The 58,933-nt window shown below is 34.7% G+C and overlaps 7 protein-coding genes and 1 pseudogene across 9 annotated transcripts; 3 read left to right on the forward strand and 5 right to left on the reverse strand.

Annotated features, from left to right (window-relative positions):
* Positions 1-153: 153 nt before the first annotated feature.
* On the forward strand, positions 154-1,800 carry LOC110722760. Its single transcript, XM_021902053.1, has 3 exons — positions 154-834; positions 1,020-1,347; positions 1,433-1,800. The coding sequence occupies exons 1-3, from the start codon at positions 409-411 to the stop codon at positions 1,612-1,614; spliced, it is 936 nt and encodes a 311-aa protein (XP_021757745.1). The 5' UTR covers positions 154-408; the 3' UTR covers positions 1,615-1,800.
* Positions 1,801-2,046: 246 nt separating this feature from the next.
* LOC110722761 lies at positions 2,047-6,701 on the reverse strand. 2 transcript variants are annotated; one of them, XM_021902055.1, is made up of 6 exons: positions 6,331-6,701; positions 6,025-6,243; positions 5,842-5,921; positions 4,738-4,813; positions 2,716-2,838; positions 2,047-2,554 (listed from the first exon to the last, which is right to left on the reverse strand). In XM_021902055.1, the coding sequence occupies exons 1-6, from the start codon at positions 6,442-6,444 to the stop codon at positions 2,408-2,410; spliced, it is 759 nt and encodes a 252-aa protein (XP_021757747.1). In that variant the 5' UTR covers positions 6,445-6,701; the 3' UTR covers positions 2,047-2,407. The 2 variants fall into 2 exon arrangements, with proteins under 2 accessions (XP_021757747.1, XP_021757746.1); XM_021902054.1 differs by having other exon boundaries at positions 6,025-6,246; positions 6,331-6,685.
* A 1,608-nt stretch (positions 6,702-8,309) lies between these two features.
* Positions 8,310-23,718, reverse strand: LOC110722759 (serine/threonine-protein kinase BLUS1-like). Of its 2 annotated transcripts, XM_021902051.1 has the most exons (22): positions 23,048-23,716; positions 21,518-21,772; positions 21,303-21,427; positions 21,115-21,159; positions 18,895-18,976; positions 18,714-18,782; positions 18,104-18,274; positions 17,954-18,019; positions 17,742-17,810; positions 17,229-17,300; positions 17,090-17,151; positions 15,502-15,780; positions 13,865-14,001; positions 13,650-13,744; positions 13,543-13,581; positions 13,407-13,466; positions 12,891-12,992; positions 12,200-12,248; positions 12,058-12,116; positions 11,215-11,279; positions 11,053-11,104; positions 8,310-8,943 (listed from the first exon to the last, which is right to left on the reverse strand). In XM_021902051.1, the coding sequence occupies exons 1-22, from the start codon at positions 23,219-23,221 to the stop codon at positions 8,878-8,880; spliced, it is 2,193 nt and encodes a 730-aa protein (XP_021757743.1). In that variant the 5' UTR covers positions 23,222-23,716; the 3' UTR covers positions 8,310-8,877. The 2 variants fall into 2 exon arrangements, with proteins under 2 accessions (XP_021757743.1, XP_021757744.1); XM_021902052.1 differs by lacking the exon at positions 13,543-13,581 and having other exon boundaries at positions 23,048-23,718.
* A 2,447-nt stretch (positions 23,719-26,165) lies between these two features.
* On the reverse strand, positions 26,166-29,581 carry LOC110722762 (transcription termination factor MTEF1, chloroplastic-like). The gene has a single exon (XM_021902056.1). It carries the CDS (start codon positions 29,494-29,496, stop codon positions 28,606-28,608), a length of 891 nt encoding a protein of 296 aa, XP_021757748.1. The 5' UTR covers positions 29,497-29,581; the 3' UTR covers positions 26,166-28,605.
* A 3,142-nt stretch (positions 29,582-32,723) lies between these two features.
* On the forward strand, positions 32,724-36,254 carry LOC110722763 (metal-nicotianamine transporter YSL1-like). The gene is made up of 8 exons (XM_021902057.1): positions 32,724-33,265; positions 33,405-33,799; positions 33,914-34,086; positions 34,200-34,294; positions 34,458-34,592; positions 34,683-34,872; positions 34,959-35,076; positions 35,177-36,254. The coding sequence occupies exons 2-8, from the start codon at positions 33,430-33,432 to the stop codon at positions 36,106-36,108; spliced, it is 2,013 nt and encodes a 670-aa protein (XP_021757749.1). The 5' UTR covers positions 32,724-33,265; positions 33,405-33,429; the 3' UTR covers positions 36,109-36,254.
* Positions 36,255-37,555: 1,301 nt separating this feature from the next.
* On the forward strand, positions 37,556-41,718 carry LOC110722764 (annotated as a pseudogene).
* An 83-nt stretch (positions 41,719-41,801) lies between these two features.
* LOC110722765 (protein HLB1-like) lies at positions 41,802-49,155 on the reverse strand. Its single transcript, XM_021902059.1, has 14 exons — positions 48,613-49,155; positions 47,310-47,420; positions 46,594-46,663; positions 46,220-46,333; positions 45,883-45,966; positions 45,048-45,098; positions 44,870-44,899; positions 44,657-44,719; positions 44,475-44,540; positions 44,190-44,318; positions 43,747-43,782; positions 42,992-43,111; positions 42,303-42,488; positions 41,802-42,163 (listed from the first exon to the last, which is right to left on the reverse strand). Exons 1-14 carry the CDS (start codon positions 48,945-48,947, stop codon positions 42,053-42,055), a joined length of 1,506 nt encoding a protein of 501 aa, XP_021757751.1. The 5' UTR covers positions 48,948-49,155; the 3' UTR covers positions 41,802-42,052.
* A 1,748-nt stretch (positions 49,156-50,903) lies between these two features.
* On the reverse strand, positions 50,904-55,176 carry LOC110722766 (GTPase-activating protein gyp7-like). Its single transcript, XM_021902060.1, has 5 exons — positions 54,476-55,176; positions 53,630-53,765; positions 53,479-53,528; positions 52,510-52,563; positions 50,904-52,420 (listed from the first exon to the last, which is right to left on the reverse strand). Exons 1-5 carry the CDS (start codon positions 54,655-54,657, stop codon positions 51,190-51,192), a joined length of 1,653 nt encoding a protein of 550 aa, XP_021757752.1. The 5' UTR covers positions 54,658-55,176; the 3' UTR covers positions 50,904-51,189.
* Between the last annotated feature and the right edge of the window lie 3,757 nt (positions 55,177-58,933).

Below are 58,933 nucleotides of genomic sequence, written 5' to 3' on the forward strand. Positions count from 1 at the left end.
GATTTTTAAAAATATATGATATATGTCTCATAATAAATCAAAATTTATTTAAACTTATTAAAATCATGATAATTTTGAAAACTGACAACAAAAAAGTGAACACCTTTTTCTTGTTTCCTGTTTTTGATTTTTGGTTTTAAAAAAAAAATAGAAAATGAAAACAAAAAATGATGTCAAACAAGCCCTGTTTATGGTTTCTTTATGGTTATGTAATTTTGTAAAAAAAAAAAAAAAAAAAAAGTTATGTATTTGTAGCAATTATTTTAGATAAGAAAGTAGACCACAATCACCACATCTTCATTTCAAACCCAAACGCCGGAAACAAATTGGAGAAACAATTAATCAATCATTCAATCCACACAAGATAAGTTTCCGCTCATTTGGCGTCAAAAATCAAAGATCACTGGGATGGCTTTGCCAGGTGCTCTACACCCAAAGCTCAGTTTCTCTCTTTCTAAAGCTTCATTGCATAGTTTCCGGCGAAACAATCCGAGTTTTATAAGCTTAAGCAGACAATTTACCGGTGGCAGTACGACATTTAAGTCCAACATTACGGTGGTTAAATGCGGCTCCACCCCAGGAAACGAGGAGGATGGTGGTGGCAACTGTAGCAGCAGCGGCGGCAGCTTGAAGAATGCCTTATCTAATATAGTGGACAAAAGAGTTGAAGAATTGCTTGATAAAGAAGAGAACAAGGAAATGTTGGATAAACTTAATAAGGCTACTGAAAGAGTACAGCTTGCTAGAAAAGAACTTGCTGATATTGAAAGGCAAGAGCTTGAAGCTCAACAAATGAGGAAATACATTGATCAACTCGAAACTCGAGCAGCTGAGGTCTCACTCTTTTATATTTAGTGCTACATTGGTTTGATTATTTATTAATTGAAAATTTTATCAGGAAAGAATCTGTCAATATGAATGAATATAACTGTTATAAACCTGAGTTACCTGACATTTCTGAGACTGTAATGCTTGGGAAATTTTGCTGTACTCTTTTGTGACAGTGTAACTGATTTAAGATTGCAGAGTGTCAGAAGGAGGTATTAGAAGCAAAAGCAATGGTTGAAGAAGCGGAACGAGCTTTGGGGGAGAAGGGTGAGATCACCCGAAATGAGGAGAGGTTGGAATCAGTGAAAGCAGCTGCAGTATGTGCCTTGGTTGGAACCCTTGCTGCTGTCCCAATTTATCTCTCAAGGGTGACAGACAGTCCTCAGTTGTTGCTTCAATTAGGAGTCACCTTTGTTAGTTGTGCATTGTTTGGTGTCACTTTCCGGTATGCAGTGAGAAGAGATATTGATGATTCTCATCTTAAAACCGGAGCAGCTGGAGCTTTTGCTGTAGTCAAAGGTACTTACTTGATATGTTTGGTAATTACTAGTGTGGATGATAAGATATTCAAGGAATTCTCAGAATTTTGTTCCTCTTATGCCAGGTCTTGCTACATTGAGTGGAGGATCCCCTTTAGAGTTCAACTCGGCAAGTTTCCTATCACATGCTGTGGATGGCGCGTTCTTTGTGTTCCAGGATCTGTTTATTTTCACTTTTGCTGCTGTTAGTTTGGATTTCTGCTTTAAATCCAGGTTTGTAAGTCCATTTCCTCTTAAGAAAGATTAGGTCCGAGGAACAAATCAAATGACTTGACAATGTTATACTTCATGTCACCCGCAACAGCACATTATTTTCAGAGGCTGTAAATTCTTTAGCATTGAGAATATTTGATTATTAATGTCCAAACCATCAAAACTTGTACTATAGGAGCAGAAATCATGAATGGCAAAAGAAATTTTGAATTCACATTCATCTGCATTTGTGTTGTTGCACATAAGCCAGATAGCAGATGGATGTTGTCAATATTCGACAGCAGCCAATTATTATTTTGCTTTGGAATCTAATCATTTTCCACAAGCACAGCAAGAAGCAATTCAAGGTGCTTGCACCTGCATAATCCATCTTTAGGTCCTGCAATTAGGCCATATTTTAGACTGACTTCTATCTGCTATAATAAAATTGTTATTTACAGTTAAGAGTTAATAATAAAAGATCATGTCAAAGCCCAGAAAGCAAGGACCAAATTTATCTTTCAGTAAACATGTTATTGATACAATGATATGACAGCAGAAAACTATCACAGGAAGAAACTAGAGCCATATTCATGAAAATACGTATTTTCCTACAGAAATGTGACTTAAATATACAAGAAAATAGCATCCACATTATTTCTCCGATAATGCCTGCACATAAAAAGCACATGCCTGTTACCACTACTCAATATCGGCAACCTACTCTCTTAGTCTTATGTCTTGATGTACATGAGATTGCACCTACCCAGTTGGACAGTCTTCAGGTCACCTGCTTATATTTATTTATGGAAGAAGTTTGTGTGTTATCCCTAATCATCCATTTTTTCTTAGTGTTGCATTTTATCATCTTGATCACCAGCATCATCACCCACATGTTCGATATCTTGGGAAGGCTTTCTAGTGACTCTCCATTTTCTAATCTCATCCCTAGACTGCTGACCCAATGGCAACTTCATGTTTCCTTTTCCTCTTGCCTAAAATAAATGTCAGAACTCAGAAGTAAGAATAGCCATTAAGAATTATAAGAAACACTTTGGAGACACCCAACATAATTAAAAAAAAAAAAAAAAAAAAAAAAAAAAAACACCATTAATAGAGCTTCAGGGTTGGAGAAAGTGAGAATATCAGTAGCTACCTCCTCTTGCATTTCTTCGGGATGCTTAATATGATCATGTTTCTTGGCCAAACCACGACTCTTTGCTGCCTTATTAAAGAAGTTGAAACCATCAAGATCACCACTTCTGATACTTGCTTCTAACTGTGAATGGAGACATTGGTCGATTAAGTAAAGAAATTTAAAAATTAGAACCTTGCTAGTACTGCAATAACCAAAGCATTCTTACTCAAGGTAAGTGACTAAATATGGGCACACTCCTGTTCCCACTCAATATACCAGCAATGAAATCAGAAAATATAAATTACAAAACAGAACTTTGCAAAATGGAAAAAGTGGGAAGGGCTGTGGAAGGGTGATGTTATTGTGGATTCTAACTTTTTAAGCATAAAAACAGATATGCCAGAATTGTTGACATAGGTCAACAGGAGAAAGCAACTGTTACTAACTACACTTGACAGTCACAAAATCTAATATATATATATATAAAGGGGAGTTTTTTCCCGAGTTTTTAGAGAGCCACGTAGGATCTAATTTTCTCAGCGCGCCATGTAGGATTATAAATCTTAGTAGTAGCCAATTAAATAAGAGATTATTAATTTCTTTCTTGGCGTGCCATGTAGGATTATAAATCTTAGTAGTAGCCAATTAAATAAGAGATTATTAATTTCTTTTAGAATTAAATAATTCAAATGCCATGTAAGCAAAATTGGCGAATGAGATTTTTAAGTTTAAATTAATTAAATATTATATATTATCTTTTAATATCAGGAATATAAAGGGGAGTTTTTTCCAGAGTTTTTAGAGAGCCGCGCCATGTAGGATTATAAATCTTAGTAGTAGCCAATTAAATAAGAGATTATTAATTTCTTTCTTAGCGCGCCATGTAGGATTATAAATCTTAGTAGTAGCCAATAAAATAAGAGATTATTAATTTCTTATAGAATTAAATAATTTAAATGCCATGTAAGCAAAATTGGCGAATGAGATTTTTAAGTTTAAATTAATTAAATATTATATATTGTCTTTTAATATTAGAAATTTTATCTAAATATATAACAAATTTTAGGCTCATAAATACAAAAAAAAACATTATTTAAAAAAAATAAAACAAACCGTGCATCGCTCGGACTTCATATAAAGGGGAGTTTTTTCCCGAGTTTTTAGAGAGCCACATAGGATCTAATTTTCATAGTGTGCCATGTAGGATTATAAATTTTAGTAGTAACCAATTAAATAGGATATTATTAAAATCTTTTATAATTAAATAATTCAAATGCCACGTAAGTAAAATTGGCGAATGAGATTTTTCAATTTAAATTAATTAAATATAAAATATTATCTTTTCATATTAGGAATTTTATCTAAATATATAACAAATTTTAGCACATAAATCATATAACTAATATATAAATCTAAACTTTTAGCCAGACGACGAGATAACGACACTTGGCATTCCAACTTTTTGCCGAGTGTCGCGCCACGTAGGGTAGAGTTATAAAAAAGTTAATTTAGAATTGTATTTTCAATCAAATTTGGATAGAATTTTAGGATAAAATTATTAATTTAGAGTTTTATTTTCGATAAAGTAACAATATTTCAAATGTACAAATTAAATTATAATTTATTAAAAAAAATTATAACACTCATAAATTATCATATAAATTTATTTTTTGTATCATATTATTTTTTTGGAGCGAAGGAATTAGCTCAAAATGCACCACATCCATTATTTATAATATATTCTAATCAATTAAAACAATATACTTTATTATTTAAGGTTACGGGTCAAGAAATGTTTTTCACCAATATTATTATTAGTCATTACATGCCTATTATATAGTTTAAATCATCACAAAAACACATCAATTCCCAACTAATTTTGTATCAATGATATGTTTTAAAATTTGACATATTTAAAAATTTATCTTAAAATTCAATAAACAACCTGGGCATCGCACGGGCACAAAACTAGTATATGTATAAAAAAATTATTTTTAAAAATTCAAACAAACCGTGCATCGCACGGGCTTCATCTAGTACCTGTATATGTATAACACAGAGAACAATGCTTGCAATTGGCAGCCAACTCTCCTCTGGAGATAGTGAGAGGTTGGTCCTGTTAAGTTGCAAAGAGAAAATTTATGTACATAAGAACACATGCCCTTATGATTGTAAGAATGTACGAAGTATCAAATACAACAAAGGCTACAAAGCTAACAGTTTTCATATATTTACAGTCAAGGTCTAGAATATAAGGAAATGCATAAACAATCATGGCCACAATATTTACTATATTGTGATATTTGGTCTTCAAAAGATTAGAATCAGTCACAAGAATCACAACTCGACTGACAGAGATACTTACTAGGTATATAAACATGTTCAGGAATTAGTCTGATACTCTGATTATATGAGAGAAATCACAATTAATCCCAGAATTACCAAAAAATGCTGAATACAATCAGTACTATATTAGTCAATGATACTAGATAGTCTACTTTATAGCATGAGAGCACATAGGTTCTGTAGCACAAATTCTGGACACTTGTGAGACACTATTCCCATTTAATACAAAGTACATATTTACATCGGCTACAAACCCTGAAGTAATCATCAGATTAGAACATTCACAATTTTTCATCACTTGACCTTGATGAAAATAAGCCAATATAACCTCAACTCATTCATGGAGCAAGAGGTCGGTTTAAGAAAATTGCACCACATAATTCTTTTAGCCTATTGTTTTCAGAGCAAAATTTCAGAGAGGCTAGTGTAACCTTGGAGAACATAGTTATAACCGGGTGTATCACTCTTAATGAGATTCTAAGTTAACTGGCCAACTAACATAGTTTAACACCATTGCTACTACTACTCATTAGTAAACTAGAAAACTATGATGAAAAAACCATTTCTTACAAAGTTAATTTAGCAATAACACAATAAGCTCATAAAAATGTTGGGAAAATGATTTCGAAAAGCCAAGCCAAACATGAAATATCAAATACTTCTATTATTCCATCCATCCATAATGTTGATAAATAGTGTTATCCAAAATATGAACTAGTAATATGACAACTAAATTCGGAACAAGCAACTTAAAAGCGAACGAGCTGCACTAATTCAAAATCAATTGAGGAAACAAACCTGAAGTAAGGGGCTAAATATACAAGTGCATAAACAGCATAGCGCCGCTTTCCCGTATCCATCAACGCAAAAATCCAACTCTATCAACATTCAATTTCACATTATCAGCCATTAAAATGAACTATAAAGCTCCCAAAATTGGCAGAAAATTACACAAAAAAATTAAAGAAAAAAAGAGCTTACCAACCAATTGAAGTAAGGGATGAAACCAATGATAGTCATAACAGTAAACCTAGCATCGGTGGAGCTGACGGCGGCGTCTTCATCCTCCGGCGAAGAAACGGCGGTGTCAGAAAATAGCAATGAATTCAACACACACGCGCCGATAGCAATTGCAAAAGGCGCATCTTGCTGAAGTTCAGCCCTACACATTCCGCTTCTTCTCAGCTTCAACAACTGCTTCTTCTGGAAGAAAATTCAGAAAATCGATTTTCAAAAGTTGGTGATATTTCTGTAAAAAGTGTTAATGGAGAATGAAGAGATAAATACCTGAGTGAGCAAAAGTCCGCCATTGTTGAGTTTAGGAAGAGAGGAAGGAGGAAGAAAGGAAGAGGAGAGAGAAACTGAAGGAGGAGGAGAGAGTGTGAGGATGAGAGGGACCATTTGTTTGGAGTTTGGAGCTGCCTAGGATGGTCAAGAGGGTTCTGAATCCATATTTCATTTTCGACGGTTGCCGGAGAAATTGATTACTTTGAGTTTTTTTAATATTTTTTTTTTCTTTTTTGGAAAACAAAATAATTTCCGCTATATAGCGGACAATTAGGTGATATATTTGACTTAACATTTCTCATTACCAATGAATTATAAGAAATATAGTCCAGTAAGATATTGATTAAGCGACTTGAATATATTAAAATCAAATCAATAATTGTCATGCTATCAAATTGCTGTTTTGAAAAATTTATTATATTTTGTGACATCCAATAAAGGAAATTTGTCAATTAAAATGCGACAAAGAAAATGAAATAGAATTTAAGTGATTCAATAATAACGTAACACCGTATATGGCATGTGACTAGTATTTTGACATAAACTAGTTTTGAAGTCGAGCAATGCCTCAAGTTATTACTGTAGAAATTATAATTATTAAAAAAATGTTCTTGTACATGCATAAAATTCATACTAAATTTATCTTTACCTTTAGCAAAAAAAAAAAAATTATACATATATATATATATATATATATATATATATATATATATATATATATATATATATATATATATAGGCATGTTACGGTTCCAAACAAACTTTCACCATCACAGTGGACAATCCTGTATTCACTTAAACTTTGAAAAAAAATTCAAAATTGGCTCGAATGTGTGGATTATACCCTTTAGTTTTGGTAAATTTTCGATTTTTCCAAGCACTAACACTAAAAGAAAAGAGAATGAGGTGCTTTTCAATTCTCATAGACCCCACGAGAACCTTTAAAAGTATAATATCATTTGGGTTGTTGAAAACATCATTTTACCTTATTAATTAATCAAGTTAGGAATATATTAGAGTATTATTTTTCCTTTAATTTATTAGGTTATTTTTATTTGAACACGCCTCCTTTCATTAAGTTAAAACTACTCCAAGCCGTATGTAACCAATTGCTGACTACATATGGTTTCAAATAACATTTAATGACCCTGAAATGTATGACCTACTATCCATTAAGTCTCTAACCCTTAGTTTGAAATCTTCAAAAATGATCCAATTATTTATCACAACCTTCAAACTTTACATTTAAAGACCATGTTTAGACTAATCAAAATTAGGCATCGAGCTACTTTCTAAGGTTCCTCAAGGACCCCAAGAACCATCTCATTCATGCTTTAACTTCACCCCTCATCATCATGTACTAAGATGTTATGCCTTGGCTTGACCTTTCTTGCAAACCAAGAGGCTACTTTTAATTGCCAAATTTATGTAGTTTTTGGCTTTTTGCAAACGAGGTGCTGAATGTGCAAGATTAATGTCTTACAGATGAGGAACATAGAAGTTGATAACCATGGAAGCGGTCAAAAAGTCACCTCAAAGTATAATAACATTGATCATGTAGAAAGTCAAGACCATTACACAACTCCCAAAAGACCAATCTCAAAAGCTTATACCTATATACCAGGAAGCCAACAAGCATCAATGGAAGAACTGAAGGAGCCACCGGCACCCACCATAAACATACAGAACCTGCTTCTTAGGATTGAGTAGAGGGGAAATTTGTTACAATAGGGAGGCTATGCAGTGTTAATTTGGAAAATGGATTTGCAAGGAAATATCGACTGGTGTTCAGGTAGAGTTGAACAATGGTGGAAGAAAAAGGGTTTTGCAGAGCTTTTTGAGGTGAGGGTAAATCTATAAGGGAGTAGCGAAAAGCGGTATGGTGGCTACCAGCCTGCCACTGAGGGTGGTGGTGGCGGTTCGTCATTCCAACTTTGCACTTATTTGAAAAGTTACTGGAATGTTAAATTGGAAGGGGGTATCTGTCTCTCTCTCTCTCTCTCTCTCGTACCATATAGAATTGTCAAAAAAGCTACAATGTTGTAGGTAGAATTTCCATATAAAATAAAGATACACATAAACTTATTCTAATTTCCTATGCATTCGATATGGTGCTCTACTCAAACCATTGAAGAAAAAATAAATAGAATTTTAATAAAATACAAATCAATGCCAACCCCCGAGTATTTGAAACAGCCTATACACACTCCTCTCAGACTGAGACTCAACAGAATCAGCTTCTTGTAGATCCCTTGAACAAATAAATCAAGAATACAATTTTAGTTATCATCATTTGTCGTCGTCATCATTCCTTTTCCAAGAAGCCAAGGGATCTGTGAAAAAGCAGCTCGGATACAATACTTAAGCTAAGGATGGAAACCAGACCCAGATAGGAGGACCGGCAGCTATTTTCTCTTTATATTCACCAAAACAAGGCACCAGCTTGAGTTACTCTTGTAGCATGCCAAAGGATAGGTTTGTGAGCTCAAGACCTATTACCTGAATATACACTATACTCGCACTGTACAAGAAACTAACGTTGCTTCCTCAAGTATCCACTTCGATACTGTCTTCGTCTTCTTGACTGGAGACTGCAGATAGCTGTTGTTGCAACTGACATGTAAACAAGCATACACCATTAATTAATAAGATTAGGATGTTCCATGGAGCAATGAATTACATTCAGTCAAAGAAGTACTCTGCATTATATATACCTTTCACTATAATTACAACTACAATAGAGCAAATGAGCTGAAAGATACAGATAGCGATTCAACAGCTGTTTCCCAAGGTACTTAAATAAATATTAGCAGAAATTGCATGACAATTCCGCCACTCAGTTTAATCATCACAATCTAGGGACTTCTCACTCAGTTACTGCCCAGGCCAGAGCAATGAGCCAAATATGAGATTCGGCTATTTCATCAGGTAACAAATTAAACAATAGGAGAAATTGAGTTGTAACCAATTCAGAATGATTAGACCAGCAAGAATAAAACTCCATGATTCTGGAGAAGAAGCAATATGGAGAGTCAAGGGGGCACATTTTCATTATTCAGTAGAGCCTAGGACTTCTCAGTTCTCACGCAGTCACAGACCAGAGACCATGGACCAGAGGAAATAGACAATGCCAAAAATAAGTAATGCAAACACTGAAAAATAGTTGTCACTTTCCAACTTTCTGGTTTCTCCAGCATGATAATTTTTACAACCATAAAAACTCATATTTTCAACAAACAGTGTACAACCCTTTCTGCACACTCTTTAACCAAACATAATCTGTTCCAAAGTAACCAAAGAGGCAATCATCATTAATGAGGGCAAATAAGCCAATAATCATTTTAGGAGGTATAAATTATCCCAACACTATTCATAAGAGTTAGATCAAACTTTTTAAAAGTATACGGGATACATATCATCATCTTAGATTCTTTGTTAGGGTATTTTTTTGGTAGTAAAGCTTGCTATTGATCATGCCAAAATAAAAATAAAAAATAAATAAAAACTCACGCACACATTGCATTTGTAAAGGCCTATATTCAATAATTATAGGCTTTGATGCTCAAAGCCTTGATGAGCTTTTATTCTCTATGTTGGAAGTGGAAGAAACAACAGCGGTGGCAGAGGTAGAGAACACAAAGATGAGTCACTTAAGTCCCAAGTTTTGGAAAAGATTGGGTGCTTTCAGTCTTCTTGATCTAAATTTTCGCCCTAACCACCAGAAAATGCTTCTTCAAAGAAGAGAGAGAATAACAGTGATGAGGGGAAGAGGGAAGTCAGGTGCAGAGAGAATAGACAGAAATTTAGTGGAAATGGAAGGACATAGAAAATGGGTAATTTTGTCTATGAGGGAAGAGAAAGGAAATAAGCCATGATAATGGCTGTAAGAAAAAGGAATCAAGGAGTGAGGGTGATATTGAAATTTTACCATACAAAACTTGCTGAAAATACCATATCAGCTAAAAAGAAACCTCCCAAAAAAGGAAAACATGTCAATTAATTTGGAGCAGAGGAAGTAAAAAACACTGAGTGCGAGCAAATTACATGGCCTCATGCATACTATGCGTTCCCTTTTGGGTGTCACTGATGTTCCACAAAGATCTTCTTCCATTCCATGAAGCCTCTGACTGTAATCGCACCAGTATTTGGTAGCTTTACTCCCCTTAACTCTTGCTTGCCTCACTACTTGAAACCTAATTTGGACTATCAATTCTAATTCACTTTCACTATCCTATCCCAAAAACCAAAAGGTACAAGGAGTCACCATACTCCCTCCGTAGTCCGTACCTTGGTATCTTATCTACAATATCTACTATCTAAGAAGATCTTGAAGGAATAGAGTGAGGGTAATTTTAAAATACTACTCCCTCTGTGTTTAAATAAATAAAACGTTTTGACTTTTACCAGTTTTAGGAGAGTTAGTTGAACTTATTAAAATAATAGGTAGTAGGGTAAAAGTTTGAGGAGAGAGAGAGAAGTAAGGGGTTTTGTGGGGACCATTAGTTAGTAGAAAATTATTAGAAAGTAAAGAGAATATTATTTAAAAAAAAATAGAGAGAAGTTACTAAAAAAGGAAACGTTTCATTTATTTATATACGGCCGCAAAAAGAAAACATTTATTTAAACGCGGAGGCAGTAGTTATATACTAATATCCACACCCAGCTAATCCCAAATTTGGCAAACAAAATTGAAGGGTAAAATACAAATAAAATATAACTTACCAGCACATATTTGTGTTTTTCGGCATTTAATTCTTCAGACAAACTAGCCATCCTGCACAACATGTCAAATAAGGCGGATACAAAAAAGCCTTCTGAAAATATATATATTAGAGGAGGACAATGACATTTATAAACAATAAAATTCGTAAGAGGTCACTCAACCTGGCTTGAAGGTCCGATATCTTATTAAGAAGTAATCGTTCCCTTTCTGAAGCGACTGTCTCAGCCTGTAAACAATCTGATATTAGAAACTAACAATGATAACACAAGCCAAAGAAATTTTTTGTTTAGATATCGAAGAGCCTTGTAATTTATGCTGCACATAGATAATTAAATAACATAACAGCTTCATAATTGCTAGATACATACTGTCCCAGGTAGAGGGAGAGAGGCAACATCTCACTCTAGTCAACAAATTTCATATCAGAGTGGCTACTTGATCTCCAGACATACAAATATACGTAAGGAAGCAGCATGAGATTGCTCTTAAGAGATTTGTGCAACATCTTATGGAAAAACATCACTACTTGACATCATGCCAAATACAACAAAATTACTCAAATGAAGGCTGAGTAAAACTATCTCAGTTGCCTTTTAATAGATACAGTTATTTTAGATACACATAAAAAGAAGATTATGACAGAGGATTAGGTGAGGGGGCATGTGTAGTATAAAGTGGGGAAGAGAGTGTTGTAAGTGGGCTTAATGCAAGAAAAGTAGGAAATAAATAGGAAAGAGAATGTTGCAGGAGAGGTAAGGGGGAAAACTTTGCAAAAATAGGGATGTACATAAGTACCAAACAAAAACGAATGGATGCAAACAGAAAGCGTAACATTAAAAAAGGAACATATGTATTTGTAACAGCATGAAAAGGATATGAAAGCAAACTATAAAGCACAGGTTACATTACTTGTAATTAACATATGTTCAAACATAATTAAATTAAAGCTGCTCCACAAAAAGTCTGGAAGTTTGGGTAACAATAGAATAGCTCTCAAAACTTACACTTCCATTTTCTGGACTTCCTGATAGTGGCACTGTTGGAGGCCTTCCATTTTGAGAACCTACAAGAAAACAGATTAAGAGGGCTTCACATAATAGCCAATATGTAGATATACAAGAAGCATCTGGCATAATTTGCACTCACCTTCAACTTCAGTTGATTGCAAGCTATTTAACAAGCTTGATATCAGATCCTGATCATTATTCAAAAAACAAGTTTCAGTGCCTTTTCAGCTTTCAAGTACAAATAAATAGATCTACCATGGTTGAGCTCTTACTACAGAGTAGATTTTATGATGATTCTACCCCCAAAGCAAGAAAAAAGAAAGAGAGATTTACTTTCTTTTATATATATATATATATATACAAAGAATATTCTATAAGAGTGCTTTGATTAAAAATATACAAGGTAATGAGCGTTACACAAAATTAACTATCCTCCATTCTTTTTTGTTTGTCCCAATTAATATATTCCACTTATACAGAAAGAAGGTTAGACCATGGGTTTTCTTCGAAGAATTACAGAAATGACAGATTCATGTGGGATATTGATAGATTCAGCTAGATTTGTAGTTTCAAAAAATCAACTTTGTATAATATTTTATAAGATATGCAAATGCTTGAAATAGAAACTGTAGAACAAGTCAAATGGAACAAACAAATAAAAAACGGAGGCAATACCAATGTACAATAAGTCTTAGGAAAAAAAAAAAAAAAAACCATTACAAAGACTTGAGATGTAGTGGTAACTGTGGTAATCATCACATGCATCCAAAATTATAGAATGGAGGTAATACTAATGATAGATTAAAAATCAGGGCACTTTCATCCTCTACCTGCTGGATTGCAGTCTGTTGAAAGAGATTTTGAAGGTGAGGCAAGAGAAGAGATGCAGACACATTAGCACTGCTTATGTCTCCAGAAGGTTGACGGGTTATCTGACAATAGTTCAACAAAAACAAATGATTAATAATGGAAAACAGAACAGAAAACAACAGATCTAGGTCATCATGTTTAAAAATCTAGAATTAAGCTTCAGATACAGCTTATACTGAGAATGACTGTTATTTCTAAGGTCCATCAAAATTAAGCTTAAGTGTTTACTAAGCCATATAATTGTAAAATAATTCAAAACAAATATCATCTAAAAAAGCAATATTAATAGAACTCTACCTCCGATTATTTTGTTCATATATTTGTGTTTTTTAAACAAAAATAGTCAGCAATGGACAAGAAAATGTATACTACAGTATTCATAAAAGCACGCATAGCTAATACATATTTTCTTGAAAAACTCGAAAGCAATAGAAAAAATATCATAAAAAATCAGGATACAAATATATGAGACTTACGGTCTGCTTTGATTCAGAAATCCAATCGCCAACACTTGCTGACTTTCTCAAAGGCGATCCCTGGAAAGAACGGGTAAAAATTAGGTAGGCATCCCATCAGTGTCATAAAAATTGTCATACAATGGAGTTAACTTACCTGTGATGATCTCCGAGCAGAAGAAGATGATGTCATATCCTAACAAATAATAAGTGTCAGAAGCAAACACATTTAAAAAGAGACCATGCATCATTGTGGATCCTAACCTTAACAACATCTAAACTTTCTGATGTTACGGAGAAGCGGCCCTTTATTTGAACCAAATTCGCCTTCGATTTTTCTTCTAAAGATTCTCTGTATCCTGGAGCCACAAATATTTCAAACTTGCAGGAAAATAAATGCAGATATTGATTACAGCACAAAAATGCCAGCAAAACATTTCCTTAACAAAAAAAATGCAAGCTTATAAGATATGTGTCACCTCCTGAAGGTTTAATCGGTGCTGACAAGCTATTTGCTGAAGCTCGTGTTGGTAACATAAGTGGGCCACTAAAGCTTGGTGCCCTGCGTGAACCACGGTTACTTTTCTCCGCTATATATTGACTTTCATTCTCAGGCCTGTTGATCAAAACCAATATTCCAGAGTTTCAAATCTGCAAAACTTAAAATAAAAAAAATGGAATATGAACTAACATGCAGCACAATTACATTGCTGAAACATTTTTGAAACGTACAAAGGTTGTATGAACCTACAGCTCATAGGAGGGAAAAGATGGATACAATTTGTGCATTAGCAAAAGGATAAATTAAAGGGGAATTTCCCATTTGTACCCTATAGATTTTACAAAAAAAAGTCAAAATGCCCCTGCAAAATTGAATACATTCAGGTACCCTGAAGGTGGTTGTTTAACAGACAAATTACCCACACTAATAGAAAAAACTCAATGCCATTGAGAAACAAACCCCTGAAACTCGTTTCTCTATATCTTTGATCTCTCAATCATAATCATCTCCATCATCAAATAAAATTCTCTTTTCATTCCTTTACCTCTCTATCTTAAGAAGCCTATAAAGTAGTTAACGGCACTGATGGGATGCAGTACTGGTCTTCCGATCATAATGGGGAAGGTAGGGGAAGTGATAAGAGGTGCCTTAGGCAGGAAGAAGTGACGGTAGGGAAATTTATTTTTATTTTTTTCGTCTTTAAATAGATATTGACCCTTTAATACTCAAATGCTGTTTTACTGTTATATACAAGTAAATGAAATGTTAATAGTCAAGTATTTTTGGCAATGAAACATTTATGTTCACAGATGATGTGTTGATGGAGTTTGCCTGGTAAGATATAAGGCCCCAGTCTTTCAGAGAAAAAGATCAAACCCCTTCTAAATGAAAAGTTAAAAACTTCAAAAAAAAAGTTGCTTCAGCATTAACGTAATAGTACGACTACACAAAACAAATACATGTAAGTCGATGCACATATTTGCCTATCTACATCTCAAAGATTAGTAAAAAAACAAATAATTTATAATAATAAAAAAAATTAATTAAAAAAGAAGATATTTTTAAAGCACACATTGAGAGAAATCAAACAAGACCCTACATGACTATTTTTTATTCTTATAATACATATCAAGAATAATTTAAAATATTCCCTCAAATTGTAAATAGCCGGAATAAAAGAATTAAAGCAAAACATCAAAACGAAATGGAGGGAATAAAATATTAGATCCACGATTAAACCTAGCATGCATAATATTTCCTCTATGTTTTTTTTTTATTGCAACATTGGGAATATCACGCTCGCCAATGCACATTTTAAACCTTTAATATTGTAAAAGTTAAAAAAACTTGACATTTTGAAATCTTATAACGAGACAAATCTAGCAAGATCCTACATGACTATATTTTTCTCAACATATAAATCACAAAAGATGATCAAAATAGTAAGTGTGAATTGTGTAAAATTTTAAATGTTGCACTGAAAAAGAATGGAGGAAATACATCAAGATAAGTATTTACGCTTTATGCTTCATGTTAAACTATTTACATGTTTCTCCTTTCCCTTTCTTTATGAAAGGCATCATCATCAATATTTTAGAAGAAATTGAAACCAACCTTTCACAAAAACGACCCCTTTCTATGGATGTCTGTCCTACCACATTTCCAGGCACGAGTGGCCCACTCTGACTTTGACGACCTTTCACTAATTGAGAATTAGCCTTTACTTGTACTGAGTCTATCTCACACGCAGGTGCTCCCGACCCATGATCTGCTCCATCTTTCTCTAGAATATTTTTACCATGACTACCAACATCAAACTCGGTTCCAGTTCCGGTTTTACACATGGCATCTTCAGTTAGCATAACAGCGGCCTCATCAGCATAACCTTGATTTCTGCAATATGAGGTGTTAATCACACAAAAAATATCCACCTCAAAACTAACTTTAGTATTCCAAAGTACAAAATTCCATCACCCCATGTCCCCCTGGCCTATCAAGGTTTGTTTGGCTCCAGCCTCGTTATGATCTGACTTCAAAAAGAAATGCTTTAAAGCCCTCACAGATAATCTGCCCTCTATTTTGAACAATGTTATTGATGCGGGTATGTATGGTGTTAGACTCACCATGACCCATAAACATTGGGACACGGTAGAGGACTAGGGGTTTGAATAAATTTGGATTTTTGGACACAGATTGGGACATGGTACTTGTAATATAATTTCTATGTTAGTAAGAACAGAGTTATGTTACAACTTCAACATATAGGCAGCATGCATATTCAAAATGCATCTAAAAATTAATGATTGTGACAGACTGACAGCTCAGGTAGATAGATAAAAAAAAGTAGATAACATAAAAAAACTATAAAGCCCAAACTAGTATCAAAGAGCAGCCTTAATTATTTTCAGGCTACTAGCAAATAAACGCAACTTCTATATTTTACTAGGATTTCAATCCTTTCTTATCCCTTCTACTTTCCCCTTCTTTCTTGCACAATCTACCTTTTCTAATCATCTTTCACTTCCCTCTTTCATGCCCAAGATTTCATATTTGATTACCTCAGCTGATCTCAATATTAGTCACGATAGCAATCATATTAGGGCACATGGTATATTTCTCCTAGTTCCAATTACCCCAGATTCAGAATATGATATTACAATTTAGGATTCCCTCATTAAAATCAACCAATTGCCTAAATCCCTCTATTGGGTTATATAATGTATTATCCTGATACCTCAAGATCAGTTGCCTGCATTCACTCATCACATTAAAATATTATCTTTTAGAAGTTAAAATTTTCTCACAGCAGTTAACAGAATCAATTTTGCAACACACCCTTGGATATCGGAGGGGCAATAATGACAACATTAACAGCACAACAGTTAACATAATCTACAATCATTATCACAGATCTGACAAATTCCCACCTGCAAAAATAAAGAGTACTACATTTCTGTAGTTTTCTACATAACTAAACCATTGAAATTCATATTCTGAATACCCAATCTAAATCCTTGAATAGTAAAAGTGCAATACAGGTTAACTTAACAGGTTAAAAATAGTATGGCAGAAATCTTCAGTTTTGAACAAATCAAAGAAATGGATGCAAATACTTTGTACTTCGTACTTCTAATTCTAGGTTCTTCATTCAAATCCCGAATTATTCATTCACAGACAATATTCAATCCTTCAAACTTAATACCTGCGAACAAAATTGTTTGATGGAATACATTTTCCTGAAACAGATCCTAAGTCTGATGCGTCCTGACAAAAAATACAATCACAAAGATAAGCATAACGATTTCTTTCAAAAATAGTTAAAAATCTCACATGACTAATACCTTACTGTTATGAGCATATTTTACACTTTCATCAGCTTCCTTAATTTCTGACAGATCCTCATCATCTTGCACCTAAAAGACAAGCATGAAAGCTTAGATCAAGGCGAAAGATGTCCAACTGTCCAAGTTTAGTGACAAACAGGTCCAGAATATCAGTTTCAAGCCAAAGTTTCAGTGCGGGGATATGCTAATATATATAATTTCTAACTAAGGATGTGCTACCTGAAATCGAGAAGTAACTCACCTTGTCCTTTAATTAATATAGTTGTTATTACTTATTATGGCGAATCAACAAAACAAAGATATTGCTTCCTCTATCCTTTTAGATTGCCCCAAATGATTTTTTAAAAAAAACTTTTTAAAGATATCAGCATAATAGAAGCAGGTAGGGTATATCGTCTTTTTTCTACTTAAATTTAATGAGAGAGCATAGTGAGACTGGAGAGACAAGCAGAGACAAAAAATGAAAATTGGGGCAATTTTTATGGGGCGGGGGTCATAGGGAGTACTCACCAGCGCAGCCTGTGCTTTCAAGTCCTCAATATCAAAGTTCCATGCACTTACACCTCTCTTGTATTCATTCTGGCGTAAAAGAGCACAAAACAGTTAACGCTATTGACAACATGACAAACTTTTGAAAATTAATTTAAGTGAAAGAGTAACATATTATTATAACTCATATAAAGCTAGATGCAACAAAAATTCACAGACTACAGATGATGTACCTGTGATATAGCCTCTTGCTCTGCTGAGGGCATTCTCTTCAAAGCAAGCTGAGCAGCATCTCTAAGCTGCAGAATTAACAAACCAAAATAAACTCCTGCACCATCAAAACAACTACCAAACACAACAAAACAAAAATCTAACAGATTGACCTGCAGGGCTTTCACACGATCCCATAATGGTGGCAAGTCTGCTAACAGTTTCTTCACAGAAAGCTCAGGTGGCTTGGCATGCTTAAAGAAAGAATGCTTGAGTAGCTTCTCAGCAGTTGGTCGCTTTGCTTGATCTTTCACCAGGCACATTGCAACCATTTCTTTAAAAGACTGATCAACAACTAGAAATACTCTAATTAGAAAAATGTCAGCATTGAACAAAAGATTAGTAATACAGGTTAATAAAGGAGCCCAGCAACACCTATGTTGGTTGATTAAGAAAACTTAAAAATGACTGTAAACAGTACAAGCCACAACCTAATTTACATTACTGATTTGTTAAGATAAACCAGACGTGTGCAGTTAGTGCCAATAAAATAAAAATATTAAATAAAAAAGAGTGAGGCCACTATTCAGATTTCAAATGAAGGAAATCCAATAAGAATTAAGAAGGCTGTTACAATTTACAAGGAAAGAACAAAGAGGGAAAACAGCAAATAGGTGCACAAAAAGACAGGAAATCATGTTGGACAGACATATTTTAACCACAAAGCAACATTACTGAAAGAAACACAATAGATAAAATTACTGACATGAAGAAACAATTAACCTTTGAGAATTTTTTATCACGATCGTAATCAAGTCCTGGTGGAGCGTTCTGTATAGTCATAAGCAAAACCTAAAATTGACACGCAAGGGAAAATTTCAGAATCAAGCATCACTCAAGTGCAGTTATTCCAAATGCCATAAATTGTTGAGAGTAATAGAACTAAAGTAATCACATAAGAAACCTTCATTGGAGGATATTTTGAGAAGGGTGCATGACCATGAGCTAACTCAAGTGCAGTTATTCCAAATGACCATATGTCAGCCCTGAACAAGCAGAATGCACTCAGTAACATGTTCAATCAATCATCAAAGCAGTAACTTTTGCACCCTAAAAAGAAAATTCCTCTTTTAAAAACTTGATTCTGTTTCTAAATTAATCCCTCATGCTGACTTCAAAGCTCAATGAAAGAAAAGATAATTCCCTTCTGATCCAGAGAATGGTACTTAGAGGCTTTACAATTGAGCAGATTGAAGTAACTTCTGTCATACATAAGGAGGGTAAAAGATTTCACTTTTACCATCAGTCATATTGTACTCTTAGTTGAGACATCAAGCAATCATTCTTGTGAATTTATTGTAGTAATCTTAGTAGAAATTCAAAACAATTGCTTTATGGTCCAGAGAATGGTACTTAGAGGCTTTACAATTGAGCAGATTGAAGTAACTTCTGTCATACATAAGGAGGGTAAAAGATTTCACTTTTACCATCAGTCATATTGTACTCTTAGTTGAGACATCAAGCAATCATTCTTGTGAATTTATTGTAGTAATCTTAGTAGAAATTCAAAACAATTGCTTTATGGTCCAGAGAATGGTACTTAGAGGCTTTACAATTGAGCAGATTGAAGTAACTTCTGTCATACATAAGGAGGGTAAAAGATTTCACTTTTACCATCAGTCATATAGTACTCTTAGTTGAGACATCAAGCAATCATTCTTGTGAATTTATTGTAGTAATCTTAGTAGAAATTCAAAACAATTGCTTTATGGCATCTTTGGTATCTCTGGCAACTTTCAGCTATTGGTTGTGAAACTTTGACGGTTGCGAGTTATTGCATAATGAGCATAGATTGGTCATAAGAACATTTTTGTTTCAAATATAAGTAAACCAGTCCTATTTTCTGAGGCTACTTCAACAGATGTCTTACTTACATGTCTGATCTAGTGATCTTCAATTTATATTACTTTGTTTCATAGATATTTGCACCATTCAAATGTCTTACTACGGCCATATTTTCCTATTAATACTACCCATTTATTAGTATAACTCAGTATATATGTAGATTAATAATATTTTTAAAAAGTAGAGTGGGTGAAAAAGATAGTAGGTAAAGTAAGAGAGGTGGAGTGAAAAGGCTGGCGGGTGTAAGAAAAAGGAAGAGAGAGAGGAATATTACATCCTCCATATTTTTATAAGAGCAACATCTCCCCTTCCTAGAAGTTACATAATGAGGTGCAACACCAGTACTTTTGGCAATGATTTCTCTCAACCTCTCACTGTCACATGAGACCACATTTTTATCTCTCTGTCTTTCCTCTCCAAAAATATCATACTTCCCCTACAAGTTGCACTTAAAAATGGAGTGATTGTTGGACTTGTCTCAATGAATGGATAATTCGATTTGATAAATTAATAGTCAAAGTTGTGCATCAACAAATGTGAAAGTCAATAGGGAAATGTTAAAACAATTAGAAGGGGTATCTAGAATACTCTTCACATTGGCCAAACTTGGGGAGTGTCGTGGGTGTTACAGTTTAACTCAGTTAGGAATTAGTTATAGGAGAAGGCAGACACAAAGAGGATCTTGTAAAAGATAGGGGTGGGGAATGGAGAAATAAAAATATAAATCAAAGGAAAAGGAGGCCATGAATTCAATTATAATGCTTTAGCTTGCTTTGGGAGAGTTCATACTTCTTGAAACTTGGGAAAGAGTTCTCTGATCAATCATAATATACTCTATAGACTAAAACCTGAGGTGACTTCGCATTGATTTTTTTTTTTTTTGGTTGTGTGTGCGCGTGTATGTGTGTAGGGTGCGGGGTGGAGTTGCACAATTATCCATACATACTAATTCAAGCACCATAAGTATCTTCGATGGGGTGAGCTGGCGGCTTCAATTTTGAACCCTCCTATCATTTTCCTATATTTATGCATAGAAGTGTAGCTGGACAGCGGAAGAGTACCAGAAAAACCTTTCTCTTCTTATCAATACTTGAATGAAAATTGGGCTCCCAACTCACCAAGTGCATAAACTTGAAAAAATAATAAAGAAGGCCCATGTGATATGAGATGAAAAGAGAGCATTTATCATCTAAAAAGGAAAGTGATGCATCTAAATTGAAACTTCCATTTATATAAAGTGATGCATCTAAAAAACAGAGGAAGTACAAAAAAGACGTACTTGAAGTTATATCCACTTCCTGGTTGCAACACCTCAGGGGCCATCCTGAAAACAGAATATACATTAAGTACTTATACTGGCATAGCACACTAGTGCCAATTGAATAATTAATAAAATGAGCAGATGGAAAACTTTCACAAACTAGAACAAATAGTAATTATAAAAAAATTTGAGCAAACAGTTCCCACCAGCATGGAGTTCCAACAAATGTATTTCTTGACCGCTGCCTATCACCACTATCGAACATGCAAGCAGAAACGCCAAAATCAGCAAGCTTCACAAGTCCATTAGTATCAAGTAGAATGTTTCCAGCCTGGAAAAAGTAGAATTACAGAAATAAAGTCAATATCTTCTTATATTATACATGCACTGCATACTCATCAACGCAGCATTAGTAAATAACCTTAACATCACGATGAATATGTCCATGTTGATGGAGATACTCCAAAGCCTTCAAAGTTTCTTTCAATATAGAGCAAATCACAGGTTCCTCAAAGCCATCTGGGTAAGCTGTCTTCATCAGGTGTAGACAAGAACCTTCGGCCATGAATGGCATAACAACCCACAGATTTCGATCCACAACAAATGAACAAAAAGCTCTGACTACATTTGGATGATCAATCAGACTCATCATTTGTGCCTCCCTTCTAATGTCATCCTGCATAAGATCGACTGTATTTAAGATGAAATGGGTAATGACATATGCAAACTGTTTGCTTTAATTTGCCTGAATAAAGATGCTGTTGGCACTACCATTGTTCCTTATAGATGTTCAATCACCAACAGATGTAAAGGACTCTATTCTGTAAAAAAGATGGACTAGGGTTGTTTTTTTTTTGGTAGTTTTCAATAAATAGGCCAGACTATTAATTATTACTAGGATTATATTCATTAAAATAATAAATCGTTCCAACTTTGAAATTTCGATTAAAATGGACTAAATCAAATGTCTTGCCAAATTAATCTTTCACTTCTTTTCCTATGAAGTTGTAGGACAGATGGTTTCCCTTTTGGATCAAGGCTCAAGGGAACCTACGATTTGCATGCAAAAAGTAAAGACAGAAGCTTCTGTGCACTCGAAGGGGTAAGCAGGTTTTATGATCATTTCATGGTATGACACAAGGATGATGATACAGTATGCTATAAGTTCGCGTGTCAAATCATAAACATTAGGAGTTAACATATCATTATAGTTAGCCCTTAAACCCTACTGAATCAGTTTAACTTTGTCTCTGACCCACACAAAACATCTTACAGATAATTGAATAACCTACAGAAAGAGGAGGGGGTTAAATTAATAGAATTTACAAATGGTTTATGAGAAAAGGAAAGTGTCCCTCCCTCACTCTGTCCTCGCCTAAAACGCCATCACACCACTCCCTTCTTCCGGAAATAACAGTAACATACACTACTTTTCGATGTTTACGAAAACATTGTCACCTTTCCTTAATACTGCTAATGTTAGAAACTTCCAAAACATAGCTTGAATGATATAGAGTGCGCGAGAACGATTCAACTAGTATAAAAAGGTCATTTCATACTAACAATTAAACCTCTTGATTGCAAGGAATTAACAAATAAGCACAAAAAAGGTTAAAAAAAATGTTGATTTTAACTAACATAGCTTAAACCGTTAATTTATACTGCAAAACAAATTCAATTTCCATGCATGCAACCAAAATTCAAGCATTTACAACCACAATTTTCAAACTTACAATACATCAGACCAAAATTAAATCCAAAACAATGCAGAAAAGGAAAAACAGATCATTGCAAAACAATAAAACGACAAATTAATTTAATATTGAAGTAATTACACTATAAACTAAGCTAAAAACCACAAAATTAATAAAAAAAAAATCCCAAAATAATTATAAAAAAATAACGATCGATCAAAAATCAGTAGTCAACTGAAATTAAAGAGAAAACGAACCAAATTACTATTGCATCGATCAAGATCCAAACACTTGATAGCAACGACCTCATTATACGGAAGATAGATCGCTCGGAAAACCGTCGCACTTGCACCAAATCCAATTTCTTCTAGAAGCTTATAGTCATTAGAGTTAACCGAATAACTCCGTATACCATGGCCGGACCTCCCCATGCCCTAAAACCGCTCGGAAAACCACTCAATTTCCAGCTCCAAAACCACTTACTGGATTTCAATACCACCAAAAACTAAAACCTCTTTTCAGAATTTCACGGGGTATTTATATACTCTTTCTCCTCCCCTTTCTCCTCCTTCAAATTGAATATCTCAAACCCAAAAATTAACAAAAATAAAATAAAAATAAAAATCAAAGATTCTGGGATTTCTTTTACTAGCAGGAGCACCACCTACTTTTTTAATTTAATTTTGATTTTTTTTTTTTTTGGGAGTTCTTCAAACAAAATGCGATATTTGGGAATTTTGCAGCTATTATTATTTATGATTTTTTATTTATTTATTTGGGTGTGTATGTAAATTAGCTAAGGAAAACGGACCCCGTTGACTGATATTTAAACAGATCCAAGGGCTAGGGAAGAAGTACTTTTGACGTGTCAAAAGAAAGGTCGTTGATTTCTTCTTTTACACGTGAATGCCGATTTTTGGCCGACTGGCGTGGCAAATTCTAGGCATTTTTAAAATAAAAAATAAAAACTAGTAATTTAGGGTGTAATCTTGACAATTATGGAAATTATTTTTTGGGTGATTTTGGGCCATTAAAAGGCTTTTTTATGTTTTTATTTTTTATTTAATGTGAATTAGGACTTGTTAATTGAGTTGCTTAAAAGGGTAATGATGTTGTATTGTTGTGTTTTGTGTTATAAGGGTGTGTGTCTGTTTCACGCCACTATAATGATTTCAATGTTTTGATAATTGTATTGTTTGATATCTTCTAATAGTGAGATGTATATATTAAATAACATTATAGAAGAAATATTATTGGACTTTTGAGAGGTTGTAGTTTAAAATGTCTAGCATGATCTTTGCAAGAAATTTAAGCATTTTTAATGATAGAATTTCTTAGTCTGTTATGATTATTGCTATTTTTAGAGTTGATAAGGTTCACCATAATAAATAGTCTTTGTACAGTAGTTGGAATTTACCTTTACCAATAATCACGGAATCTGATTAAAAAACCTCACGTGTGTCATTAATGTCTATTGGCAAGATTCACACATTAATAAAAGATCAAGCACAACTATGATAGTTTGACTATTTATAATTTGCCCGTAATCGCTGTCGTCATTTCGATTACAAGGAGAATACATATATTTTGAATTTCTCATTAAAGGATGTAATCAACTTAACATCATGCATTATTACTCTGCATTTATAACTAAAATTGTCATATATGCTTTTAATTTATTTCAATTTAACCTTCCATTTTATATTTTTAATTGTTGTTTGCTTACTCATCAGAGTCATCACTAGTTTATTTTAGGATAATGTGTTTAATTAACAAGGTATCACAGGTTCATTTCAAGCTAATGTGTTTACATTAACAAGGTAGCTACTTATTTGAAAGAGTAAGGGAAAAGGGGGTTGAAAACATACTCTCGGAAATCTACTTAATTTTTTAAATGTTTGAAAGGGATATTAAAGAAAAGTGTATGATATTGTGGTGTGTATGTTTGTTTGTGACCGTATTAATTGTGTTGCAAAGCCTAACATAAATGAGATGATATATACACAAAAATATACTAGTATATTCTAAACTTTACTTAGATTCTTTATTCAACCACCTCAACTGTTGTAAAAGGAAGTTGTACCATGAGACTGTATTTGATCTCCTAAAACAACTGCAAGAATTAGAAGCAATTGAACTTCGCTCGGTGCAAAAATTTCTCGGCGAAAAAGGGTATTATGTATCCATTGACACATGCTCCATAAGCTTGTGTTGACAATTTTGAAACTTAATATCCATCAGGGTTTAGTTGACCGAATAGGGGTTACTCGTTGATCAAGGGTTACTTGATGGGTCTCAGCTGGCCACACGGTGTGGTCAATCGCGCATAAAAATTGCTAAATTTAATTATATCTATAGTGAAAAAGGTTGATCATCTTTGAAGTAGGATGATAGTTATTCCAATTTCTATCTACTAATGGTCTGTACTGTATTTGCTTATAAGCTCAACTGTACCTTTTTTGTGTGTGTGTGTGTGTTTACAGAAGGTATATGAGATCATTCATTCTTATATCATGGAAGACGCCTCCCAACTTCTTCAAGCTCAACTTCCACGGTTCAGTCGTAACAACTCAGCAGCAACAGGTGTTATCATCAGAGATAGCAGCAGAGCACTCATCGAGACATCTACATTCAACCTCGGCAACGCTAATGTTTTTATAATGGAAGCTACAGCTCTACATAAAGGAGTTTAACTAGCTCTTCAATGTGGCATTCAAGACATTGAAATTGAAGGTGGTAATCTATTAGTCATCAACTCAATAAAAGGAATTTGGGCAGTACATTGGCAGATTAAACATATTATCGAAAACACTCGTTCTATTCTTTCTCATTTCACAATAGGAGTATCCATCACATCTACCGAGAGGCAAATCGCACAACGGATTGGATAGCTAATGTTGGCCAGTTAGTGTGTAGTACTATGGATATAAATGTTTGTAATAACTCTAATTTGTTTTCTATTCTTTCTTCTGATACATTAGGAATTCGCCTCATGAAGAGGGTTCCTAATGTTTATTTCTTCTTAGCTTCTCAAAAAAAATAAAATAATAATAATAAGGCAAAAGCTAATGAGCGCCCCTGGGGCGTTAGATAAGAGAATTAAAGTGCAAATATTAGAGTAAAATTAACATTAATTACACCGAACGACGCGTAATTTTGTCATGAATTCTTAATTTAATATCATTTCAACCAATATAATTTATCCTTATCTAACGTCCCGGGGCGTTCGTTAGCAAGATCCTAATAATAATAATAATAATAATAATAATAATAATAATAATCCGTATGACATTAATTGACCTTCACTAAAGAAGTGAAGGGTCACTACTTCACTTGTTTGTGCTCTGTAGTTCATACAAAGTACAAGTATTTTTTTTTTTAAAAGTCAACTGTTTGTATTGAGTATTAACAAAAAGTATTTGATCGAATCCATTTGTTTGCGGTATTAATGTAATTTATGACCATATTAAAATAAAGCGAGTAAACAAATAAATTTATAAAATTAAAATTTAAAAAAAAACAAAAAACAAAAATAGCCATTGAGATAATGCTAGTACATAAATCAGTTAAATTTTTACCCATTTTGACATCTGAAAAGCCGTTTTCCAACCATATATTTTTCATTCAAAAAAAAAAATCCCATGTTATTAAAAAATATGCCGATACAAATATACAATATACAACCGAATAACCGAATAACCGAACTAAAATTATTTTTACTGAATTGAAATTAATTTTACTAAATTTTTTTTTTTTTTTTAAGGTGAACTGAACATAAAACACATACAAGAATACTACAGTATACAAACAGTCAAGTTTGCAACTTTACATTGTCGAGACACTCAAGCCCCAATACCACTACAGTACATGTCTTCAGCCTTTCTGTACAGAAGTTCATGTCTTCAGCGTTCCATTTATGTTCATCTTTGGGCCGCAAACAACCATTACAAGTTTACAAGACTTAAAAATACTATAACTGAATGATAAACTTTGAAAATACAGAGTAATAACTTAACCAGCCTGCAGGCCTTGCACTGTGAATCTTACAGCTTTGAAAAAACTGGAAATTTATAATTAGAGGACCAGCCAAAGATGAATGCCTTATACTCACGTTTGAAATCCCAAATACAATTATACCCAATCAGGACCTAAAAATAGTTTACAGAGTACAACTATGATCTACAATTTAGAGTAATATGTAGTTCGTACCACGGATAGAATGTCTGACACACAAGTTTTCTTTAGTTTAAGCACAACTAGGATCATTAAATAGAACACTACGGAGTAATATTAAGTCATCGAAGATAACATCTATTTACTCTACCACCTGCAGAGTATATAAATGGACGAATTTACTCTACGGTAACCCTAATCGGGTTACAACTCAGGCATCACCAAAATGCTTAAAAATGACCTATATTTAAGTACTAAACAAAGGAATTGAGTCTAAGAGACATGACTAAGAAATTTCATATTGACATTTAATTTGATACCCAAATTAATGAGCCCTCATAAAAACACATGGGGGCTTTCTGCAAGATCACTCCAACTGTAAGTTTATTCCCAATGACCAAAGTATCAGTTCAGCATCTAATACAGTACTTCATAACAATACTCTCCAGAATAATAATGACTTGATACTAGCACAAGCAATTTGAATCGAAGTTGGACATGATAAATAAACTAGGCTCTATGGCACAACACAATTATCAACAGAGCATATAGAGAGCATTTTTCAATCATAATATCTAAAAAACCAAATCAAGGTACAATCCACATAAATTACACCCAGTTGAATCAAAAGGAACTGAGGAGGGTAACTTAAAGAAGTGGTTCTCCAATAAAGCCAACTAGGTGATAGGAAAATCCAGCATAGTGCATAGGAAACAGATCTTAAAAACCAGCATTACTAAACATACCATAACTTACTAGAGGGTAATGTGGATCTCCAACAGCAGTCTTCTTCAAGAATGCAACCCACCATAAAGAAGAGTAAACAGAGATCAAGTTGAAAGAGGAACGTCTTAAAGCTCCATAAGCAGGATCAATTTTGTTAGGGTAATGAAAGATTGAAATTCATTCCCTCTATGTTTATTACTCGAACTGAATATTGCAACACTTAAACATGGCCATCTTGCTGGTTTTCAGCAAGACATTTGTAACAAGCAATAATAGACCTATAATTCAAGTTTAAGCTTTTGGGCACTATGACATGGATGTAAAGCTAGAAAATAGCAAAGGATTAGATGAGATCTTGAACATTGGTGAGATTGGAAGAGAAAGACAGATGAATTGAGAGCAGACGGCGTATCACGACATTACAATTAGAGTTGTCTAAGGCTTCACAACCTAAAGCTTTCAAACTGAGTACAAGTCATATGAAACGCAATCAACATATTGTTCAGGCATTAAAAATAACAATACATAGATCTTGCTACAAGATTTGAGTGTTTATAGAAAATTAAGGATGCTCAAACTATACATAAGGTTAATCCATGATGTCAAACAAAGAAACAAGATTACTTAACATACATACATTATTCACCCGAATCATAGACCTAAGAATTCATGTATATCACCATCACTCAATGTAATTATGTAATATGTAAGGACTATTACAATATACAAAGCATGTTGATACACAAATTTTGCATTGCTGCAATTGCTCCAATCATAAACTACAATTTTACAAAGAGAAAACTTCTAATTGAGACAAAATATACAAAAAAAAAAAAAAAAACCATACAACACATAAATCAATACATGCTAACTATGATTCTATAAATACAATGTACAAAAGAGGAAATGCAACTTACTACAACTGTTTAATAAGCTGCAATCTCATCCTTAGCAACCGAACATTGAATTCGCCATCACTAACCTTCAGCATATCCCTAAGTGGCATTGAAAACCCATGCTCCACCAACAACCGATGCCGCGGCTTTATCTTCCCTTCCAAACTAAACGAAAAATACTGCGGAAACTGCTTAATTTCCTTCAAATCCCTCTTCATTTCCTTCACAAAGTACTCAACTTTCGGCTTAAAATTATTCTCAATACTATAAGTTAGCAACCCAGGTGACCTGAGCACCATATTAACCACCTCAAATTCCAAAAACCCTAAACTTTCCAGAAACTCCATTTTAGGAATTAGGGTATTTTCAACACTGGAAACCAACAAAACAGAGGTATGACAATCGATTTTATCCTCACCCACAAACCCTAATTTCTTCAAAAACAAAAAAGTGGGACGCAATTGAAGATCAACGCTAGAAACGAGCAATCTAGGGCACCGAATAATGGCTTTGCTGACGTCAGGAAAGGGTAATTGAAGCTCGTTAATGAGAAAATCGAAAATTGGGTAAAGATGGAGGTGGGGATCGAAGGTGAGGAGTTGAGGGTACATGTCAAGAATCCGGCCAAGAGAACAACGAGGAATTCCGAAAGAAAGGAGGCAATTTTCGACGGATTTTAGGGTTTCAAGAGAAGAAGAACGAAATTGGGGGTTTTGGCGGAGGGCTTTGAGGGAATTGACGTTTAGGGATTCGAGGTAGATGAGTTTCCGGCGGAATTGGAGGCCGGAGTCGGCGGTTGGGGCGGAGGAGAGAGAATGTGCAGGGGTTTGCGAGGGTTTAGGGGGAGGAGAAAGGGGGATGAACAAGGGTTGAGGGTGGGAGAGGGAGGTGATGGTGAGACGTGGTATCATCTTTGGAGTAGCATTAGGAGTGACTCGAGTGAGTGTCCGATACCCCAAGTGATAACACTACAAGTTGATGTAGTTCAAGTGATCAAGTCTAAAGTGTTGAGTGCTCTCTTTAGTCTTCCAACATCGACCCTCCTCGTATACATAAGTTCCTGTTGGGAGACTCACTGATCATAAGTCATGAGTAATACTCCTTGGATGTAGTTGGAGTTAAGTTTCGGTGTATTAAGTGAACTTCCTTGAAATAAAATACTCCGTAATAAAATTAAGTGCTCTCTCCTCGGCTCCTCGCATGAGGATGAGGGAAAACATGAAAAGTGATTAGTGTAATTTGATCAAAATGTAACATGAGAATCATTTGCAATTTTATCTTTTGATCCAACATGAAATGAGAAGTATATTTGGAGGATACTCCAATAACTTTAATTCTCTCCCGATCCCTTGGTTGACCATATTAGTCTTTATTGGCTTGAAGTGTGCTTTTTAATCCGATCTGTACTTATTGTGAGAATTTATGAGATCCAGACATGGTTAATAGTAATTTATGCTTGTATATTTAATTTCCATCATTTTTTCAAAGTTTAATTAGTTTCTTTTCCGCCATTAAGCCTATCTACTTTGTATTTTATAATTGATCATATACCTCAGCTCCTTTCCAAAACTCTATTAATACTTCTTACAAAGTATTATCCAAATCTATTATCTCTCTAATAATTTAATAAATTGAGAATAAACTTAAGACACAAACCTTCCCAATTCAAAGGAGAATGCTATATGTATATCACCATTATAATGGAATCCATGCTAGTTGCATTGGTTGTTTACAAAGTTGAAAGTAATAGTATTCGAATTCCCTTTTTTACTTGTTGAATAACCATCTAATCATCAATCAAAAAATACTTTTACAAAATAATGCAGAGAAGCCGTGAAATGCTATACCTTTCTTTTTCCCCAGACTATAAATTCAAAGAATCCAGCAGTAGCATAAGTTCTATGCATACAAATTCTTACCAACTTAAATCTTTAGCTTGTGAGGTTGCAACTTGTAAGAATAATACTTCAGTCTTCACTTTATTTGAGAGACTATTTTTGTTACAAGTGTGTGAATGTTATGCGTCTTATATTGAAATTAAAAGATAAAAGTAAAAAACTTTCACTTCATAGTTTAAGCGGGGTACTCTTCCTAGGGCTAATTGGATTTAAGATGAAACCTCGTTATATGCTTTGTTAGTGAATTTATCTCCTTTTCATTGCCGATTTGTCGTCCCAAAATAAGGGTATATAGTGTATGGAATAATAGTCTCATATATTAACATTACGAATAGTGTAGAATTGAGTTGATTATTTCAAAATGGCTCAAAATTAAATCAAGGGGAGTGAGTTTTTTTTTTTTTTTTTTCAATCAACAATATAATCCTTGAAATCGGGAGTATGTGACAGCGTATAACAAAATAAGAAATTAAATTTTTTTTATAAAATTTTGAAATTTACGTAGCATGAAAGATGAGTAATAAATTTATCCATTAATCCATTATTATTCCGTAGTGATAATATAGAAAATATAATTATCCAATTGTCTAAACAATAATACAACTTGTATGTCATTATCTCCTGTCATCTACCAAATTAATTGACGAAAAATTATTTTATGCAAGTATACTTATAATCCCGTGACAAATTTTCAGATCATAGCTCTCTATAATGGTACTTAGGTTTCAAATGTTAAGTAAAAAATCACTTTTAAAAGCTTATAATCGGCCACATCTTTCGCTCCTATATTGGCATAACCAAACCAACTTGAATTGGTAGTACACTAGTACTTAATTTATCCCCTTGACAAACCTCAATTATTTTAACTTGACATTGATGTACTCCGTAATTTATGTATCCAAAATTCAAGGAATAAAGAGATTATTAGCACATTAACACGTACATGTCAATTGAAATTATTAAGATTTTTAATCCAGGGAGGCAGGGATGTCATCTACTATATTACAAAGTTACAAGTTGTTCCATTGTCTTACAACTTTACAATTTATTCGTAGTGTAAATAAAGAAGGGTGGGCCTCCATTGCTGTTGGATCCAATTGTAGCAATTGGCTTTTCCTATCCAATTGCTGTGATTAGATCGGTTCATGTTAACGCTCTTGAAAACCAATCATATATTTTTATAACACAAAGGGTATGTTCTCTTCACCTTATTTTCAGTCCAGTTCCTAATTTTCTTCTCTCGTAAAATATTCAATTCAGTTCAGCTCCAATCCAGTCAGTTTAGTTCAGTTCAGTTCATTTTAATTTAGTTCAGCTCAGTTCAGTAAATCAGATTAAGCCCAAAGTAAAGGTAACTATGGTCTTCCAAGTGTAGAAAAATCTTAATCAATAATGGAGCACTCCTAAAGATCAAGCTAAAGAAAATTCAGAAAATATGGAAAGGATACAAAAATCATCTAGAATGAGTACTTGTCTTATCAACAATCAAAAATTATCTACAATCAAGACAACATTGAAATTTTTTCTTTGAGAATTTATGTGTTGATTGCAAAGTTGCCAAAAGAATATGGAATACAATGTAACTTTTAAATTTGGTCCATATATATGAGTATATGATTGATATCTAGCAATAAATACGAATAACGCCTAATGGCCTATACAAAAAGGCCAAGAAAATGTAGCATTGTAAAAAATAAAATAAAAAAACTAAAAAAAAAAAAAGGAAAAAAACACCAAGAGTTTGTCCAAGCCATTGATAGTGGAAGGGTGTTCATTTGAAGAAACAAAAAGGTCTAGTACATGTGAAAATGTATTATTCAGAATCTTGATTAATTTAAAAATTATTGACAACCACAAAAGATACATGACATGTAACTTACTTAGTTATAGTGTGTATGCTTATCTTTGAGACATCACTTTCATCTTTTGTTACATTACATGATTATTGATCCTATGCTTTCAGTTCAAGATGAACCTAATTCTTGATTCTTCACGGTATTAGACAAAGATCGTTCATTACTACTCCATATTGAATAACCATTAAGGGTAATTTAGAAAAGTAAAAAGTTCGATACTCAAAATTAAAAAAACAAACCTTAACTTAAGATGTTTATACCTTGACTTGATACGTATCAACGCAGTGATATTTTAAAGAGGCGTATACTCCATAAGTCATGACTCACCCTATATAATTATTCCACATTTCCACAATATCTGTGGAGATGTGATGACCTCTAGTATACAGTTTGATTTGAAGAATTTGACTAAAAATTGTGTAAGTTGATGAGTATGAGTGTGCTACATTTGTTCGATTATTCTCATCCAGCCTTATCTCGTGCTGGCCACACTCCTTTGTAACCACACGACAAAATATCCCTATTAAGCATATAATTCCAACGTCAAGTCTATACATCATGAGTTTCCTAGGCAACTCTCTTCTTCAACCAAGAATATTGCTATAATTACAATGAAATCTTATGCCAACTAATCTAAAATTTATCTATAACTTAATATAATCGTCAAAGATCTATAGATTCACATAAAGATATATTTTTTTTAGGACAGACAAAAGGAACATTATTCATGTTTGCTTAGTCTTAGCTTGCTGATTCAAGAACTTAATAACTTTATAAAGTGGGAAGGTTAGTTGGTATTTCTTGTAGTGATCTTACCTTCTTTAGCTGCATTAGTGGTTAGATTTGATCGACGAAGAGGAAAAAGCCGAACCATTAATGATTGAGTACTTAGGACGTGCCTAATTTGTCATCCTGATTCTGTTAAGGTATGTAAGAATTGTTTACATCATTTAACTTCAGGGGATTTCTGACATGCTCTGAAGTTTGATATATATACTGCTGTATTGTATATTAGCAGTAGTTTTAAGTAGTGTTGTATTTGAAGTGTTTTTTTTGTTTCTTCAGTGAATTGTGTACTGTTGAGAGGAAAATGATACATCAAATGGGAGAGGAGAAAGATGAGAGAGAGATCGCGAGGGAAGAGGAGATTGAAGGTGGATTATCAGATGATGCAGTAACACTAACAAGACTGCAACCATGGAATAAGCAGATTACAGTGAGAGGAGTAGTGACAAGTGCAATCATTGGCGCGATTTATAGCATCATTGCAATGAAGCTCAACCTTACTACTGGTCTTAGTCCCAATCTCAATGTCTCTGCTGCTCTTCTGGCCTTTGTTTTCGTTAGGAGTTGGAACAAAGTCCTTAAGAAATTCGGGTTTTCTCCTGTACCTTTCACTAAGCAGGAAAACACCATGATTCAGACCTGTGCAGTTGCTTGCTATAGCATAGCCATTGGAGGTTCAGAAACCCCCCACTTTCTGTCTCTATTATCTATATTTATTGCTGTAACTCGAATTCAGATATATATATATGATCATTCTGTTGTGTTTTCCTCCTTTCTTTGCTGAACAGGTGGATTCGGGTCTTACCTTTTGGGATTGAACAAGAAGACCTATGAGCTAGCTGGTGTTAACATGGAAGGGAATTCTCCAGAAAGTTACAAGGAACTAAAAGTTGGCTGGATGACAGCTTATCTTTTCCTCGTCTGTTTCGTAGGTCTCTTTGTGTTGATCCCCCTAAGAAAGGTATGAAAAAGGTTCATTTGTTTTGGTGCTTCCATAAAAATTGTTAGCTTTATATATTGTATTATTTGTACATGACAACGCGTGCTTATGAAAGCTAAACTTCTTATCTGCAGATACTCATAATCGATTACAATTTAGTATTTCCAAGTGGTATGGCAACTGCTGTGCTCATCAATGGATTCCATACAAGAGGAGATAAAATGGCAAAGTATGCACATAACTCATATATAACTCAAGCGGCAAGTTGCTTTATGCTTTAATAATCTTAGTAGTTATCCTTTCTGTAGTCTAGTGGAATTGCAGAAGTAGATTGAGCTGTGCTTGATTCCTAAGGGAAGAATACTCACAGCATAGGTTCTAATTTGGTTCAGGAAACAAGTACGCGGATTTTTGAAGTACTTTTCGCTGAGCTTCTTTTGGGGGTTTTTCCAATGGTTTTATACTGCTAAAGAGAACTGTGGGTTCATTCAATTCCCTACCTTCGGACTGAAAGCTTGGAAGCAAACGTAACCTTCCTGCATCATATCTTTCAGCTCAATAATCATATATACTAACTACTAGGAAAAAAATGTTGATTATGTTGCGATTTTGTGCAGATTTTACTTTGATTTTAGCATGACTTATGTGGGAACTGGGATGATTTGTTCTCATCTTGTTAGCTTGTCTTTGTTGTTTGGAGCCGTTCTTTCGTGGGGACTGATGTGGCCTCTCATAAACAAGCAAAAAGGAAATTGGTTCCCTGAAAGTGTATCAGATGAAAGCATGCAGGGTTTGAATGGCTACAAGGTTATTAAGCTCTCATTTCTTACCTGAACATCTTCTCTTTACTTTCAACTGATCACTAATTAATCAAAGAAACATGTTTTTGACAGGTCTTTATTTCCATTGCTCTCATATTTGGAGACGGGTTTTATAACTTCTTCAAAGTGATGGTTATCATCCTTGTAAATGTTCGTGGTAGAATGAGACAAAAGGCGGTCCTGAATGCAGGTGACTTTTCCGCTTTTCTGTTGTAAATTACAGACATGTCTTTATAGATTATACTCCCATCTGATAGAGATGAAAGTGCATTGTTTTTTATTTGTTGCAGAAACAATTGGTCAAAGCAAAGCTCCTAACATCGAAAGGCAGAACGAGGTGTTTATCAGGGAAAGCATACCAATGTGGGTAGCAGCCAGTGGCTACCTCTTCTTCTCCACTGTAACTGTCATTGCCCTCCCAATGTTGTTCCCTGAAATAAAATGGTATTATGTTATCGTAGCCTACATTCTTGCACCAGCATTGGCCTTCTGCAACGCCTATGGAGCTGGACTAACAGACATGAACATGGCATACAACTATGGCAAAGTAGCCCTATTTGTGCTAGCTAGCTTAGCAGGGAAAAAATATGGTGTAGTCGCAGGACTTGTAGGTGCAGGGGTCATCAAATCGATGGGCCTAGTTTCTTGTACATTGATGCAGGACATTAAGACAGGCCATCTGACATTATCATCACCGCGATCAATGCTGATCAGTCAGGCCATTGGGACAGTCATTGGATGTATTGTCACCCCTCCTAGTTTCTTCCTGTTTTACAAAGCATTTGATGTGGGAAACCCCAACGGCGAATATAAAGCTCCTTATGCTTTGATATATAGGAACATGGCAATCTTAGGGGTTGAAGGCTTCTCTGCTTTACCACAGCATTGTCTGCAGCTTTGCTGTGGTTTTTTCGCGTTTGCAATATTTGCTGACTTAATTAGAGATCTATGTCCTACAAAGATTGGAAGATGGATGCCACTTCCAATGGTTATGGCAGTGCCATTTCTAGTAGGTGGATACTTTGCCATCGACATGTGTGTAGGGAGCTTAGTGGTGTACGTGTGGCATCGGATTAATCCGAATCAGGCTGATCTGATGGTTCCGGCTGTGGCTTCTGGTTTGATCTGTGGTGAAGGACTCTGGTCTCTTCCTGCTTCATTTCTTGCTTTGGCCAATATTAATCCTCCAATTTGCATGACATTTTTGTCTTCCAAGAAATAGGACATTCTGTAATAGGAACACACATAATTTTGTTTTTGTTTTTGTTTCTTTTTTAACACTCTCAATAATGTATACATTTTCTATTCAGAATTTTAGATGCAGCACAAAATGCATTTCATCATCCTTAATTCAGCAATTTTCTAGAATTTCTAGTGTCTTATGCATTGATGATTTCTTTATGCTAGCTAAAGGATATGTTTAAATTCAACGGATTTATCCTTCATGATAATTTTTAAAAAAATAAACTCCGTAGTAAACTGTTCATCCCTTTGTCCATAGATTAAATTTTGACAAGGAGCATAACAGGGAAGAGCAGGACGACTACCGTCCTGACCATAATGATTAGAGTGATATACATATCGCTATGTTACTTGGACTCGAAAGAAGTGTGAAGCATCAAACTCACCCATTTTCTTGAAAAAAGTTATGTTTTTAGTTAAAAATGAAGTGTCCAAGTGTCGGTGTCAGTGTCCGACACATGTCGTGTCGACACGGACACGTGAGGTAAATGAAAGAGTCCGAGTAATAACATATGGACCTTCATAATCCATATTTAAATCTGACATAAAATAAAATTCAATATGAAAAGTTTGTAATTTGATCTATGTATGCATGAAGCCAATATATATAAAGAAAGAAAATACAACATAAATTTGTCTATGTCTATGAATAAGATAGGTCGATGATAAATAGTCAATGTATATCCCATGCATATCTCCTACTATCACTCTTTGTAGTACTACTGACTACTCTTACGATCTAATCTGTAACAATAGTGTACACATATAAAGTAAAATCTCAAGAATCATATACTTACTCCATTCCACAAATATTGTAAAATCTGCACTTATACACTACTTCGTATTTATCATGCTTGTTTGACCACGTATTATAATTGATATATTAAGTAAAAATATATTCATGTGATCCTGCTAGATTTGTCTCGTAAAATACTTATATAATATCAACTTTTTATAAATTTTACTCTTATATAATTATAAATATTTGACATATAAAATGTGCCTTGAGATGCGTAATTTCATCATCCTTGTTGCGTAATTATTAGAACGGAGGAAGTATTTTATCCAATCATTAAAGATGCTGTACAAATGAAAAAAAAAAGCAAAAAAAAAAAATAAAATTGAGAAGACAAACTTACAAAAATTAACCACACAAAATATTAAAAATGATCTATTTTATAAAGAGATTGAGTTTTTCCCCATATGCCTAATACTTCTCCATTTTTTTTCCCGACCAATTTTAAATACTTGCTTCATTTCTTTATTTGAAATTTTTTTACAATATTTAATTCATTTCTCTCAACAACTTTTACTTTTTTTATTCTTCTACCTACTCCACATCCTTTATATTTTATTACTTTTTCCTAAAACTCCGATTATGAATAAATAGAAAAGTATTTAAAAATAGAGGGAGTATTAAACGAACGGGGAACGACTCCATCAAAATAATCTAAACACAGGACATAGAGATGGATTAGGTATCATGCATAAATTATATCGATAAATACGGAGTATCCATTCATTCCTCAAAGTGTGTACCATGAGATAAGAAGCCGGAATTATGTAGGAATTGCAGAGTCAAATAATTTTTCAGTGTCACCCGAAAATTGCTTTGAGAGAATTACGTACATAGGAATACTCCGTAGCAAGTTGCAGAATTATCAATCCCGCTAATACAGCACACAGTTGAGTCAACTATACAACAATACTTGACATGTGGATTTGAATTTTGATTCCATCCTTTTTTTTTTTTTTTTTTTTTTTGATATTTTCCCAATTTTACAATTTTATAGAGTTGAAAAGTCACCAAATCTCACATCACAGTCTTTTTGTAACAAAGTTGTTATACATATACTCCATATTAGTAGGGAAGAGTTATTATTGCACAAAACAAAGTCCAAAAACTCCCACTCTTTTATCACTCATATTTTCTGATCTGACCAACATCACTCAGAAAACATGGGGGATGAGAGGAGGGCAGAAACCGAGATACAGCGGTTGGAGGTGGAGGAGGCTCAACATGAGGAGTCCGAATTCGACTCGAGGAAGAAAATCCCACCATGGAATAAACAGATTACGATACGAGGTTTGGTTGCAAGTACAATCATAGGTGTTCTCTACTGCATCATTATAATGAGGATAAGCCTCACTACTGGTCTGAGTCCTAACCTGAATGTCTCGGTTGCTCTTCTCGCGTTCATTTTTATACAATCATGGACTAAGATCCTTCAGAAGACATCGTTTTCGTCTGTGCCTTTTACTAGACAGGAAAATACCATGATTCAGACTTGTGCTGTTGCCTGCTACAGCATATCCATTTCAGGTCTGAAAATGCAATGCTGTCATTTTTGTTCTCAACAACGAAGTCACTTAGCTCAACGATTATTCTTTGTTCAACATTTGATTGCTTTGCAGGTGGATATGGGGCTTATCTGTTGGCACTTAACAAGAAAACATACGAGCTTGCCGGAGTAAACACACCAGGGAACCACCCAGGAAGTTATATGGAGCTAAAACTCGGTTGGGTGATTGGTTATAACCTGATTGTCTGTTTTGTTGGACTGTTTGTGTTGATCCCACTTCGGAAGGTAAATTAAGTTTCTTCCTTTCACACTTAGTTAATTGACTATATAGCGTGGCGAAAATGATCCCTTCACTAATGTTCAATCTTGATGTCTTGAAGATATTGATAGTTGACTACAAATTGCCCTTCCCAAGTGGCTTGGCAACTGCTGTTCTAATTAATGGATTTCATTCAAAGGGAGATAAACTGTCAAGGTATATCATCCACCATCTCTTTATGTTTGGCAAAATTGAAGGTGTTATTTTGGTGAAATTGTTAGGTGTTCATAAAAATGTTTTAAAAGTTTGAAGTAGCTCAATCATTTTCATGATTGATACATCAAACCGCCAAAAATAAAAAAACAAGAAAGTTCTTGTCAGTTGTTGTCACTGCTTGTATTTATTAGTTGGCACAAGAAGTACCAATGTACTTATGCTTATCTCAATAAACATGAGGCATAGTGTAGGTAAGGAAATATGGTCAAGTGGTGACCCTCAACAAGGTAGAAGGGGAAGGTAAATCTCGGTTATTAACTACTCCGTAAGATTATGGGCACAACCTCTATAAGATGCAGAGGGGAGATCACAAGGGGACCGAACCTTAACAATTTGCCCTTACCCCTCCCGGAGAAGTAGAAGCCATCCACATATAGTAGAACCCTTCTCTCCGGCAAAATCTCTTCATCTTGGCCAGATAATACTTATTTTGTAACTTAACAAGCTTCGAACTTAACTTAAAAAAGAATGCAATGTGGATGGACTTCAGAGTCCACCCCCTATGCATGATGAATCATCCCTCAATGTAGAAAGCATTGTCCCAGATTTCATCAGATTGTGAACCTCTTGAGCATAATGGAGAAAATGTTATTTTAAATGTTTTTAAAGTCCTCTTCACCCATTGACACGCCTAATTATGAATACATAAGTTAAAGCTGTTCAAGGTTACAACTCTGTTATACCAAGATTATGCTCATGAAGCAGGATCTATTAGTATAAATTTCGCTGAACAAAGAAATCAATCTAAAAATTTCCGAACATTTTATTAGTTCAAATCAATGCTATAGCCTAGACTATATCAAAACTTTGCACGTTGTTCCCAGGAAGCAGGTGCGAGGATTCATGAAGTACTTTTCATTCAGTTTCCTTTGGGGTTTTTTCCAGTGGTTTTTCACTGGGAAAGCAGGAAACTGTGGATTCAGCCAGTTCCCCACTTTTGGCCTTCAAGCTTGGAAACAATCGTAATTTCTTTCTTCCCTCGTCAAACTAGAAATCCTACTCGCAATACAACCACATTCCTGCTTGACTTGCCTGATTTACTTTCTGCGCATATTACTGCAGATTTTACTTCGACTTCAGCTTGACTTATATTGGCACAGGGATGATTTGTTCTCATCTTGTTAATCTGTCTTTGCTTCTGGGAGCCGTGATCTCATGGGGCATTATGTGGCCACTCATCAGTAAACTTGAAGGAAATTGGTTCCCTGCAGGTTTACCAGGTTACAGCATGCAGGGACTCAGTGGCTACAAGGTAACTGTCTCTGCCACAGCTCCGCCCTAAAAACTAAGTGACCTCAAATATCATTAACCTTTAAAGCATATGAATCCTCAATTCAAATCCTGAATATTTAGTAGGGAAACATATTTCCATAACTGATCTCTAACAGGATAACTTCTGCAGGTATTCATTTCCATCGCCCTCATTTTTGGCGATGGGTTATATATCTTCCTCAAAGTAATTTATATTATAATCAGAAACATTCATGATAGAACAAAAATCCAGACCCCCAATAAAGGTAAATTTTATCTTAAGAAGTTCATACTTCAAATACAAGTCCCTTAATTTTGTGTTAGTAGTAGAAAATCATCTGTACCAAGCTGTAAAATAACCACATTTTAATGCACAGAAGATTTGTTTTTGTTGCAGATGATAATAATCAAAACATAAATCCTGATCTCCATAAACAAAATGAACTTTTTGTAAGGGAAAGGATTCCAATGTGGATTTCAGGCGCTGGATACATCCCCCTCTCCATCGTCTCCACCATCGTGATTCCTTTTATGTTTCCCCAGATTAAATGGTACTATGTCATTGTAGCATATATTCTCTCTCCAATTATATCTTTTGCCAATGCATATGGAGCTGGTTTAACTGATCAGAACATGGCATACAATTATGGGAAAGTTGCTATTTTCATCCTGGCTGCCCTTGCTGGGAAAGACAATGGATTGGTAGCAGGGCTTGTAGGCTGTGGCGTCATCAAGTCAGTTGCCTTTGTTTCTTGCACTCTAATGCAAGATTTCAAAACAGGCCACATGACCCTATCATCCCCTCGCTCAATGCTCATCAGCCAAGCGGTGGGCACCGCAATTGGATGCATTGCAGCTTCTCTAAGCTTCTTCTTGTTCTACCAAGCATTCGATGTGGGAAATCCTACCGGAGAATACAAAGCACCTTATGCCCTAATTTACAGGAACATGGCAATTTTGGGGGTTCAGGGATTCTCGGCACTTCCTCAACATTGTTTGCAGCTCTGCTACGGGTTTTTTTGCAATAGCAGTAGGACTAAACCTGCTGCGAGACCTACTACCATCCAGGATTGGAAAATTGATGCCACTTCCAATGGTTATGGCAGTGCCATTTTTGGTGGGAGGATATTTTGCAATTGATATGTGTGTGGGAAGTTTGATAGTCTTTACATGGCAAAAACTTAACCCAAAGAAGGCTAACTTTATGATTCCGGTTGTTGCATCAGGTTTCATTTGTGGGGAAGGGATTTGGAGCCTCCCCGCTGCTCTTCTGGCTTTAGCCAAAGTTAAAGCTCCAATATGTATGAAATTTTTGGCTTCCTCGGCCTCCTAGATGAATTTTTATAGGCTTTTTTATAATTTTATTTATACATATAGACATATAGTTTGTGACAATGGAGTGAATTAACTCCAAACATTAGATAATTCTGATTTTTACACTAATGTTATATTTGTTGAGTCTCAACTCAGAATTCTAAGACATTCCATTTCACCAAAGCACATTGAAATTAATTTGGGGATGATACCATGAAAAAAAAAAAAAAAAACAAACAAACAAACTAGAAGAATGTCACAACTCAAAAGTGAGCACCAAAAATTATTCCTTTATAAACTAGAAAATCAAAGGAAAATTCTGCCCATCACAGGCTACACGAGAGACATATATTTGGCGAAATTCTAAGTGCCAATTGCTACACAAGTAAAATTGATTTCCCCTGGAAATTCTTCATAATATACATTAATGTGTGTGACCAACATAGCTATGCTACACAACCCAATTAGAGGGGAAAATAAAGCATCCTGATAATACAATCGATACATTTAACATAAATTAATCATCCAGTGATTACACCAGCCAAAACATCACTCTTACCTCGAGCAAAAATTGTGTATACTAAACGAATTGCATCCAGCCAACCATCCAAAGATTCCCATGAGTCAGCTACCTAAGATGTCCAATGACAAAATAGTAGTCAGTACCGTGTTATGATCATAGTTAAATGAGCAACTCGACTCGTGGAGAGGGAAAAAGAACTGAGAGATGCATGGAAATATCAAATATAAAAGATGAAGGAAGTTGCTAACCAAGTAAACAGGTCCATGTACAGTATCAATAGAGAGTCCAGCTCCGGGTGGCAAAGTAAGATCAGCACATGCTGACACTGAAACAATATCAGGAATGTCAACTTTGACAGCTTTATTTTTAGAATTTGCTGCATCTACTGGCTTGCCAGAAAGACTTTGTCGTGATGTCTTCGGTTCAGGTACAAGCTGCATAAGAAAATGATGGTTCAGTGAGAACTATTACTCTCAGCAAACCATAAAATGGCACAATGGTTAAAACTCTCATCATAATGAGGCATTCTGTTTCAGGAAATCCCAACGTAATCCCACAGCCTGGGGTGAAGTGCCGAAGAGTATGTCATACATCTCCTCACATAATGAAAAAAAATTCTCAGGGAACAACAACAATCAACTTTAGGTATGTATGTTTACAGCAAAAGAAAAAACTTAGGAAATATTTAGAGACTAATGGGCATTCTGTTTCAGGAAATCCCAACGTCAAATATAAACAAGTTTTACAAAGCAGACAGCATTTGGCTATATAATGCTCTAAACACAATGTGACTGAGACATCAGATATGTTCAAGCAGAAAGCATGGAACCTTATTTTTTTATGAGCTACTAATTCAACATTATTGCCAGTCCAAATTCCAGAAATGGCAAGGCAAACATTCACTTTACTTCCCTCAACCAAGAGACATTGAAATTACCTGATAAAGGCCCTCATGGTTAAGGACAAATTGAGTTCGCTTCCAATCACTGTGTGGGGCAATTGGATTGCCTGGTGGAGGTGCTGTCAGATATCCCACTTTAAGATAGGGCAAAGGAAGCTGTAAAAAAGGAAAATAGGCTTGGATCATATTATGACAGAAGATAAACACACCGAAAAAAGTGAAGCTAGTGTTAATATCAGGGAGTAAAACAAACAGGTGAGTAGCCCAGCAATTCAACTTATCCCTAACACATATCTCAAATTCTCAGGTCATTAGCTTCAGCTCTCACACTCCTTTTTATCACAGCCAATCTTATGTTACTGCATAGAAATGCATTTTTATTAAATCTGTCTAAAACGACTCCCCATCCTTGATATACTACATATCTCATAAAAGAAAGAAGTGAAAATAAATCTATCAACAAGCCATAACCCAATTGTCCTTAAAAGGTTGCGATTTTCAAGAAACAAAATTTTCAAGAAACGTCTCTGCTTTTCCCTATTTTGTTTCTCTTGACATCCAAGAGAGATACTCTGGGGATTTCCCCTAACATAGAGTATTTGGTAACTTGCTTCAAATATAGGGAATATCTATTGAGGGGAGGACATAGAGTCAGAGTAGCATGGAAAGTGAATGGAATTTCAACAAAATGGAGTATGAACTCTGATAACTCTCACAGTCAACTTAAATGGTGAATGTAACTAGAATCCTTAACACTTTCAATTATGTTTATGCAAAACAAAACCTCTTACCATAGAACGAACCAGCCTCAGTGCACTGCGGTAAACCTACAAACAGAAGTGAAAAAAACTGTCACAATTACAATTCAACAACGAATTATGCCAAAGAATACATAATTATAGTGTCACTGGTTGCAACAGGGATACATGCTACTATGCTAGCTTAGCATAGCAATTGTGCGAAATAATTCTTTCTAACATTTCTCCATAAACAAAGAATATAATTTAGCATCCTGATTATACGAAATACCAGGATGAAAAAGATGAAGTCAAGAGCCCAATAGGTACAACAGATAATAACGTACTCAGAAATCCTGCTAAAGCAAATCCAGGAAGGATAAGGTATATGCAGCCATAAGCCATCATAAAGAACAGGAACCTCTCAAGGTGATAAATCATGAGAACCCTTAAAGAAAAAGGAAAAAAAGAACAAATCAAAATTGCAGAGGGCTTACCGAGTAATTTGGCTTCAATGCATGAGCAGCTGCAATATAGACAGCACACTGACTATACAAATCATTAGGTGAAACATCATTATGGCTGACTGATCCCCCTATTCTTAGCAAGTCCTCAGCTAAACCATACTGCAAAATCATAAAATACATAACTTGCCCATTCATACAGTAGGCTCACTGACCGTGTTCCTTTTTTATGCAAATTGAGATAATAATAAGAGAGATGAAAGCAGCATTAGACATGCAAAAGTTGTTAAATCAAATAAGATTTTTCAAGGGACAAACCAAAACAGTCCCAAGGTTGTAAATAGCCCTATGAAAGTCAAACTGCAATTGAATTGCTGCCCGGAACTGCATTAGGTGTAAAACAGGGAATCAATATAGTGACAAAGATTCAGTAATATTCATAAATCACACAACTAAAATCACTAGGATATCTTGGGTTCATCCAAGCAGTATGTTTGCACCTTACTAATTGCTGTCTTTACAATATTATGTTTTTCCTTAGCAGGAACTATTGCACTGAGCTCCTGTATCACAAAAATAACGAATAGTAAATACCAAGGTCTGTGAGCATCATATTGCCAATACCATTATACGGTATAATAATATACAATGTTCCAAAAGGCCACTCCTTTAGTTACTTCTCACTGCTCATATAGAGAGATGAAATACATTACCTGCAATGCTAGTCCCCAGTTGTTAAGTGCCTGAAAAGGGAGAATGAAATTATCACACTAATGAGTGCTGATAAATAATAAATAGAAGATAACCTAGAAACAAATAATTCAATGTTACACACAGCTAAAAAAATACTTTTCTTGGCTGAATATAAACCAAAACAAAAAGGCAATTTACCTGGGGACTATTCCAATTCAACTGGACGGCTTTTCCATAGTACTCTGTGGCCTGAAAAGCAGAAAATGTTGTCAGCAGGTTACTAAATTAATCAGTGATGCAAAGAAGAAGCCCCCCACTGCTTCAGAAATTTATGGCTGAGACGGCCTCTGGAAACAGTATGACACATTGACGGGCTAAAGGACAATCACAAAAACACAAGAAGAATTTTAACGTGAAAGCATGACCAGAAATAAGCACTACAGAGTCCAGACCTTTCTCCAAAAATTAAGTCTTTGAACTTAATACTAAACTAGCTCAAGAGAGAAAAAGGATTTGGAAGTTGCAAAAAATAGACAGAAGAGAAATTTTGCAAGAGTGTGTAAATCTTCAGGAAAACCACTTAAATATGAACAGAGTAAGAGTATAAGGATGTTGCTGTAGGGTGGAATGCAGATTATGATACAAATAAATTGTACAGAGCAAATCTGCATATTTCTTAGTCCACCAGTAACAGAGTTGAATTAAATATCCATAACAAGTCTATCAGTGTATAGAGCTAGGGTTCAACTTAATTGCATCTTCAAAAATTGGAGATTAATGAAAGCCAAATGCCATGACAGGCAGGGTGTTGTTTTCTTAACCATCAGACGATCAAGATTACATCAACCATGGCCAAATAATAGTATTAGATAGAACAGACATTCACATATACAGATGACAAAGCAACAAAAGACATTCACATATACAGATGACAAAGCAAGTCTATCAGTGTATAGAGGAATCAGACTGTACAACAGGCATTCACATATACAGATGACATAGCAACTACTGTAAAGATAGAAAGCTAGTGCACCTGCTTCCACAAGTCTTCAGCCTCCTTTGTACGACCACGCATTCTTGCTCGATCAGATATAGCAATGGCCCAATTATAGTATGCCTGCATGACATATTGATAGATTAATCAGCATGGTAATACGTTGCTCTAAAATAATATGATTGGTACAGAAGCTGCATAGCACAAGCCACTATCAGATCCAAAATTAGGGTGAAAGGATACATAATACCACATTATCACCAGTCCAACACCACCACCCCCAGTGCAGAGCACGTTAAGTTTGAAAAGGTGGAATCAAAACCTAGTGACCTAGTAATCACAGCTAAATATCACTTAATAGAATATGCAAACATACATCATGAAGGGTGGGACAAAGACGAGTAGCTTCCTCGTACTTTTTGCAAGCCTCCTCGAGCAGTGCATCTTTAGAAGGTGAAGCAGAGTCAGGATCAACATTATCTGCACTTTCCTGAACACAAATTCACAGAGATCATCAGAAAAGTAACTCGGATCTAATGCATCCCACTCTTGACTTAAAAGACATTATGCTTGCAGTTTCAACTCATGGTACCATAGCCTTTGACTCCTTGTCAGTCAAATATTATAAAGAGGAAACAAATACAACTCAAAATATATATTGACTCACTATCATGAATTGAAATGCTCAAAAAGAAAACAATGAAGAAGAAACCAAGAGAAGAGAGAGTGATTTAAGGATCAAATTACAACCTGAAGTACCAAAGCCCAGTTGTAAAGGGCATCGTAATCTCCTGAATTTTTCTCTATCGCACTAGCATACCTGCAGTGCAGTCAGAATAAGATTACTATACTCGGGAGCATGGAATTAAAACTCAGCCGTTCTGTTATATAACAGCCGTTATGTAACGGATTTTGGATTTGTTGTTCCACAAAACCCCGTTATATAACACCGCGACAAAAATCACATCTTTCAACCGCATCATCCGTTTCCGTAACGATGCCTCGCCGCATAAGAACGTTTTTAACCCGTTACACCCGTTAAATATTTTAGTAATTGATTATATACATATAGTCCATAAAACATGCTATTTAGTAAATTTTTGTTCACAAAATATGTTACCTGCTTTTATTTTAATAAATATGGTTATGTTATGTTCAAAGTATACTTATTTAGCTTGAAAACTATAAACATCACTTAAACACATTAATGTGAATCCGCATTTGCCGCGATCCGTTTTATTCATCTGTTACAAGCCGTTCCCGCGGCAACACAACCGTTGCCGCGGTCACATCCGCAATTTTTTTCATGCTCAGAAGTACAAATTATAGAGATGAGAAAAGGTTCAAATTCGTCCTAAACCTATCTACATCACCGCATAAAATGCCTTTACATGGTACAAGAGATAAAAATATATTCATCATATCTATAGTAGCTCTAAGTAATCTACAAGAAGAGCATAGCTTACCTCCTGGCAGCATAAGTAAGAATCTTTTGGCGAGATCGACCTTCCTCATCAACACCCGTTACGCTATTGATAAGTTCCATAGCAGCATGGTTCTGGTATAAACTATCTTCACTGATGAAAACAAATATTTGAAAATTCTCAGCTCCATAGCTATCAATACTTTGCATGCTTAATCTTATAGAATGAGTATGTAGCCATGATATGCCTATTAATCTAACTCATGCAAAGGCCTTAAGGGTTTAGGAATAATTTGTTTAATATTGTGTGCATGAAATAGGAAGAAGGTGAAAGAAGATACGAGGCCAGATGAGTTTTGAGACAGTGTTTATTGTAAGAAAATACTTCATTAGGTGATAAAAAAGAAACAAAAAGGCAGTAAACCGGTAACTACAGGTCTTTCAACTGACAATATTAGGCCTAATATATGGTGCAAATCTTAAAAGTTGCATCCTTCATGGTATGCAAATGTGCTTCCTAGTTAGCAATCAATACAAGAAAATAATCCCTTCTATTTTATATCCTTGCACGCAGAATTCTTTGCTATACGTAAAAGAAGCACCAAACGTTAAATTAATCCCCCATATCCATAAAGCACCAACGATGGAAGTCAGTCCATAAGGCCCAATCCCATCACAAACGTCTGTTGCACACCGACATTTTGTCTCCATTGACTGTTTTGGTAACTGTGGCACCAAACCAAAACAGTCGACCAAGCAAAGCAACCCCCCCCCCCAAACACAAATCGAAAATGTCATCTACTGCCCCGCAAAAATACCTTGATAAAAAATCCTTGAGGAGGCAGAACACTTCCTCCATCCTACAATAATATGCTAACCCTGCTTTTCATCAAGGTCTAAACTATGTTGTGAACTTCGACCTTTAAATGCTCAAAAGGACACACTCTTACTACTCCATATTCATCTAAACATATATGTTTTCTCAAAAAATTAATCATCCTCTTTCCAAATAGGTAACACCAATGATAAAAGTTCACAAGGTTCAATCATGAAAGTTAATTGCAACCAATTATTTCAGAACCGAAGGACATATATATCCTAAATTCAACTACTGTTACAATGCAGATATCAGAGATATGATCAATAACCTGAGTTCTAAGATACCCTAGCAAGATTACAATTTCCAAGTTAATTGATGAATAACCCAAAACTAAGACAAATTCCCAATATTCCCAGCAAATCAATTACAATTCCACTATGAATTACATTCCGAAACCAACCATATAATATAATCGAAATTAAACCAGCATAACACTGAAAAATCATAGAAAGAGAAAGAAGAAAACCTAAGAGGAGAGGCAGAATCAGCAGCAACAGGAGTAGAATTGTTAGAAGTTCCTTGATCTCCCTTCAAACCACTCAACAATTCTCTCATCGTAAAGGTTCGACTACCTTCATCCTTCTTCAATTCGGGTTGACCCGATGATTCGTCGTTTGATCCGGAAGGAAGAGACTCGGGTTCGGGCACCTCGTGTTTCGGATCCTTGTCGGAAGCAACAGGCTCAAGTATGGCTTCAACTGCGTCGTTTGATTGCTGAATGGCGCCATTTTCCTGCGGATCTGTAGCAGGTTCTAATGCAGTGGGATGGTGTTCGGGGGATTCTTCTGAAGGTACCGCCATTGTTGAAAGCTTCGAGATTTGATGGAGTTTGGTGATTGATGGGGAAGAGAGAGAAAGATGGAAGGAGAAGAGAGGTAATGGTGAAGTTTATATATGGTGATGTGTTTGATTTGTATCAAAATTTTACAAGGTGTAGGAAAAGGAACGAGATCTGGAGTAGACTGTTTTTTTGGCTTTTGCACTCACAAAATTAACATTGCAAGAATGTGCTTCAAAAAAAAAAAAAAATTTCTTAATGATGGATCTTAGTTAGAAGATGGGTTGCAGCAGGAGGTTTGGTTAGACACGACATGAAAATTAATCGATCCGTCGCTAATCTTTCACAAGTATTATATTTTGATAGGAGAGTCATATTGGTGGGTCATGAGTCGTGCATGAACATCATTTTAAAATTTTAATACGAACCTGACATGAGCACAATCGGTTGGCTCACTTATCTTTAGCCTATATTGAGGTTTATTGGCATGACATAGCAAGGTACATACACTACATTTATGAAAGATTGGCACAAGTGGCCCATTATTATGACTATTTCTTGGCCCTAACTAAGCACGACTCGCTTGAGCACGAGATACGCTGGCATGACATGTAGGCATACAGGACAATATCATGCTCATCTTTAGGGTTTAACTATTGAGCTTTCGAATTCTTCTCTCTAGTAGATATAGGTAAATAGGTAATAAAGGGAAAATTCCTATAGATTCAAGCCAGATAATTTAAACAAAATAAGTTTAGAAAAAATAGTTTCAAATACAAAATAATACAAGTATGAAAAGTTTAAACAGCGTAACATAAGTTCAAAATAAATTTGAACATAATAAAATAAATTACTCATACAATTATACATATTCAATATATATATATATATATATATATATATATATATATATTGGAGGGAAGTGAAGATAAACATTTGTTAGCCATAGCTAATTTTCTCGGTTAAAAAAAAACGATTTCCACCAAGAAAATGACTACATAACCCTGACCTCCATCCCCACCAGGCCACCACCACTGTAACTCCATCAGGCCCCATCACCACCTTCACAACCAGTCAGGAAGGTCAACGCTTCATTAGTTGATCATTGATGGGAAAGTGACTCAAGGTCAAGAGAATTCTAACATTAATCCACTTGCAATGTGATTCACCATATTTGGAATTGGGATAAGAGAATAGGTGGTGATGATAGAAGTGGTTGATGAGCATATCAAATCATGTAGGAAGCTCATAGTTTAACGAATATATCGTATCGTATGATCGAATAAGAAAGATGCTACTCTATAATCACATTGAAATTATTAGTTTAATTCGAAATACAAGGAAAATTACACAAAAATTACATGATACTATTTTTCTCACGACATAAAATTAGTGCATTAGTTGATTGTATAAAAATATGCGGAGATCTTTAGCTATAAACACATGACAACCTGACAGATTTTGATTATGTGGTGAATGTGATGAGATTCTTCGACAACTACTCTTATTTTGCAATGAGACATAATTCAATTGTTTATTCACGTCCTTTTCTATTTTTTTGGACAAGATTTTTCTATAACTTTGACTCTTTGAGCATCAAAAAAAAAAGGTAGGCAGTCCGTCATTTTTATTCATAAAAACAAACTACTCTATCCTTATCTGTTTACCAAGCCACAAAAATCATCTTCCAAAGTATTTTTTATTTAATTTATATTGTTCGACTTTACCTCAGCTTATTACTTTATTAGCATGAAGCATCATGGTATTGCTAGTTCAAACTATAATACTATATTTTGGTAAGAGTATAAAACGATCGTCCTAAAAATATTATGCAATAGAGATTATTGACTACTGAGTAGATAGTTAGATATAAAAATGATAACTATTTTACTTGTAAGTGAATGCTGTAGACGGATAGCTGCTTAAGTTCATCCACAAAAAAAAAAGGTAAAAGTAAAACTAATGGATCAAAGAATGTGGAAAGACTACAAAGCTTACCAGTTTCATGGATTTTGGAATTCCGCCTCCATCGCTCAGTTGAGCGCGGGCAGTATAACATTGACATATTCCATACTTAAGGGAGCATACAGAGGTGTATCAGTTATGAAGTGCTTTTCTTTCCAAAGCAGCATCTAATGGATACATAAGTCTACATTGGTTAAGGGGAGATCCCCTAACCAAAATAGTAAAATACAACAAATAAATCAGGAAAAGAAAAAATAAAAAGAAACAAAAACAGTGTCCCAAACCCAAATTAGGGTGTAGTTATATTTTGTCATGCAAAGTCACCACCAAGTCATGAGCATCATCCAACAGCTTCCAGACATCCAAATTCCCGGCCATGTTATTACATTCCCTTATTATTTCATCCATGCTGTCGTATTTCTCTAGTATTAGCTTCCTTCTCTGCAGCACACATGCTGCTACAGCGTAGAGAAGTAGATCGTCAGTGGGAGGGGCTCTCAGCCGCATTTTCCCCCATGCTGACTTGCTGATCCCGGCCCTGATTGCAGTCTGATCAGCCCACATGACCTCCCAGAGACAAAGTGTCTGCTCAAAAGTCAACTCTCTCCGAAAGAGGACCACTACCATTCTGTACAAAAAGAAACAGTCTTCTGCTTGAAGCTTCTCTAAATGTCTATAAAGATGTGAGTCTTTACACTTGATGATCTTGGATATAAGACCCAGCTGCCTTCTAATCCCTACCTCATCAAGCCGGAAGTTGTGCCTTGCTTTTTTCATGAAACCAACAAAGCACCAAAACGCCTCATGATCCTCCTCTATGACTGATATGATTGGAGAGAGAAGATCGCTCATCCCTTGGCAGTAGCCAGTCTCAGGATCATAAAGTGCGTAAGCTTCAAGTATAGAAACGAGACGAGTAGCATGGTATATCATGCATGGCTCTAAGTGATCATATTCCTTCAAGCCAACTTTCTCAGCTTGTTGCATAGCCTTGGCTTCTGAGACTGCAGCCTGAGAGGGGCTGTATACGATCCATTCAGGATTTGCTCGAAGAGCATCAACACGGATAATCCTCTGCCATGTGGCAAAATCTTCAGATGAGCAAAAATTCAACCCAGCCCCGGTTTTCGAAGGAGAAGAAATTGTATTTTCATTCAGATCGTTTCCTTCAAATTCTTCAGCGCTAAGAAAAGGTACACTATCAACTTCAGATGACTCAGAATCAGATGTTTCCGAACTGGCGCCAGAAGCCTCTTCACAGGTCAGCACAATCTTTTCAGCTTCTTCAAATGAAGTGGCGGAAGGTAAAATCTCAGGATCCCAGATAGGTCCATCAGAGTCTGATGGGTTATCCCCGCCATTTGAAGATCTTGCACTGCTTAGGTCATCCGAATCAGGAGTGTCCGAAACTTGGCTAAAAAAACCACCACTACCACCATTGCTATTTCCACCAGTATCATTCCCCTTAAAGCTTGCGGCACTGCGTCTTAGAATTCGACGACATTGTTTTCGCAAGTTTTCATATTCTTTCCTGATCAGAGGCAATAAACATCAAGCAATGAATCCATGAGCAATGTGAGGATAAAGGAGAATATCACAAATACAAAGGATGCAAAGTACCTTTTCTGGTTTCTAGCAGAGTCTCTTTCCTCCTTCGTGCTGTTCAAGTCATAACTGCTCCAATAAAAAGGAACTCAGTGTTATTAAACTTCAAACAAAAACCAGCATAAAAAATTAAAGCCACAAATTTGAAACACGTAGCATAGCACCAAATCTCTACAACCAACTTCAAAGGAAAAAAAAAAAAAAATTAGATAGCTATGCCAAAACAATGGAATCACAAGAACAGCCTCTTTGCAGTTGCTTTAATTTGATTAAGGGAGCCTCTTTACAATTGTGCACTTAAGGAGTCTTTGTAGAGGCATATAGGTCAAGGTATGGTGTAATAAAGATACAGCTAAAAAAAGTAACTTATTAGTGAACCCACCTAACGCATAGAAACTATAGCTAAACTGTAGCCTTGAGCACCACTTGTACAACAAAAGATTTTAAGAAGCACAATTATTACAAAATAATTTCTAAAAATACAGGGGAAAAAAAAAAAGAGAGAGAGACATACTACTTCTGCAGTATCAAAATACTTGCCAAATTTAATTATTACACTCACTATAGTAGTAAGTAAAATTATAAGAAATTTATTTTTGACATTAACCTAGCACTGTTGTTTTCATACCATAACCACAAAAACATTTTTGATTTGACTAATTAACAGTCAAAATTAGCGAGCTTTAACCAGCAGACTCAGATATCAGGGAACAATAGGATTAAACATGACAATATGAACATGCGGGAATCTATAGAAATAATCATGAGAAGCACAAGGGTAAGAGTTGCTTGAAGACACAGTAAAGTGCTTGTTGGTGGAGACATAATTAACATAGACATTGATACAGCTTTTTTTGCTTTGTGGGGACATAAATCAGATACAGTAATTAGTTATGAAATCAAATCAGGTAAAAGGAAGCAATCCTGAGGTTAATACAAAAAAGTGAAGACTAAACAATTGACTTCTAGTCTTTCTATACTTACACTCCAAGAAGAAAGGGCCAAACTTCTGCTCTGATATTGGGATCTACACCCTGCAACAATGACATGAAACATGAGCATTCCGAACAGCATTTCGAAAATAGCTCTGAAATTAGCACCACAAGTACAACCACTGACTAGGCAAACGACTTACTCCGCTTCTCACTCTCTTCAAAAGCTTCACTCCACCATTGATCAATTTACCATCGGATCCAAATAGATGTTTCCATTGCTTGGATAGAAGAGCGCGTTTTCTCCTCCGCCTAGACCAAGGAGATTTAAGACTTAACCTGTACATAAAACAGACACAAAAGGATTGAACTTAGCTTCAGAACACAAACAATTACAGAAGAAAACAATCACTCAAGTCTCATCATATCTTACCCTAGAATAAAATGATTATACATTTCCATACTAAATCCAAAGCAGAAGTCTTTCATAGGAAAATCTTAAAACTTGAGATACACAATGATAAATTTGGTGAAGTTTGTTTGTCAAACATTGTTTGACCTTCTAAGAGTGATAGTTCCAACTTCCAACATCTTTGAATTAGTCTTGTGTAGATGTTCTCATCCACAGAATGGGTCAACAACGAAAGATTAGATCTTAATCACACTAAACTGATTATACTAGGTTAAATATCAAAGCACATTAACAAAATTTGCAAATCATCCCACATTCCCACTCAAATACTACACAATATAACCCCAGAAATCTTTAATTTCGTGAATATTTATGAAAATAATAAAAATCTATAAATAGAAAATACACAAAGGTGGGAATTAAAATGGTCAAAATTTGGCAGCGTAATTGAAACTAATATCTAATAATACTAAGCTCATTTCCAGAAATTAAACGGGTCAACACGAAATGAATTAAAAACAAAAAAAAAAAAAATTGAAGTAAGCAATTCAACTGTAAAGCAAACTAGCAAAGCAATTAAGTAACAAAATTCCAGATCTCGATCTCAAATCAGTAAAGTAAAAATAAACAAACTCACCGATCACTGGAAACTGGGGAAGAAGAAGATGAAGAAGAATTAGTAACTACGAAAAGCACCGATCTCAAGTGTATCCACGAAGAAGAAGAAGGCGACGGCGAAGACGACGACGAAGAAGACGACGGCGTAGAAGTATGACTTCGCCGGAGAGATCTCAACAAATGTTTTTGTTCCGAAATCATATCTTAATCTTAATTACTACTAAATTAAACTCCTAATTGAATAATTATACTCTCTGATTAACTTCCAAATCTGGTTTATCTCCCAATAATCGATGATCAATTCAAGAGTGAAAATGGAGGCGGCCACGGCGTTGCAAGCCGTGGCCGTCACAGGAGGAAGCTAAGCCAACATCATACCAAACTGTAACACTTGCGCCGCCGCCGTTGTCGCCGGAAAAGTTGTAAGGTTGAATAAAGGAAGGAGTAACAGCATGTGAGATGGAGAAGGGTAAAATTGTCAAATTGTTGATGGAATTAGCATAGTGGGATAGAATCACCACCATCACCAACTGAAAAAACCCAACCTTGTTGTTGTTGTTCTTCTTCTTCTTCCTTCCAAAGTACCCCAACTACCCTTTACTCACTTTCTCTCTTTCTTCGCTTTTTCTCTTTATTTCAATTATACTGTTATTTCTTTCTCTCTCTAACCACTATTTTTTGTTTTTTCTCTCTCTATTTCCTCCCCTGTTAGTTACTACCGTCACGGCGTTACTACATATTTATATGCGGTTTGCCCGCTTGGAGAAGCGTAGAATAAGACCGATATGTCTTGTATAAGACGAGTGTATTTGAATGTCTGTGTATAAACACACGATAAATGTATTTGTATGTAAATCTTACGCGTTATAAAATTGTAATAAAAAAAGATTATATATGTTGTACGAGTATATTGTAATATGGGTAATGTTATATATAGCCCTTATGTAGCCATAAGGGCTATATATAAGCATTAAATATATCTTGGAAATTGTATAAAATTAGGAATTCATGACATAAACACGCGTAAATCAGTGTTATTAGTGTTTATATTTTAATGATTTCTTAACTTTTTATGATTTTCAAATGTAAATTTAATGCTTATATGTAGCCTTAAGGGCTATGTATAACATTTCCCTTGTAATATTCATTTCAGGTAAAATATAATTATGTGCAATCTCATTAAATTTATTTGGCTTTGTAATATTCCATATCAATTTTTTCAATTTGCAAATTGGTGATTGATAATATTAGTTATTTTAAATATCATGTCTCTTATTACAACTTAAAACTATGTTCCCTTCACTTTTTTTTTTAAATAGATGTTCCCTTCACTTCATTTGTACTTAACATATAACCTTTTTTTTTCTTAACTAAATTTATTGTCGTTGAATTTTAATAAGCCAATTTCATTATTCTTCCTTTTCACTCCAAAAATTCTTTTTCACAGTCTTCGAGACATATTTTTATATCATTAATATATCCAATTTAATTATAATATTTCAAATCACCCATCATGAATTAGCGATTACACGTATTGTTTTAAGTTGTTGTGGTCTGCTCTGCTGAGTGTAAATAAGATGCTCTACTGACACCTGTTTTGCTCTGTTGAAATCTATTTTGCTCTACTCAAAAACTTTAAAAAAGGGGTAGAAAACCTAATTATAACATTATATATTTTGTAAATTTGTATCACCTTTTCAACTTTATTTATTTATTTATTATTTCAGAATATATGAGTTAAATACTTGGAAGTAGGGAAAATTTAAAATTTAGGATTTAGAATTTAAATGTAATATCAAAGAAGCCTCTTAGGCTCTTACCAAGTGAACCAAACTTTATCTTAGGGGCTAAATTTAATTGTTTTCCGAAGAAATGATTAAGGGTTAGCACAAGTGGAGCAAGTAGTGGAGATAATGAATTAAATTAGAATGAGACTATGTCATGATCGTAAGTATTACACACATTGAAACACATAAATTATAAGTATTTAGAAAGAACTAAAGTACAATTATAAAATACGCAATAAGACAACACGATCCCTCGCATATGCAGTAAATATAAAGTCCGTATACAGAGTACAAGTTATCATTGAAAGAAAAAAAAGGGCGGAATAGAAGCATGGTAGTGATTAGAAGGAAAATAAGTTCCGGCAATTAGCGCATATATTGGGGAATTCATCCCTTTCACACACTTCACTTTTATCATGCGCAGTTCCAAAACACCAAGTGGATCAAGTTTCCCCTTTCTTTCTTTTTCTTTCTTTTTTAAGCTTTATTTTTAATTTTTTAATTCAAAATAAGCATACGTAAAAATTTGTGCTTGATAAGGAAATCTAATGATGAAAGATGATGAGGATAAAGGGGCCCAACAACTCCATCCATATTTGACTTCAATGTCGACGTTTTTTTTTTGGTTTTTGATCGCCGAAGCCCTATAATCTATGGTTGTAGTAGTACAAGGATGCCCTTTTATTACTTTCGCTTTGTGCGTCTTTTTGCTTAAATTCTCCTTCTATGTCTTTTCTTTAGCCCATTTTTTCAGGCCCATTTCCCCCCCTTTGTGTTCAACATTTGAATAGTACATTGACTCGAGGCCTCCAGGGTGAGCTAGTTGAATTGAATGTTAAACAAAAATCTAACCGAATACTCGGTAGAAGAATAGAATTGACAACTTGACATGATGCTTCCGACTTCTAACTTCTGACTTGACCTCTTTTTATCATAGTTGTTTTTCTTGTAGCCCTTTTATTATGTATTTTCGCTAAAAAGACTTTAAATTAACGAGAATTAAGAATGACAAATAAGTAAAAGAAAGATTTATATTAAGATTTATATTTATTTATTTATTGGTAGGGAGGACCCTGACCAGGCCTCAACTCTCACGGTTTTGTTGGTCTAGTATTTGCGGCATAGGCACTTGGGAGTAGAAAAGAGGGTAAAGGGGATCCCTACCCCAACTATCCTTACTTTATAGGATTTGAACTCTAAATCGCTATGATTTGAGATGAGAAGTGAGCCAAAACTTTGCTGATAATTTATATTTAGACAAAAGACTTTAATTTAAGATAAAATGGGATTTTTACTCAAGGATGGCAGGAAGAAGTATAATTTTCACAATGTGATCTTTTTTTTTTTCAATTATACTTACAATTTGTTTAAATTTGGTTCATTTGTTGACCAAACAGAAGTCATGATCCGAGCTCAAAATTTGACCGATTCCCCTAATGTTTCGATTCTATAACATCCTTGTGACTAGAGAGGCTATAGAGTTTAAAGGCTATTAACAAGTAACAAAGACAATGAAGATATGTTTTGATACAATTATTGTCTTAAAAAGTAGGTACAACCCTTTTGGGGGTGTTTATTCACATAAGCCAACTTAATTCCCATGGATAGCACAACTATCATCACAAGTTAAGTTATGGATGGAACTTTGTAGAAACTTGTGTACATAACATAAAACTAAATTTAATAAAGAAGGAAGATGAACTTCATGATTTTTCAAGACAGCTAGATATCATATTAACAATCACTTGTATATTATACCATAATCAATGAGATAAATGATGATCACTAAACCATAAGTCAAAATTTTGAGATTCATTAGTATCTTTTAAATGAGACGCATCTTAATTAATACTTTTTCTTATATCTATAACTTTATAATCGCGTAAAAAACTTTATATCAAGCTCTATTGCTGTAAAGATCTTGATTAGTGCGTAAACCTTCAAGGTATCGATACAAGTCATTGAAGTACGCTTCAACATGTTGGAACTTCAAGTCTCCAACTTCAAGATCCTGATCTACTGAACATCTAAAAGCCATCATGAAATTCATGATTAATGAATTTAGTTCTGGATTGCTAGCTTAATGTAGCCCAATTCACGTCCAGCCCAAATTAATGACATCTTCTTACAGTCCAGATTTACAGTAAAGGCCCAACAAAAGCCCAACAAATTATTAGTTTGTTGGGACATCTCAATCGCAAGTTGCTATTAAATTCCCTCCATACAAGTTTTCAATCGGGAGTTGGTATTAATATCCCTCCATACTTTAGTTTTCAATTCTTTCACAATCATATCCATATCGTAATGCGTAATCCTGATCATAAGCTATTAAACTAATCAAAAATTCCATTTTCAGTTTCATAATTGTTGAAGAATTACACGCTTTGATTTTAACATGTGTACAACAATTCAAATTATATTTAACAACAATAACAAACCCCTATCTTTAAAGGAATATAAATAATTATGTGTGATATCTATAAATTTAACTAAAATAGCAACCGCTGACATTATATAGTCCACATGGCAGCTTTACAATAAAAAAGTTCCCGCCTAAATGAAATATGATGTCATTATGTTTAAAAATTAAATTTCACCTCCTTTCAGTTAATCTACACTCTTTAATTTATTTAATTTTCTTTTTCACCAACTATTTGTATCCAATGCATACTCTATGTTTCTTATATGAG

This window comes from Chenopodium quinoa, unplaced genomic scaffold (genome assembly GCF_001683475.1).
Source record: "Chenopodium quinoa cultivar QQ74 unplaced genomic scaffold, ASM168347v1, whole genome shotgun sequence".
Taxonomy (NCBI): Eukaryota; Viridiplantae; Streptophyta; class Magnoliopsida; order Caryophyllales; family Amaranthaceae; genus Chenopodium; species Chenopodium quinoa.

Bases quoted from the DNA above. Each gene is read 5' to 3' on its own strand.
- LOC110722762 (XM_021902056.1), bottom strand. From the start codon at position 29,496: ATGATACCACGTCTCACCATCACCTCCCTCTCCCACCCTCAACCCTTG.
- LOC110722759 (XM_021902051.1), bottom strand. From the start codon at position 23,221: ATGGGGAGGTCCGGCCATGGTATACGGAGTTATTCGGTTAACTCTAAT. The intron at 17,152-17,228 runs GTATTAGTCATG...ATTTTTTGTCAG, and splicing joins AATATGCTCATAACAGTAAG to GACGCATCAGACTTAGGATC. The intron at 11,105-11,214 runs GTTGAGTGACCT...CATGTTGTGCAG, and splicing joins ATATCGGACCTTCAAGCCAG to GATGGCTAGTTTGTCTGAAG.
- LOC110722763 (XM_021902057.1), top strand. From the start codon at position 33,430: ATGATACATCAAATGGGAGAGGAGAAAGATGAGAGAGAGATCGCGAGG. The intron at 33,800-33,913 runs GTTCAGAAACCC...TTTGCTGAACAG, and splicing joins CTATAGCATAGCCATTGGAG to GTGGATTCGGGTCTTACCTT. The intron at 34,087-34,199 runs GTATGAAAAAGG...TCTTATCTGCAG, and splicing joins TGTTGATCCCCCTAAGAAAG to ATACTCATAATCGATTACAA.
- LOC110722761 (XM_021902054.1), bottom strand. From the start codon at position 6,444: ATGGTCCCTCTCATCCTCACACTCTCTCCTCCTCCTTCAGTTTCTCTC. The intron at 5,922-6,024 runs GTAAGCTCTTTT...GAATGTTGATAG, and splicing joins TCCCTTACTTCAATTGGTTG to AGTTGGATTTTTGCGTTGAT. The intron at 2,839-4,737 runs GTACTAGATGAA...CTCCATTCACAG, and splicing joins TCTGTGTTATACATATACAG to TTAGAAGCAAGTATCAGAAG.
- LOC110722760 (XM_021902053.1), top strand. From the start codon at position 409: ATGGCTTTGCCAGGTGCTCTACACCCAAAGCTCAGTTTCTCTCTTTCT. The intron at 835-1,019 runs GTCTCACTCTTT...AACTGATTTAAG, and splicing joins TCGAAACTCGAGCAGCTGAG to ATTGCAGAGTGTCAGAAGGA. The intron at 1,348-1,432 runs GTACTTACTTGA...CTCTTATGCCAG, and splicing joins AGCTTTTGCTGTAGTCAAAG to GTCTTGCTACATTGAGTGGA.
- LOC110722766 (XM_021902060.1), bottom strand. From the start codon at position 54,657: ATGATTTCGGAACAAAAACATTTGTTGAGATCTCTCCGGCGAAGTCAT. The intron at 52,564-53,478 runs GTAAGTATAGAA...TTATTGGAGCAG, and splicing joins TGGCCCTTTCTTCTTGGAGT to TTATGACTTGAACAGCACGA. The intron at 52,421-52,509 runs GTACTTTGCATC...GCCTCTGATCAG, and splicing joins TCTGCTAGAAACCAGAAAAG to GAAAGAATATGAAAACTTGC.
- LOC110722765 (XM_021902059.1), bottom strand. From the start codon at position 48,947: ATGGCGGTACCTTCAGAAGAATCCCCCGAACACCATCCCACTGCATTA. The intron at 46,664-47,309 runs GTAAGCTATGCT...ACTGCACTGCAG, and splicing joins CTTACTTATGCTGCCAGGAG to GTATGCTAGTGCGATAGAGA. The intron at 43,783-44,189 runs GTAAGCCCTCTG...TTCTGTTTGTAG, and splicing joins CATTGAAGCCAAATTACTCG to GTTTACCGCAGTGCACTGAG.